General features: G+C 30.7%; 4 protein-coding genes across 4 annotated transcripts; all 4 read right to left on the bottom strand.

Moving 5' to 3' along the window:
* Positions 1 to 892: 892 nt before the first annotated feature.
* LOC114419591 (FHA domain-containing protein At4g14490-like) lies at positions 893 to 2,856 on the bottom strand. The gene has a single exon (XM_028385307.1). The coding sequence runs from the start codon at positions 2,776 to 2,778 to the stop codon at positions 1,330 to 1,332; it is 1,449 nt and encodes a 482-aa protein (XP_028241108.1). The 5' UTR covers positions 2,779 to 2,856; the 3' UTR covers positions 893 to 1,329.
* A 13,344-nt stretch (positions 2,857 to 16,200) lies between these two features.
* On the bottom strand, positions 16,201 to 20,195 carry LOC114419590 (NAC domain-containing protein 73-like). Its single transcript, XM_028385305.1, has 4 exons — positions 20,035 to 20,195; positions 19,653 to 19,907; positions 19,328 to 19,517; positions 16,201 to 17,252 (listed from the first exon to the last, which is right to left on the bottom strand). Exons 2-4 carry the CDS (start codon positions 19,827 to 19,829, stop codon positions 16,639 to 16,641), a joined length of 981 nt encoding a protein of 326 aa, XP_028241106.1. The 5' UTR covers positions 19,830 to 19,907; positions 20,035 to 20,195; the 3' UTR covers positions 16,201 to 16,638.
* Positions 20,196 to 36,206: 16,011 nt separating this feature from the next.
* Positions 36,207 to 37,981, bottom strand: LOC114419589 (serine/threonine-protein kinase-like protein ACR4). The gene has a single exon (XM_028385304.1). The coding sequence runs from the start codon at positions 37,831 to 37,833 to the stop codon at positions 36,826 to 36,828; it is 1,008 nt and encodes a 335-aa protein (XP_028241105.1). The 5' UTR covers positions 37,834 to 37,981; the 3' UTR covers positions 36,207 to 36,825.
* A 6,228-nt stretch (positions 37,982 to 44,209) lies between these two features.
* LOC114419588 (receptor-like protein kinase HSL1) lies at positions 44,210 to 48,328 on the bottom strand. Its single transcript, XM_028385303.1, has 2 exons — positions 45,374 to 48,328; positions 44,210 to 44,913 (listed from the first exon to the last, which is right to left on the bottom strand). Exons 1-2 carry the CDS (start codon positions 48,003 to 48,005, stop codon positions 44,522 to 44,524), a joined length of 3,024 nt encoding a protein of 1,007 aa, XP_028241104.1. The 5' UTR covers positions 48,006 to 48,328; the 3' UTR covers positions 44,210 to 44,521.
* Positions 48,329 to 71,007: the final 22,679 nt, after the last annotated feature.

Here is a 71,007-nt window from a genome sequence, read left to right as displayed (position 1 = left end):
TTTGGAGAATTCTCCAAACCAGAAAACAAACCTTCGGAGGCACCTTCATAATCCAAATACATGATAGCAAGTCATGCTGTTGTGAATTTCTCAGAAGTGTGAGTTGGCCATTGTAGGAAGATTTGACTGAGGAATTTGCCTTCCACCATCATGAAGCCATATCCAGGAGTCTCTCTCTCAACGACATTTATATCATATCTATCAAACTAGTTGATCATCTGAATTATGCAGGGGGCTACTGTACTGCAATAGCATGATAACCTTCCACCTTGGTGGGTATCATGGCATAACATATAGAGATTTTCATATAATTGGTGGTAAAAATTTTCACAAAACGCATATATAGTTCAGATAACTCACAATGAGTTCATCTATTGTAAACTCAAGTAATAATAAAAATAATTAGAGAAGACATGCTTTCAATAGCTTCTTTGAACAAACATACTTGTAGCATAGCTTAAACAGAAATTTGAGAATTTCTTGCACCTTTTTATACTCATTATCATTTTCCTATTATTGAGAGTGAATCTGAGACTCTAGAACATACTATCCTCCATTGTCCATGGACCCAGCCTACAGAAAGAAATTTTCTGAGACGAAAATACTCAACATATATGCAGGGGAGGAAAATGGCCTCAAAACTATATCAAACAAACAACTTTGGTTAGTGAAACAATAAAAGAAAACTAGAATTCATTTATATGATATCTAAAACCCAAACTCAAGTATTTTATATCAACATACACCATGTTTAGTCTGCTGCAAATAAAAGAATTCATTTCAGTAGCAAACATTGTACAGCTCATCAAATGTGTATGAAAATCAATATGTGAAGTTTCAGGGTGTCAGTCAATCCCCCTTATGCAAAGCCAAAGACATAGAGAGCAGAACAGGGGGACAAAATTCAAAGTTCACTTAATTGTCCACATAAACATAACTATAGACTGAGCTGTGAGGCACAAATGACAAATGCAATTTGCATATTTCTCATAGCATAGTATACGTGACTGCTGAATACATACTGAATATAAGGATCTCACTCTTGCCAAGAAATAGCATTTCAACCCTATAATCTTTTTTGGAGAAGCTCGTTCAAGGAAAGCAACTTCCTAAAACACTACACCACACAAGTAAGACCTTCGACCCAATGCACAGATTATGCAGTACAAGTCCTCAACCCTCATCTAAGAATAGAAAAAACATTAACCACCTAGCAAACTAATACATCATTCCCTGCGAGTAGGAACTAAATTTATGAAGACCATGCCCTATGTCAGCATGCTTACAATCAAAGCAAGTGAAAGAAACTAATAAAATCAGCATTTTGGCCTATTCCTCCATTGGCATTTTGGCCTTGCCATTCTGTTGTTGCATCTCTACAATGTACTCACGGAGTCTCTCAGCTTTTTGGGTCATCGAGTCAATCATCTCTTCAGTCTCATCTATGATCTGTTTCGGCATGTAAACCTCCAAGAAATCAAACCACTCACCAAGAGTCATCTTATTCAAATCAGGCCAATTCTCATGACAAGCCTCTTTCACACTATTCCCTTCTACACCCTCCTTCTCCAATTCCCTCTCTCTCCCTTTCAAATCATGCCAATTCCTATCATCTCCATTCAAATTCCCCTCTTCTCTCCCATCACAAGCCTCTTTCACAACATTCCCATCTTCACCCTCTTTCTCCAATTCTCTTTTCTCGGTAGCACCCCTCCTTCTCCGTTTCAAATTAGGCAAATTCCCCTCTTTTCTTCCATCACAAGTCTCCTTCACACCATTCAAATCTTCGCCTTCTTCCTCCAATTCTCTCTTTTCAGCAACACCCCTCTTCGTCTTCTTCTCCACATTCCCAGTAGTCACCCCAGGCACCTTCTTCGAATTTCGCATCATGCGCGTCTTCTTCGGCTCCTCTACCAACGGAGCATCCGAATTCCCAACGCTGGAATCAGAAATCACAATCAGACTCAAATTCCTCGTACTCTTCGGCTCCTCTACCTTCTCCACCGGAACATCATCATCGTCGCAAACCCTAACCACACTCCTTCCTCTGTTCACCTTCCTCGTTACCCTAGCAGGCGGACCGACGCCCTCACCTTCCGCCTCCACCACACTCGCGTTCTTCTCCTCAACGCTCTGAGTCTTACCCTCCGGAGCATCCAAATTCTCAACAACAACACTCCAATCCTCCTTAACCACGCTCCTTCCTCTGTTCGTCTTCCTCGTTACCCTAGAAGGCGGACCCACGCGCTCAGATTCCGCGTCCACCACACTCGCATCATTTTCCTCAACGCTCTGAATCTGAATCTGAACCTTACTCTTCAAACCCCTAGGTCTACCGCGTCCGCGTGGCGGAACCGATTCAGTTGGAGCCGGTTCGGTCCGACCGCGGCGCGTGGGGTTCCGTCGCGGCAGAACCGCGAGTTCTTGTTGTTGTTGTTGTTCGCGAGGGGCGAAGATGACGTGGATGGATGTGAGTTCTCCGATCTTAATAATGGAGTCATGTTGAAGCGTGAAGGGGGTGTGGGGAGGGATTTGGGATCCGTCCAAAACGGTGCCGTTTGAGGAATCCAAATCGCGGAGGGTCCATTTGTTGGATTCCGTTGAGATCGTGAGGTGCTTGGAGGAGATTCCGAGGTCCTTGATTGGGAGAGTGTTGCCTTTAACGACGCGGCCGATTCGGACGGCGGCGCCGGGTTTGAATTCTAGGGTTTCGCCCCCGCGAGGGCCTTGCAGAATCTCGAGTCGCAGAGTGGGAGCTTCTTCTTCTTGTTCTTCCATTTTGGAGAAGAGAAAGAAAGTGAGTGAGGTTACCGTTGCGAATATAAGATGAGGACGCCCACGCAAAATTGAAAATGGTTCAAATGATAATTTGAAATAATTAATTGCTGGCTTGTTTTGTTCTCAAAAATCAACGAAATCAACTCCCCGTTGTATTCCAACGTCTATTTTTTAAGTTTTAATGTAAAATTTGTCATTGACACTACTTTGAGTATAAATTTTACTAATAAGTATTAATAAAAAAATTGGATAAATATAGAGATATCATGAGTGATCATTGTTAAATATACCTTTCATAATTGTTTAATATATTTCTTTAGCTAATATTTTATTAAATTTTACTTAAATATTTTTGTTCTTTATCTCTTTTTGGGTGTATTCACGTTGGAGAGAAAGACATTGAAAAAGAATAAAAATGACACTAAAATAACATAAAATTCACACTTTTACATTTTAAAACTCTCAATTAATGGATATTAATGTTATTAGAGATTTAGAGTCATAAAAAATATAATTATTTTCTATGGCAAATTGTTTGTAGGTTTCAAATTTTGGATTAATTTTTCCAACAAAAACAAAAACACGAGTAGAATCCATGTGTTAATTACCCAATGCAGTGTATTATTATATACTATGGGTAAGAAATAAAAGAATAATCATAGATATCCTAATTGCTTCATTACAATAATTATGTAAATCCTAGAATAGGCTCATGACAAGAAGCCCAAGATGCGTATCTTTAAATATATAACAATATCCAACATGCGGAGAATTTAAAGAAAAAGCCCCAATACACCTATTTCCCTTTAGAAAAGTCTAAAATCACAAACAAAAATTGTGAGCTTGATGTTATTCCATAATACAAATTGAAATGTTAATTAAAGTGTTCATTTTATAATTTATATGGAGAACCAATAACACTAAAGTCTTTTATAGTCCTTTGATTGATTGTATTGAAGTATACTTATTCGACATTGTATTTTCTTTTTAGCTAAGTCAATAAGTATAATTATGGTTATAATTAGACTGTTGTTAGTTAAGACAATTGTATTAGAACTGTCACTAACTCAGGTTATATAGATAGAATTGTAAACTATTTTCAGTCGGATTGAATTCCTCAATACAATTCTCTTTCACCTTATCTTTTCTCTCTAAATTTGTTATGGAATATAGAGCTAGGTCAATCCTAAGCTAATTTTCATGGCTTTCGCATTAGATAAATCTACTGGTGGTTCGCCACCTCCTCCTCCACTGCAACCTTTGGTGTTACCATCTTCTTTGGCTTTGTTTTTGCACTCCATTTTTTAGAAGCTTATGTCTTCCAATTATCTTCTATGGTGCATTCAAGGGCAACCAATGGTTAAAGGTAATGGTTTATCTCATTTTCTTGTTGCTTCGACTATGTTGTCGCAATTTGTGACTATCACCGATCATGATCCAGGCATCATGTTGCCAGACTACCTCAGTTGGGAGAAGCAAGATCAACTTCTTTTGCTCGTCTTGTTGGATGTACGACCTCATGGCATCTATGGAAGAAGCATCACTCCCATTTCCATTCAATTGCTCGTGTGAGGAAGCAACAACTTTGAACAAAGCTTTGAAACCTTTCTCTTGACAATCGCAAAATCACTAACTATGTTCTTCATGTTCAGATGTTGGTCGATGCACTTACCTCCATTAATGATTCGGTTTCACAAACTGAACAAGTTGATATCATTCTTGAAGGATTACCAATAGAGTATGAAACCACGGTATCCTATATTTGAAACAAATCTAAGCCTATGTTTATGGATGATGTAGAACCGCTTCTTCTTGCTCATGAATCACGTCTTGACAAACTCAGTAAGAAGTCTCTAGGTGCGGTAAATCTTACTAATTGTAACCCTAATTCTACCCCAAGTTTCCAATCTGAAATGAGTGCTAGAGTTAATTCTGATCCTCAGGCACACTAACTCAAGTTTCTAATGATGCCTGTAACAATTACAACAATTCCGGAAGAGGTGGTGGCTGGAATTTCTTTCGTGGCGGCCATGGTGGCAGTCGTGGCCATGTAGGGGGTCATGGCAAATTTACAGATGTTCAGTGTCAAGTCTGTTATAAATTTTGTCATGAAGCATAATTTTACTATCATATGTATAATGAAAATTATGTTGCTTCACAACCTATGAATTACACCAATAACCAAGAATCCATTCAGCCTTCACAATCCTATAATCAAACACCTATCCAAACCTCAGAGTGGTCTTCTGCCCCTGCATCCTCCTCTAATCAAACCCCAAATAGTACTTATCCACCACCATAACCTTTTAATCCCTATAACCCTTATCCTTTTTTCCTTTATCCACCTCAATACATGCCACGTAGTATTTTTATCCTCCACATCAATTTTAGTCTTAACCTGTGAACCCTACTGCATCATCACCCTCTCCACATGCCCATGTGGCTAGTGTTCAATCGGTGCAATATTTAAACGGATATCTTGATTATGGTGCTTCTCACCATGTGACTAATGTGCCACAAAATATTCAGCATGTTACCCCCTTTGAAGATCCAGATCAAATCACCATTGGCAATGGTCAGGGCTAAAACATTACTGCCTTAGATGTTTCATCTTTTCACTCCCCCTTTAACTTACAAATTCCTCCTACTCTTAAGAATCTTTTATTTGTGCCTTCTGTCACTAAAAACCTTCTTAGTGTCAATTAATTTTGCAAAGATAACTCAGCTTTCTTTGAATTTCATCCTTCCTTCTGTGTGATTAAATCTCAAGTTTCCAAAGAAGTTCTCCTTCAAGGATTGGTAGGTCATGACAGGCTCTATCATTTTCCTGACTTGCTTCAGTCTTCAAGACAATATTCTTCATCAAGTGTTTCTATGCAATCTAGTTTTTCCTCTATAAATAGACAGAATAATGTTTCACTTGTAAATGTTGCTTCTACTTGCAATGATTCCTATGCCATTTGGAATTCTAGGCTTGGTTATCCAAGTGCTGAAGTTCTAAAACTTGTACTCAAATTGTGTAATATTTCACTCATTAATAAAACAAGTTCAGATTTTTGTTCATCTTGTTGTGTTGGCAAGTTTCATAGACTGCCTTCTTCTCCTTCTCTTAGTTAGTTTATACTGATCTTTGGGGTCCTACACCTTTTACTTCTCATTCTAATTTTAAGTACTATGTCACATTTGTAGATACACACAAATTTACGTGGTTGTATATGTTGAAAAATAAGTCAGAAACTCTTGAGTATTTTTAAACAATTTCACACTATGGTTAAAACCCAATTCAATTTGTCTATTAAAGCAGTACAATCTGATTGAGGGGATGAATGCACAGACCTTTTACCAATTTTCTTGTTGATCTTGGTGTTATTCATGGACTTATTTGTCCACACACTCATCACCAAAATGAATTTGTGGAAAGAAAGCACAAACACATAGTTGAAATGGCTCTAATTATGCTCTCCCAAGCTAGTTTACCTCTAGAATATCGGGATCATGTTGTTGTTTCAAGTGTATACTTGATCAACATGCTTCCTTCATTTGCCATTTAGAATAAAGTTCCTTTTAAAAAAATTTTGACAAGCTGTCAGACTACAAATTTCTCAGTTTTTTTGGTAGTGCTTGTTTTCCTTTGCTCAAGCCCTATAACCAACATAAGTTTTAGCCCATATCTTAGGAATGGGTCTTCCTAGGTTATTCTTTATCTCATAAAGGTTAACTTGCCTTTCATTTGATGGCAGAATCTATATTTCTAAAGATGTTGTATTCAATGAGGCTAAGTTTCCTTATCCTCAACTCTTTGCTGAGCCAGTTTTTTCTTGAACATAAGCATCAAACAACACTTTATTTGTTTTGTTTGTGGTTCTTGCTATGCCTCAGTCTACAGGAACTATGTTAACTCATTGGCAAGTGCACCAAATTGTCTCAAGTAGTAAAGTTTACTTGGAAGTCCGAGTGTCGAATCCACAATGACTTTGTTTGTACTTGAGTTGATTTATACCCAATTTATAAGCAAGAGATAAAGAATTGTAATAGAAATAAGAAAGGAAGAATTAACAATTAAAAGAAAAGAAAAGTAGAAAAGTTAGAATGCGAAGATGACTTTAGAATTTAAATATGTTAGGGCCTAGCATGTCTAGCTACCTTTGATGCAATGTTAATGCGTTTCTCTATTTAATACCATTCCAATTTCAACCCTGATCTCTCATGTTAAAGAGCCTAATTTATGTATTGTCTCTCCCAAATCCCTTTGCAGAGATAAAACTGTAAATTGCATGAAGTTTGGAAATGTATGCATAGGCTAAACAATACCACTCTATCCATAGTAATGATTTGTTTAGATGCCCTTTCCTTGTTCTTTAGAAATTAAACACTTCCCAATGCCTAATCCCTAAACAAATGCATGAATGATCAAACCATAACAACGATAATAAAGCCCAGGAAAGAAACAATAAAAATTGGCATTGCATTCAATAGATAGTAAGGAAAGATTACATTACAAGGGCCTTGGCTGCTAGGCTTCCAATAATGGGGGTTTAGTCTCTCATTGCCATGAGAGACTTTACACTTTAGGGGTTGATGTGGATGGAAAAAGAGAAGGGATGAATAATAATGGAGGAGAAAGGGAGAATGGCTAGAGATGGAAGGTTTTTCTTATTTGAGAAGCTCAGGCTTTGGGTGTATTCAATAGATAGCTTTGAGCCTCGGTGTATTTTTCTCCTTTGCTTGCTACTCCTTTTATAGACCTAAGGTAACTTAAAATTCACACGACCTTACGCTAAGCGTGCTCTTCTAGGCTTAGCAGGGCGATCACGCGCTGAGCGCGGCTACGTTTGGGCTTAGCAAGGTGATCATGCGCTTAGTGTGGGATTCGCGCTAAGTGCACCTTTAGGCTTCTTCGTGGGCCTTCTTCTCGTTAAGCTTGAGTTGGCTGCTAAGTGGGGAAACACGCGGGGCTTGTCTTGTGCGCTAAGCGAGTTATCTCAATCTTCAAGTTTTTGTGTCAATTTTTCCTCCAAAGCACTTGTAATTTCCTTCTTTCGAATCTTAATGGTAAAAAATTAAAATGATATTAGAATCCTCATTATTCCATTTAAACAACAGTAAAGTAGAGGAATTCTAATCATTCTTAATCAAAATTAACTATCAACTAGACATAACTTTCACAGTTATCAAACTACTTCTAGGCATGAGGTTTCATACTTTAGGGACTAATTCCACCAATGAGGCTTCATCTTCTTCAATTAGTCCTGAACCGACAACAAGTAGTCCTCTACCAACATCTACTGATAATTTAACATCTCCTAAACTGAAGGAGTCCTCCAATCCTGTGATATCTGCTCCAGCCTCCCTATTTTTATGCCATCCATTGCAAAATCTCCTCCTTTATCGGTCAGACCTGATATCAGTTACTTAATGTGTACAAGAAAAAAGTTGGTACTATTAAACCAAGGTTGCAACCAACTTTGCTTCTCACTCATTTGAACCTAAGTGTATCAAATAAGCTCTATCTCACCCTACTTGGCATACAACTATGAGGCAATACTTGGAATCTTATTGATCTACCTTCTTCAAGGTGTCCTATCGGTGGAAAATGGGTATTTAGGGTCAAGGAGAACCTTGATGGTACAATCAACAAATATAAAGTTAGGGTTGTTGCCAAAGGCTTTCATCAAAGGCTGGGTTCTGATTACAATTAAACCTTCTCACTTGTAATCAAACTAGTTACAGTCAGAATTCTTTTGACTCTTGTTGTTACTAACAGGTGGAAACTTCAACAACTAGGTGTCAACAATGTTTTTCTAAATGGCATTCTTGAATAGGAAGTCTACATGACTCAACTTCCTAGATTTGAGGACTCCAACAAACATGTAATTTACAAACTAAACAAAGCTATTTATGGCTTAAAACAAGCCCCCAGGGCTTGGTTTGAGAAATTCAAAAATACTCCTTTTACCTATAAGTTCAAATCCAACAAATGTGATCCTTCTTTATTTGTGTATTCAGCCGCTATTCACTATTACTGTGGTTTATATGCTGGTCTATGTAGATGATATTATTGTCACAGGCAATAATCACTTCCTTATTAAATCTCTGGTTTTTAAACTCAATTATGAGTTTTCTTTCAAAGATTTGGGTGATCTTGACTATTTTTCGGGCATTGAAGTCAGCTCTCAAACTAATGGATCTTTTCTACTCACTCAGTCCAAATACATTAGAGATTTATTCGCAAAGACCACTATGGATGAGGCTAATTCTATCTCTTCTTTTGGTGGCTGCAAATTAACTGAAATAGAATATGAATCCTTCTTAGACCCCTCTCTTTATAGATCAGTTGTGTGATCTTCAGTATGCTACAATAACAAGGCCAACAATTAGTTTTTTCGTTAACAAGGTCTTCCAGTTGATGAGTAAACTTACTGAACAACATTGGATTGTTGTGAAGAGAGTACTTAGGTATCTCAAAGGGATTATCAATTTTGGACTAGCTATGCACCTAATTTCTCTCTCTTTCTCTCTCTCTCACTATTTTGTTCATGCCTTTTGTGATGCTGACTGGGAATCAGATCCCAATGACAAAAGATCTACATTAGGTGCAACAATCTTCTTGGGGCCCAATTTGGTCCCTTGGTGGTCCAAAAAGCAATCAATAGTGGCTAGGTCAAGCACTGAAGTAGAATACCAAAGTCTAGCCCTTGCCACATCTGAAGTAACATGGATTCAATCCCTTTTGGCTGAGCTCAAAGTTCCTCATGCTCCTCGTATTATCTTTTGTGACAACATGAGTACAGTTGCCTTAGCTCACAATCCTGTTATGCACTCAAGAACCAAACATACAAAATTGGATTTCTTCTTTGTTTGAGAGAAGATTATTAAAAAACATGTTCAAATGGCTCATGTCCCTACTGTTGATCAAAGGGTAGGCATCCTCACTAAAGCTTTTACTCCCTCCAACTTCACTACTTACAGATCCAAACTCAGAGTGGTTGAAAAGATATCTGTCAACCCCTCATGAGCTTGCAGGGATATTGGAGTATACTTACTTGACATTGTATTTTTTTTAGCTAAGTTAGTAAGTCTAACTATAGCTGTAGTTAGAATGTTGTTAGTTAGGACAATTGTGTTACAAGTGTCACTAACTAACTCTGGTTAGTTGACAGTTACATAACTATAACTGTTATATAAATATAAAATTGTAAACTATTTTCAGTTGGGTTGAATTTCTTGATATAATTCTCTTTCGTCTTCTATTTTCTCTCAAAATCTGTTAGATTGTCACTAATTCAACAATTGCTAGCAAGAACCATTTTAATTTTAGTGTGATGTTGATCCTAACTAGCATCTCCCTTGAATTATATATTACATTACATGTATTAACAGTTGAACTTGATATAAGTGTGATGCTTAACCTAACTAGCATCTTCCTTGACTTTTACCATGCATTTTTTTTTTTGTTTTCTACCTTTATACTACTACATCTATTCCTACTTTCTATCTATTGTTGTTAATGTTATTATCTTAACTTTTTTCATGTTTTTGTTGTTATTAATGTTATTTCTGCTCACTTATGTTGTTTACAGGGACTCACAGGTCTTCTCCAGTTTCCTGTAACAGGAGCCGAGAGGCATGGTCTTCCTGGTGTCCTCTCTGGTGAATCAATTTGAATGAATTGCTTTGAAGTCTCTTATAAATTTCAAGCAACATCAAGAATTGCCAGTGGCAATTGTTGCTTGAGATGGAATATTCTCTTTGCTTTGCTACTGACTGTGCTTTCTTTTTCTTTCTTTATTGAAGGTGTTGCATTGGGGATTACAGGACTTGTGGCTAAACCTGCTGCTAGTATACTTGAAGTTACGGGAAAAACTGCACTCAGTATTTGAAACCGTAGTAAACCCAGTCAATTAAGACCGCAACACTTTAGGGTTCGGCTTCAAAGGCCACTGTGCCGTGAATTTCTATTAAAACCTTATTCATGGGAAGAAGCAGTTGGAACATCTGTACTTGTGGAAGCTGATGATGGCTTAAAGTTCAAAGATGAGAAGTTGGTGGCTTGCAAAGCCCTTAAAGAAGCTGGTAAATTTGTTGTCATAACAGAAAGATTTGTACTCGTTGTTTTCAGTGCAAGTTTGATAAACTTAGGCAAGCCTGAATTCCGCGGCATCCCTGTTGATTTGGAGTGGATAATTGAATGGGAGATTGGATTAGAGAATATAATTCTTGCTGACTGTAGTGAAGGGGTTGTACACATAGTTGGTAGTAGGCCAGACTCCTTATTGAGGCAAAATCAGCATTCTCCCAAGGGAGGTAGTGGTGGAAGAACCAGATCTGTGCGTTGGAACCAATTTGCCACTCATCTTCCATTTCCTCAGACAAACTTGGAACTAGCAAGTGAGGAAGATGCAGCCAATTTGTTACAGATTTTATTGTCTGCTATGGAAAAAGAGAAAGGTAAATCATGGGACTGTGGGCGGATTCTGCATAGATCTAGAATGAAATAGGTTCTCAAGTTTAATTATGTATCCGTTCTGGAAATTTTTAGTTTCTACCACAATACAATGCAAACCTAAGTGGGTCATAAATTGGAATGACCAAGCTTTCTGGCTTTGGGGAGGAAAGAGGAAACTAAAAAGCACCCACATGTTTCCATTCACATTTGAAAGGGCCTTTTTTCCCGCTCCTCTGGTGCTCTTTACAGTTCTTGGTTCAGATTCCTCTTACCTGGATGATTTGTTTGGCTTCCATTCCGTTCTCTTTCCTCAAGACCTTCCATGTCTATAGAATGAAGCAAACATGGAAGAGGGAGGGAAATTTTGATGTAGCAATTCAACAACGTTGAGCATAGAAGTTAGTATACTTTCTCCTGGCTATGCTTTTGTACAGTACAGAAGTATGCATATTTTGCCATTGCCATTTTGCTCGGGGATGTTAATATGACTAACGCTTGTGTAGGCAAAATGACGGAAGGAGATCATTTTTATAAACTATTTATCTCAGAGGATCTGCTAGTTCGCTGGTTCCGCTAGAGGCATTTGCGGCATCCTTCATTTTTATTCATATGTTTTTCCTTCTTTATTGCCATGAAATAATGAAATTGAATTTATTTATTAATAAAGTGACACCAAGAAAGAGTACAAAGAAAAAAGCATTTCGTTATGGCCCACTTCTGTGAGAATGAGCACAAACAAGGATGCCAATTCCAAGATGGGAGATTCCAGTTTCAATGGAGAGGTAGATGAACGTGAGATTTGCGAACACGAGAATTCGTCAAACCGAGGTTCAAGCTCTGATATTTCAAATCTAACAATATTACGAGGACACGACATATTGTTTTAACTGTTTTCCATTTTTCCTCCATCAAAAGACTTTTTCAGTTTTTATTTTACCCCTTTCAAACTAACTTAAAGTGTCGAGCCGTCAAGGTTACTAGGTTAGCAGTGTTTACTAATTTGTAAAATAACTTTTTAATTTGTTGATATTGTAGATTTTTCACACAAAACAGTATATGTTTATTTAACTCATTGGAAAATATCAAGCAAGAGTTTCCTTCTTCTTTCTTTTCATCCTTCATTCCTTAAGCAGTAACGCACTATTTGCTTTAGAGATTAAAATGAATAAGAAAATTGGAGAAAAATTAATAAAAATGAAATGAATCTAAATCTAATAAAAACTTACCACCTATATTAAAATGAGACACATACCAAGAAATAACAAATCTTCAATTAATCAATCTAAATCTAATAAATACTACAGATTTAAGTTCATTCTAAAAAAAATTTATAAATAATGTCATCATTTTAAAATGAAAAATACCATAAATATTAAAATGAAAGACATATCAAAAAATAATAAAACTTCATCCGAAAGCAATTTTCATAACTTAAAAATTAAATATTCTAAATTCACAAAATACTACAATACAAAACTTAATTCTAAAATTTTTTAATTGTAAATCATATAAGGATTTAAAAGTAACATATACAACCAATATTAAAATTTGAGACATACGAAAATTAACAAAATATTAACTGGTATCAATTTTAATCCCTTAAAAATTAAATAATCTAAATCTCAAAAATACTTAAGATTAAATCTTAATTCTAAAAATAATTATAAATGATGTGAGAAATTTAAAAATAAAGATAACACGTATATTAAAATGACAAAACATATCTAAAAATAACAAAAATTGAACGATACACCAATCTCTTAAATAAATTTTACCCAACTCAGATACTCACACAAAATAAGTTATCCTGTTGTATTGCGTTTTCCTCTCTGACTTTTCTCTCATATATATAAGGGGTATTTTGTTAGAGGGAGTGGCGGAATGACATGGACTGGTGTAAGCACATGTATGGATATTTCACCGGTGGTATTGGCGTAACCCATGTTGTGGCCATGTGTGTGCATGTGCTAGAGTGAGTGTGCATGGCATGTGCTGGAGTGAGTGTGCATGGGTGGGAATGATGCATGCATGGGTATTTCGTCAGTGTTGTTGGCGTAACCCACATGCATGTAATTCGCTAATGTTGCTAACGCAATCCTTTGGAGTGTCTCGCCTCCTCAAATGGCGGAATAAGTATTCCGCCAACAGGAATGACGAAACTCTAACAAAACGGATTCCCTTACAAAATTGTTTTAAAATAGATCTCCTTTCGTAAATAATTTGTAAAAACGATCGGCTTACATCATTTTGCCCGCTTGTGTAAATATTATAGTTGGTTTTTTAATAACTCCCTGTGGTTAAATGAGTTCTTTATTTTCTGAAGCAACCACCGTAGAGAAATGCTATTTTGGGACCCCTACTATGTCACGATTGCATCACATATTGGTTGTGGTTGACTCAATTTTTTTAATCTCAATTCTCCTAAAAAAAAATGGTCCAACCATATATAGAGAAGGGTTCTTAAAAAATTGAATAGTTTATTTTTTATAAAAGAAAAATGTAAAAACTGCTTTTATATAAAAAAAGAAAAAAAAGTGAAGTAGGTTTAAAAATAAATGGCACATTTAAGTTTTTAACCTCTCTTCCTCGTGGAATTAACAAATGAGAACAAGATCTTTAAAGGAACTCTTAAAACTGTTAAATTTTATTGAGTTGTAACTTTATAGTAACTTTTTATATTACGAAAAACTGAGCCAATTAAACATAGCTCAACAGAAGATAGTTTCGAGGTTTGATGCGCAGTTGGAATAGATGTTTACATTAGTATCGAATTGTATGTACATAATTATTTCTGAAAAGGGATACTTAGTAGAAAATAAAAGGAGAAGGCTCCTCTAAAGTGCACCTTGCATAAATAAGAATTTAGTTATATTGATGATTGGACTTGAGTGGACAACCACGTGTGGTACTGTCTGTGTGACCTGTAGTGATCAATATGTTAAATTTTGGGTTGGTATACATCTTATGGTCATTTACTGTGTATATAGGTTTGGATACCCTTAATTTTTACCACTCATTTAGTTTGCTGATTAAAAATAAAATAAAAAGTTAAATTTTGCTACCTCAAAGTCTACGCAAGTTGTTCCATTGAATGTGTTTGGATTAATTTTTAATTTTATTAAAATTAATTTTAAAATTACTTTGAAGACTAAAGTAATAAATAATTGTTTCAATTTTTTCTTTTTTTCACCGTAATTTTGAAAGTCAAAATTGATTCTAAGAAATAACAAAACATACTATGAATAAATCTCCTAGTGAAAAGCTGGTAAGTGATAGTATGTTTGAACACTGTTGTTTCCATACTATCATTTGCATGTGATGTATATGGGCCATATATTTTTTATGAAACAAAATAAATAGAAAATTAAGAAAAAGAAGAGTAGTAAATAATTGAAAAGGAAAGATATAAGTAAATAGATATAACACATTTTTAATTAAAATTAAGAGGTTGAATTTGGAGACCGTTCTAGTTTAGGAAATTTGGGATGAAATTCAAAATTTAAGTTTCACTAATTTAGTCATTCTTTATGGAACAAGGAAAAAAATAGTAATATAAAATTATAATATAAAAAATTGATAAATTTATTTATTATTTTTCCTTTAATTTGAGCTCTTATTTTATTTTATTTTCTCCATCTTAAGTCTTAAACTTATTCGTGAGCTATTGTTTTTCATCGTGTGCGTGTGTCTTTCTTTTTAAAATATATGCGAACCCTCTTACAATTTTTTTTAAAAGAGAGTTAATTAGAGTAATGCCATTATTATTATTATTATTATTATTTTGGTGCTTCTAAATTTATTTTTGATACATCATCGATCATCATCATTTAGTAAAAACATAAGGATATAGTTCAATTATGCATGGGTTTCATTAATTGATCCTATAATTTACGTATAGTCTAGGCTGTAAAATTCTCGCGTGATATTCATGCCTGAGAAGAATCTAAATGGTGATGCCTCCATCCATTGGGTTCGGCCTATGCATGGGGAGATTGCATTAAATAGAGTGACGGGTCGGTTTTGAATGCTGGGAATAATATTGCAGCTTGCGGTGGCATTTTGAGAGATGAGAATGGAGCTTTCTCTGCTAAATTGGGTGGTTGTTCTGCTCTCTTTGCTCAACTTTGGGGGTACGAAACTGTATATGAACTCCTGTCCCAACTACAATTAGCTCACTTTCTATTTTCCTCCTTTCAATAATTTATTTCTCTTTCTCTCTCTTTTAAAAAAGTTGTGTGAATCGAAAAAATTTGTTTGAAAAAAATACTTGAATTTACGAAAAGACTAGTAAAGGAATATTTGAAAAATGAGTATTAGAAATATACTTATATATTTTAATCTTAATAAACTGTGAAGCTACTTGGAATGCACGAATGTCCTTGTGTTCAATGAGATTTTTAAGAAAATAAATATCAATAAAAAACTAAAAATATATAAAAAGTGATTTGTGGCAAATCACATTCGTATAGTTTTGACGAAATTTTATTCGCACTAATTAACATTTTTCCTTAATAATTTTTTTGTCTATATGTACTTATGATCGAAATTTCCATAAACAAACATCAGAAAACATATGCACTACTTTAGTAAGAATGTGTATGTGATTTACAATTCAAGTAGGGCATTCTATCATGACATTAGGAACGAGTTAAAAATGAGAGATTTGAATGGTTTATATACGATTGTAAATTCATGTTATATTACTGTTGTTACACCCAATTAAAAGCACAGATATCAACATGTATATAAATATGTATATAAAATCTAAAAAATAAATTTTGCGTATGAAAAAAGTGTGCATGCATGTTTTAAAGAAATATAAAGGCTTTTCATGATGAACACATACGGGAATCTACCTTAACATTAACTCACAATCCAAATGATGTATGGTTATGTGTAAAAATAAAATAAAATATGCGTGATTGTAAATAAGGTTTCTATAGAATAAAGACCAAAAAATCATCGGTAGATAAATATATAATGGAAAATACATCTGTATTTATGTAGGGCCGGAAAAGAAAAAGGAAAAGGAAATTACATGTTCCTGTTGAACGTCCATTTGGAGGGTTTTGAACTTTAAAACAAACATACTCTGCATAATTTGACATATAGAATCACATGTGAACGATTTTACAAATTTACCTGTACATTAAACCTAAGATAAAAACCACAGTACCGGAACAACCGTTATCTCCTCTCAATTGCAACCAGGGTCGTCAAATGGGTAATCCTCGACACACATATATATATAATAATAATAATGGAAGCCTTGTCTTTCTTCCAACTTATCGTCCCATATATAGAATAAATACATGTTATATATATAATAGTAATATAAAAAAAAAACATCAACATCAATATATGGTCATTGTCACTACTATATGTTCTACCAAGAAAGTTCTTCCAGTAAGGAGCTATTTTCTGTCCATCTTGGCTTTGGTTGCATCCATTGCTAATCGAATGAAAGAAGAGCTATCACCTTGCATGACCAAATTTGGAATAAGTTGAGGTGAATTTTCCCTATTACTACGACCACCCAATTGGTCATAATTTATGAAAGAAGGATTGTAGTAGTCCATAAGAGCACTTGCATTATTATTTCTAGGTATTATATTGTTGTCATCATCATTATGGACACTTTGGTTAGTCATCAATCTTTCTTCATCATAAAGATCCTGCTTTATAATGGAATTACCACATTGTCGAGGTTGTGTTTGGTAGAAAACCTTTGAAACCACCAATTCTCCATCTTTCTCTTCTTCGCTAGTGCCAAGGTGGTATTGATGCATCACCCAATTGGTCTTCTCAGGCTTCTTTTGCCTTCCATAGTTGGTGTAGAGGACTAGGATTTTCTTGAACCCCTTCACAGCACCACCAACAAAAACTGGTCTAGTTTTTCCTGTTTTGTGCCACCTTGTCTCGCTTCCTTCTTCGTCGGTGTGAACCTTTCTTCTTTTCCTTGTTCCTGTTGTGTATGCTTTAGATGGCCTGTGAAAGAAGTGGCGGATTTGTCCATCTTTTCTTACACCTGTAATTCTTCCCGGAATATTAATTAATGTTTCATATATCTTTTATTATTACATAGAGAAACTCGATCTTCTAAATTTGCATGTATGAGATTCATGTATGCATATACAAAGGGAAATATATAGGGAAAAGAGATTATAATCAAGAATGAAAAATAACATAAAAACATTAACATTAACAATTCAAGGATAAGTTAAGGTAAGAAAAACATAATGAAGAGAGTTATAGAAAGGGTTGTTGTTTTCAGTTCTAAAATCTTTCTTCCACATGCATGTATGAAGTATATATAATGCATGCGGATTTGCAAACTTTAGATTGAGTACATTAATATGGCTTTGAGGTGAAGATATGAAAAGCTAAATTGCTTCTCCAAGACTTAGGTTTGTTCTTTTTTTTTTCTTTTTCCCTTTTGATCTTTATTAGCCTCATCAAATAATAAATTAAAAATAAAATCACTTGATCCCCATTCTTATCCCCTAATTAAAAAATGACACATTAGCATAAAAGACCAACAATATAAGAAAAGGGTATTACATTTTAATCACACGTCATTTTTCAATTAAAAGAGATTATAAAAAAAGAGGAGGCATGTGGTTTCAGTTCCAAGTAATCTGAGTATTAATGCATGTAGGTCTTATTATCTATATAGCAAGTGAGACTAATATAAATTTCACTCAATAATAATAAAGAATATGTTGGAAAATAATACATCAATTGAGTGTAATGCTTTATTTTTTTCAAAGTATTATAGCTCAAGATTAAGGGAAGACATTTACATTTACTTGCCACATGGCTAAATGTAAGATGAGATGCCACCATTGAGTTTGGTAGTAATTGACAACAGGAATAAAATATTTTTCCTTGTAACATACTAGAACGAGTTGGTTAACAGATGTGATTCCCCTCCCATTTCTTTCTTGATTTCTTCGAAGACAAAGAGTGACACATAACTCCAATGGACAGAAAATTTATTTGCTACGTTAGGAATTCAAGAAAAAACAAACCAAAAGATGAGACTTTTTTTATTTCAATGGTAAAATATCTTATCATCTATTTATTTTCTCCCCTAATTTTTACAATCTCCGGCTCCCCCGGGAGTTAAATTTACTTTTTAGAATCTCTTCCATAACAAGTATGGAATTTTAAAACCAATAACAAATTATATTAACATATTATTTACTTCATGTGTAGAGAGTATATATAAATTAATGTCTTGGCAGTCATTCTAAAGTACTGCCTTAATTTCCTTCAGTAAATTTATTTTCATCATTAAACGTGTGTGTGGGCAGATTTTTTATTTTTTTAATAAACAAAACGCATAACGTTTTTGTTATTTCTGTGTTTTTATGCATCAGAAAGAGAGAAAGTTTGATGCAAAGTTTACACACAAAAATACACTAAAGTCTTGTTTCAAGCGACACATCAGTCTGATGTCTTCAAATCAAGTAGAATTTCAATTACACAAACGGTATAATGTTTTTGTTACTTCTGTATTTTATGCAAAGTTTACACAAACGTACGTTAAAACATTGTTTCATGCAACACATCAATTTGATGTCTCCAGATAAAGTAGAATTTCAATTACGAGTTTAACAATAAAATTTTGATTTGTCAAAAAAATTTGGAATTTAACCTATGAATCAAACGGGATTTCCATTCCAAGGCTTTACTAAACCATTTGCAACTACAATTGTGTTCACAAGTAGTTCCTGAGTCATACTAGTTTGTAATTTTTCATAATATATCAAGACTTGTCATAAAATTATTATGAGCAATTATATTTGTCTATTTCAAAATGGAGTGGATTGACGGTAGAAAGAGGTGTGTGATAAGAAGAAAAGAAAAAAAATAAAGAGAGAAAATGATAGATGCAATATGTGACGTCAACGGAAAAGGAAGTAAGAGATAAGAAGAAAATAGGATGGAAGTGGGATAGAAGAGAGAGCAAATAAATTATAAGTATTTTACTATTATTGTCATAATAATAATTTAAAACCCGTTTCCAAAATCACCAAAAAACATGACGAAATTAATAATAATAAAAATTTCTGAAGGCAAGAATAAAATATCAAACACCTGGAAGCTTTTCTGGATGCGTATAACAGATCCCATTCTCTCCTTCAAGCGTTGGTATGAACTCATCAATAAGTGGATGAAGCTTTGGCACGTCAGACAGTACCTTTGCTTCCAAATGCTCTAATATCTCTTGGTCATTCGGATCAAACTTCACCCCAGCTGGTAACCCCGGCAAGTCATTGATTCCAGTCTATTAATCCATATACAAAACCCAAAGAAATTAAAAAAGAATAGCAATAACAAATTAAAGGCAAGGTTTAATAAAATAAAATAAAAACACAAATATTAGGGTTAGTGAATCAAAACCTCTTTTAATTTTCAGTACCTGGTCTTGGAATTCAATGTTTTGGCCACATGAGGGGCAAGTTAAGGTGCGAATTTCGCTTGCTTTTGTGCGATGATCAGTAAGAACAGTAGTGTTATTAGTTGAAGTAGGAGTAATTGTTGGTGCAACCAGTTGATCAATTCCCCTCTCCTCATCTGAGTCATTGCACCATGTCATCTCTTTCTCTTATGCCCATATATCCCAAAACAGATCCTTGTTAATTCCTTTCACACCACCTTACAATATCTCAGCTCCCTAATAATATAACCAGGAAGGGAAAAAAAGTTAACACAAGAAAGAATAACAGAGAAGGAGCAACAAAAAAAGGAAAAGGTAAAGCTCATAGCCTTGTCTCTTTCAAAACACGTTTTTCCCGATTCACCTCTTGTTTTTGGTAGGGGAGAAAATCTATTCTTTACACTGTATTCTCTATGTATGATTGAACTAGATTAATTTGGTTTTCTAAACTGTTTGCACTGAGAAGGAGAGAGAGAGAGAGAGAGTGAGAGAGGGGGCAAAGGGTATAACCGATAAAAGAAAGGTGGGACTCAAAAGTGGGTTCTACATATAGAAAATGATGCTTAGACGCCAAGTTTGCTTGTGTCCCCGTATATACGGTTGTATATATCAAGGACTAAATTAATTATGAACTTGCATTAATTGGCTTAGGGAGTTAAAAGGTTGTTATTATTATACATGAAAAGATTAATTAGATTGGCTAAGGAAATAAAAATTAGCCCTAATTATGTGAACAATGAGAACACTACTAAATAAGAACAAAAGAAAACAAGATAGAAAAATGTAGAAATTAAACGGTGGTGGGTAAGAGTGGAGATGGGGCAACCTGATTCTTCTTAGGACGTTTCACCTTTTTTAGTGAGAGCATGTGTTTGTGTTAGGAGTTCTGATGCAGTGTCAAATTAGAGTGTCCTTAAAGCCATGTAAGAATTCACAGAAATGTACATACGAACCGACAAAGAATGTCACATAAAGAATACGTTTATGATTATGTATACATCTTTGCACCAACCAACAAAAACACTGTATATACCCTTTTAACCCCTTTTCTTCACGTAGACTTCTTATCTTAAGTAACGGATCTCTCTCTCTCCTCTTTCTTTCACACTCGCGCACATACACGTTCCCTTCACGTTTCCTTCCAAGTTCAACGAAAATGTATGCTAATTTCATACACAAGGTGCTATATAATTAATACTATTCAAAATATCAAGTAATAGTCCTGAATCATCAAATTTTTTCAACGTGGTTTTGTTGATGTCCCATGCTTTGGGGTGCATATATGAATGTCACAATCAGTTAGCATCTTGTTATTAATTATAAAATTCCAAGTGATTATAAACTGGTATGTACGTGAAGCTTGCTGCGTAAGTTGTTGAACATTTTCACTGATGCCACACCTTGGTGTGGCGTTTTTGTCAGTTCACTATGAAATTTTATGTGATGTGGAATGATGCTCATGGTTTTAAGTATACGGAGAGAAAAGAAACGAACACAGCTTAACATAATAACCCTTCAAATTAAGAATTGTGAATAAACATTTTTCTATATACCAGCCGACACGTCTTTGTCAGCTTCTCAAAGAAGCTAAGCAATACGAAACTTAGATATTAAGCTCCAGCTGGTTTTGTTCGTATTTGTTTTTTATGATAACTTTAACGTTTGGAGTTAGGGTTTTAGGGCTTTTTGAGAATGTTGTTTTTCAAGATACGTATACACGTATAAGGGCATAATGTCCAGTTGTCTTACAGTTTCTGTAGATAAGATTGTTTGTTAGAAGGAGGGAAGAGGGAGTGAAAAAAGGAGGAGAAGAAGAAATTTTATACCAAAACGTGATATGTGCCATCCAGCACGAGACATGGCATGGAAACTGACATAGGAACACCACGTAAATTAGGGCACCTTTGTTAATTTGGTTTTTTGGCATAGACGCGCGGGTTTCCCTATACGCGTTTCCATTTTCTAAAATATAAGCATTTGTGTTCATGCCAAAGAGTAATTGCAAAATGCTTATTATCTAAGGAACAACATTTTCTGTCAAAAAAAAAAAAAATAGAACCAAACTTAGATCGTAGATGATGTTGGTTGAGTATTTGTGATGTTATTTCTTAAATCAAAATAATAAATTTCATTATAATTACACCCACTTAATTATCTTTCTTTTTTATTTTGTGTGAAGTACATTATCTTTCATAAGATACAATTTTACTAGAGTCGAAAATAATTATTATGATAACAAAATTCTGTAAAAGAATACGTATTTAGTGTTTAAAGCATTTCTTACCAAGATAAAAATTCATTAGTTAAATTATTAATTTGTTCTTTATAGTTTTATGATTTATACCTTTTTAGTTTCTATAGTTAAAAAATGATTTTTTTTAATTCCTATAATTTATATTTTAATTTTTTTAGTCCTTATAATCTAAAAGTAGTTTTTTTAGTCCCTATAATTTTTATTTTTATTTTTTTTAGTCTCTATAATTTGAAAGTAATCTTTTAGTTATTATAATTTATATTTTAATTACCTTTTATTCCTTATTACAAAAAAAATATATAAAAATAATTGGTTACAAAATAATTATAAATTATTAACTATTTTTTTATTAAAAATTATCTTGTGATAAATTAATTACGAATTACTTTTAAATATTTTTATAATTAATTATAATTGATAATATTATTCATATTTTGATGATAAGGACTAAAAGAAAATTAAAATATAAAATATAAGAACTAAAAAGATCATTTTCAAACTATAAAGATAAAAAAATTAAAATATAAATTATAAAGATTAAAAAATCACTTTCAAACTAAGAGACTAAAAGAAAATTAAAATATAAACGATAGAGGAGAATTAAAATATAACTTATAGGGATTAAAAAAACCACTTTCAATCTATAAGAACTAAAAAAGTATGAATCGTAAAACTATAGGAACCAAATAAGTAATTAAAACAACTTCAATTTATATAAAAAAAAAAAAGTAAAGAACAACACTACAAATACCTAAAGTTATGTATCTAAAACATTATTCTATTGTAAACATTTAAGTGAAATAAAATAAAAACAATATACTATGAAAAGCAAAGATAATGTGAGTTTGTGTATTGTTAAGAAATACTTTAAACATGTTTCTTGGAGCATTTCCTTTAGATTATTGGATTTAAATATTTGAAATATTATGTTATTAATAGATAATTTCTTACAGTACATTTTATAACAACGTCACTTTTTTTTTTTATATTTGTTTCTGTTATATCACACGTCTTATTTTACATTTCTTTCTTTTATCTTTCTATTTCTCTAGATAATTGTAAAAAGTAAAAAGATAAAAAAAATTATAATTAAGACATTGTTGTTAAAAAATAATACTCCTTATTTATAAAACATAGTCAATAAATCTTTTTATCCCTTATTAATTATTATAATATTTCATTTCATCTTTCTTGTATATTAATTTTATTTATTAAAATATCTTTAATTGTATTTTTCTTTCTTCTATGGAGATTGGAGAAGATGAGTAGGTTCCCAATAAAATTAAGGTTAAATTTGAAAAAATATTATAATTATAAATAAATTTAATACTAATAATTAAATTAACTAAATTTTTAATAAATATAAATTAATCAATTATATTTTATAATTAAAGACAGAGGGAGTAATTTGTTTTAAAGCAATGGTTAATATTTTTAAAATTTACTTTAATTTATAATTTTAAAATTTACTTTCTAAAATATATTTTCGCATTTTAGAAGAGACATACGTTTTAATTCATTATCTTTACATGTAATACATAGAATGCAAGGAAGATAATTACGCAACGCACCAGTGTATTTGCTCTTGTGCACCCCAATTATATTACGATTGAACAATCCATAATACAATTGGAGTGTTTGGACCCAGGTTTGACCTGTAGAGCTAGCTTACATTATTAATTTTGAATTAGTATTTTAATATATGCAATTCATATAATAAGTTTTATATATATATATATATATATATATATATATATATATATATATATATATATGTAACCATCGTAATTAGAGACTTTAACTTCTGAGTGGAATCCTGAGATATTTTTAAAAATTTCGATCCAATGACTATGGAACTGATCACATTCTGAGTCTTAATCATACTTAAAGCTCCTAAAAGAGATAATTTTATATAAATCAGATAAGATTATTATAAATAATAAAAATTTTCTTGTGAATATTTAATACAATTTTATATAAAACTCGAACGTGATCATTGATTAAGATGAAGGATAAATGTTTATTTTATATAATAAAAATCTAATAAATAACTAATTTTAAATATAAAAAATATATTATATTTAAATTCCATAATGAATAAATATTTTAAACATATGATAAATAATTTATATTCTAATAAAAATGTATTTTTAATCAATGATAATTTCTTTTAAAGAATACTGAAATTCAGTTTAAAAACAAAGAAGAAAAGAATAAATCCAAAGAAATTATAGATCAAGAAAATTAAAATCCCTAAAAGTATTCTCATTGAAGAAAAATTCTTGAAAACAATTTTGTTGATTAATAGATCTTTAAAATATTCTCATTCAAAATAACTATTCTAATTTAGTATGTAGAGAAGAGTATTCCTATTATTATTAAGAGATGTTCACAAATTAGATTGAATGTAATTTGATTAAATTCTATCAAGAGATATTCACAAAATCATTTGATTTTATTTTGTCAATTTAAAGTTTATTTTATCGTAAAATTGATTAATTTTATATTGATATCTAATTTGATTTGTTTTAATAAAAAAAATCAAATTAAATCAAGTGGTTGATAACCACGTGCTCTAATCCTTTGAATTATATATAGGTCCCACCTAGTCATCTTCACTGGATATTTGTTCACAGGGTACCCTAAAAATTCGGAAATATTTCCTCTCTCCAGCAGGCTAAGATGTGAAAATGTTTTTCTATGTAAAAATGGTGTGTTTGTTACAAATAAAGGACCTTGTGAGCCTTGTTTCGAGGACAAGGACATCCTTCTACTCAAATTCATTCCCCTATTGCCTTGTTGTTGCATCCTTATATAGGCTATTACCTTCACACATTACCACTAAACAAAATTCAAATACAGCGAGCAAGTGACACTACTAACAGCTAAGACCACTACTAACAAACTTTGGCATTTTATAGAAAGTAACAGATAAACATTGGATTGCTAAATAAATATATGTTAAAAACAAATTTAAAGTGTTGAATATCTTATCTCTAATATGTTTGGTATTACAAGTCTAACATTAATATATAATATTTTACATTCAAAATATTAGGAAAAAAATTATAGAATGTTATAACCAGTATTTTTATGTTACAAACTAACGTGTTTACTCTTATTATAATTTATTTTGTAACTTTGTTATGATATCCTATAGGCTATAGGGTTTAAAATTAAATCATAACATTGACAGTTTTTACATTTTTTTTATCACATTCCTTACTTTTACATTCACTTCCCTTCTTTGTTTTCCTTTCTAGACCAACTAACGGAATTTGATTAAGAAATATAGGACCAAGTTTCTTAATTGGTAATGGTCAATATTGGGCAAATCTCTTTCTGCAGGGAAACAAGGTAGTCTTTCAACTATTTGGCGGGTGAAGAAAGAACAAATAGATTCTCAATGAATTTCCATCCTTTTTTCACTTAAATTTTTGTCTCCTCACCGCGAGTGATGTTACCTGGACGGCTGGACCACCTAAAGGTAACACGGTGAAGACTAAAATTGATGGCAATTGCATATATGATGATAAATTTGTACATAATATATAGATTTATATTATAAAATATATTTGTGTTAGATTTATAATCTTTAATTTCTATTCTTTATTTTTTAAGCGGAAGCAAAAAATCATAGGTATTAAGATTTATAATATGTTTGATTATTAAGGATTAAAAAAATATCTCGATCCGTTTGTTCATGATCAAAACGTTCTTCAACAATTGGTATGAGATTTTTATGATAATCTATCATAAACATGAACAATGACATTATTATTTTTTCTCAACTAGTGTCTCTTTATTCTTCAATAGGACATTCGTAATTCTTTAGATGAGGAGAAGAGAAATTGTTGTATGGACTCGATATATTAGAAATTATATAGTCTTCTTATGATGTATTAACATAATAGGATTTTTATTATCCCCTAATAAATCAACACTAACATCTGCTTATTTAAGTTCATATTACTTTATTTAGTAGTCTAACAGGCTCGCATAATTTGACCACATATAATAAAACACACTAATGATAAATAATTAATACAAATTTCTTAAAATGTTAGTCTACATTAATTATTGGAACATAAAATTTCAACAATTTTCTCTCAGTTTACATATTCTAAAAGTTATATCACAATTCTTTAGGCGTGAATCTGTACGCTATTTATTGTAGACTTTCACTTTAACAGTCTGGTTCATCTCATGTACCAATAATGAAATCATTATAGCTTTTGTCACTACAATAAGTGTGACTAAACCTCAATGACCACCCCATCAATACACTTAAAGACATATATCAATATGAATGAGCAGCATAGAGATTAATTGCAATTGAACTCACTCATGTCTATTTTCAACTAGTCTAACTTAAGTCTTTAGTGAGATTAATCTGAAGTCTTTAAGTGCAATTTAAATATTGCATGTAAATAAACAAGTTTATATTAAACTTGTAACCTATAATCTTTATTTTAGCAGAAAATCAAATGCAACATAGAACATAAAAATTCCCAATAATCCAAGGCAACAACTAAAACAACACCATACAAGCAACATGTTCATACTCAAGTGTCAACCATTAGTTAGTGGGTTAGCTAGCATACTACCTTTTCCTATGTTCTATAGATATCTTTATTTTTTAAATTCTTTCTTTAACAACCAAATATTTTATGTCAATAACCTTTAACTTGATTAAACACTTATTGTTCATGGAATATAACACAACTAAGTTATTGTTACAATAAATAGTTAATGGCCTCTAAATGTTTGTAACAACAAGCTAGCAAATGACAAAATTTTGCAGTCATATCAGATGGTTTGATGCCTCATAGCAATATATTAACTCTACCATTATGATTAAAGATGTATCCTAATGTGGAGTCTCTACTATTTAGACATCCCACAAAATTGGAGTCATAATATCTTATAATCTCTAAAATTTCAAACTTCTGATGTGTAAGCATGTAATTTCTTGTTCTCTTCAAATAGTACATTACACATTTTACTACTTTTTAGTGTTGCATAGCATGATTGGTCACATATCTCCTAATGACTCTCACAAAAAGTTATGTTAGTATGAAAACATACTTAAGCATACATAAGACTTCTCACAGCTAAAACATAAGAAATAATTTGCATCTATTTTTTTTTCAAGATTACTAACGAGACATTGTTTGAGACTAACTTATCTTTTTTAGCAACAAGTGTATCTTTTGGTTTACTATCTTTCATGTTAATACACCATAAATTGTATTGGTAATTCTTTTGTGACAACAAGACTATATTATGACTATCAAAATATTATCTAGATATAATACCTAAAGGATAAATTTACTCTCACTGAACTTTTGGTATATGCAATCATCAACCAAAATTGTCTCAAAGCCATAAGAGGCAATAACTTGATAAAATTTGTAATATCATTAACAAGAAGCCTGTTTAAGGACATGAATGAACTTCTTTAGTTTGCACACCATAAATTTTAGATAACCTTAAATAAGTTTTATGGTTGCATCATATAATTTTTTCATCAATATTGTCATTTAGAAGCATGGTATTTACATCCATCTAATGCAACTCCACATCAAAATAAGCTATTAGTGTCATTATTATTCTAAGAGAGTCTTTTTAAGAAATCGAAAAGAAAGTCTATTTATAATTGATGTCTTCCTTTTGAGAAAAGTCTTTGGCAACAAGACAAACTTTATATATCTCAACATTGCCATTTAAATAATTTTTTGTTATAAATATCCATTTACAACCTCTGGGTTTCACACCTTCAGGCAATTTAACAATATTCCAAATGTCATTGTCAATCATCTATTTTACCTTATCATTCATGGAATCAATAATTCACTTTTGAGACTTAGAACATTGCACGACTTGACTAAAGTTAATTAGATCTTCCTCAGTCAACCCAATGTCATGTGTTCTTGAAGAAGTACACCATAATCATTGGAATTTGCATTTCTCCTTTATGTGGTAGATCTTCTTAATGATATTTCATGAGACTATTGAGTTTGAACTATAAGTAATTCTTGAAGGGAAATCTTAGTGTTGTCTTGTCCTTGAATAATGCTAGTAATAGTATCGTTATTAATTACCAGATCTGTTTTTTGAACAATAGTAAGTACAAAGATTTATACATTGTGAATAACAAGTTATTCTTTAACGAAAACACTTTTTGTTTCCTTTTCCTCCAAACTCAACTTCCTTAAAAAATCTTGTATTCCCGTCTCAAAAAAGAATCTAGTAGTGGGACTATAAAACTTATATTCATAAGAGCGTTCAATGTAACTAACAAAGTAGCAACCAAATTGTCTTTAAGCCTAACTTACCTTCATGCAGTCTATAAGGCCTTTCTGTAGCTGGACATCCCCAAATGTTAATGTGCTTGATGCTAGGCTTTTCCTAGTCCACAACTATAAGGGTCGTTAGCGACTACTTTACTTGGTATCTTGTAGAGGATATAAACTACAACCTTAATGTATTTCTCCAAAGTGACTCTAGTAAAGAAGAATCATATTCCTTATTATATCCTTAAGAGTCCAAATTTGTCATTTTGCAACTTTGTTTATGTTAGGTTTGCCCAATATTGTATATTACAAAATAATTTCACACTTATTGAAGAAAAACCTTGAAGGGCTCTAGACATTGCTCACCTTATTTGTCATATATATCATAGTATTTACCACCATTATTAGTTAGATTTGATAATCTTAATTTTTTTCCTGTAGTTGAAGTTCAACTTCAACTTTGAAAGGCTTAAAAAAATGTCTAGAGATTAAGACTTCTTATGAATTAAATAAAGAGTAATCGTTTATGAACATGATAAAATACATTTGTTCATTCCATAAATTCATGGGTAAGGGAACACAAATATTTGTATGAATTATTTCTAAGGCACCTAAATTCCTTTTGTTTGTTTGTTTTTTTTTCTTAATACACTCAATACAGACTTAAAAGTCTAATAACTCTAAGAGTCAAGAATTTCCATTGGCATAAGCTTTTGAATTCTCTGTGTAGAGATATGGCCTAAATATTTTATGACATAATAAAGTAGTGGAATTCTCCTTTAATTTATATTTCGTACCACATGAATCTGTTTGCAATAGGAACGTTCAATATCAATTAAAGACCTCTAACCAAGAACATTTGAATCATAAGAGAGATTAACTTTATTATTTCTAAATGAACAGTAATAATCGAATTTGTGAAAAATAGAAATAGAAAATTGAATTTCGTCTAAGTGCAACATATGTCTCAACCAAATCCAAATAATAAGTCTATAAAAATAACCTAAAAGTTCCTATAATTTCAAGTACAACTTTATTGTCATTGCTACATATAGATGATTCTTTCAATATCACTTGGCAAATGACTCTACAGACAACCTTGCAAAAACATACTTATGTGAGTAATAACACCAAAATCTATCCATCAAATGGCTTTGGATATGGAAATTATATTAACTTTAGAACAAACAAAAAAATGAGAAATTTATCGTTCTTTGTACACCAAACAATGTGTTTGGGACACTTTTACTTCATATGTCCCACCTTTTTTTTTTGTAAAAGTAACAAGTAAATTTCTCGTCTTGTTATTTTGTTTCCTGTCCATTTGAGAAGAATTTTATGTAGTATCCCCAACTCTCTTCATTTTCTTATTCTAAAAAAATGATTTGGTTTGATCTAAAGTCATAATAAATAAAAACCATTATAATTTTCCAGTTAGAATGAGTTGAATCCTACAATTCCATGCAATTGAGAAAATTTTCTAGCAACTCCTTTCAAACTTTAAAGTTTGTACCATGCAACTTTAGGATTCCAAGATTTGAGTAGCAAAATAAGGAGTGGTAGCAGCAACAACTAAAGAGAGAAAAATAAAAATACAATGCATATTAATCTTTATGATAAATTTAATGACTCAAACAAGATATCTAGTGCATCATTAATCCTCAATCTTTGGATTGAAATGACTAACTCTAAGTGATACTCTCAGCGTAATGATCAAACATTGGTGATAAGTCTTATTAAACAACTATTGTCTTTGGATACTCCATAGTTCACATGAAAAATTAATCCGATGATAACTTCTGCCAAATAATGATCACCTTTAAATATTCCATTATTCACATGGAAATCAATATTTGTAATCACTACACATTAATCATCGCATGCATGCAATTATCTAGCCAAATTATGTCTTGCTTTAGATTAAGCATAATTTACATGATAATTACAAACAACATATATGTAAATTCAATCAAATTAACCTACATAACAGAAGTTATTTTGACAACATGTTATTTCAATTAATCCAAACCAATAGACAATTTAATCAAAATGAAAAATCTTAAATTTACACAATTTTTACAAATATATGCAAAACCCAAAATATTATATATCTATATCACCGGTTAACAATTAGATAATCACCTGATAGTCCTTACATGAGAAAATTATCTAAATTTATTTTCAATTTAACCCACGAATTATTGGCGTAATCTCAAATAACATTGTCAAAAATTAATACGATATACCACAATATGTTTCCGTCAATTTCTCAATACTGGAATCATAGAAAAAAGAAATCGAAGTAAAAAATCTTTATCTTAAGTAACTTAATTTACGGGACACAGTATAAAAAATTCACCATATTCAAAATAAATTTTCATGATTCCAAAAAAATTCAAAGATTTATAATACAATAAAATAAGAATTATCAATATATTTTATATAACATTATTACTTAAAAAAATCATTATAATGAAATTGTAACTCAATTGTGTGCTGGTGAAAAAAAAAAAACTTAATTTGAATCAAAATCAAATGGCTATGAACCATAAGCCTATTCACCGAATCATAAATTCTAAAAAATACAAAATTCACGGATTTCATATATAATGCGTAATATACCACATGATCGATGTAATCAAATGTTTCTAAGAAAGATTGAATCGTACAATTAAAAGCCGTAAAAGATTTAATATTTTATTAACCTTTTATCTTCATTATTTTTTAATTCATGTTATCTTGATCCATAGTTAAATTACAGATGTACTAAAGACATTCGTACAAAACATCGAAGCGTTTCCAAATAAATAAAAAAGTGAAGAAAAAAAATAACAACCATAAATGAAATCATTCAGGAAACTTTGTCCAGTTTCAAACAAATAAAAAACTAATCCTAATAACAAAACAATAAAAACTTACTCTTATAGCACTTGTTAGGATTTCTAATCTTTAATCATTTAATCTTTATTCTTTATCCACCATTAAAGATTGAAGAAATCAGAAACGGTTCTTGAAGAAGATTCATGGTCTTCTTTTCATCTTTATCTTCTTCTCTTTTCCCTTTTATCTCCACGAGTTTCTAATTTCTTTAGGATAATGTTAGGATGATTCTCTCTGTTTGAATCTGTACTTAATTTCCTTTTTAAATTTTGAACATTTTTTAAGTGATTAGAGTTATTAAATTTGTGCTTACTACGTCCACTGATTGACTTTCTTTGTGATTGATTTGTAATTTGAATCGCAATTTTAATTGTTCTAGTCTAAAACTATATATTTCTTGTGCCTAGGAATTGGGTTTGAATATATGCATTCCCTTGTAATTTCTTGAACATGATGCCTGCTTCTAATTGCGCACGCTTAAGAAATTAAGGATCATAATTAGCAACAAAGGGTTTTTCCTGCCAAAAAAAGTGGATAAATTAATTAAATTAGAGACATTAAATGTCAATTACATTATTAGGAGAGACTAATATTTAAGAGAAAATAAGATTACACTACAGGATAATTAATTGAAAGGAATTTGATACCTACATGTCTTTGCTTATTGAATTTTCTTTTAACCAAGTATTTGCATTAATTTGTTTCTCTTTAGCTTTAATTAAAACCTAAAATCAAAAACCAATCATTTGTTTCCTGTTATTTGATTAGTAGAGTAATTAGTTGATTGTGTGTAAGCGTTAAAGTTACAAGGTTAATTTGAAGATTATTATTTAATAACTTAATCTACTAATTTAGCCATTATAATTTATTAAGTGCTTAAGCTATTGCAAGTAACTATGAGTTCGGAGTATGACCAAGTTCGATAAGAAAACTTAGCCAGGAAACAGGCTATATAATTTAGCCTTTCATGTGGTTTATCAAGTTCCACAATTTTCAACCCTCGGATTAATCTTACTCTCACATTTTTACAGTGCACCCTCCGCACCATATGCTTTGTTCCTTCCCTCTCTTTCCTTCTCCCATTCTTCTCCCTTCGCTAGTGCCATCATCGGCCGCGGCCATGGCGAATGATTGTTGTATTTCAAATTTTTGGCAATAAAGAATGTGGTTAAAATTAAATTAAATAATTTGGGTTGTTATTTTGCTATGTGGGTGTTGTTCTCTGATTCGTAGTTAGTTAGTTTTTTCTTTTTGTGCAAGGGTGCATGGTTTTGCCACAACGAGGGTGAAGAAGAATTTTCCGGCGAGGGTGAAGGGGTGAGCAACGGAGGGTGGAGGATTTGAGGTTGATGTCGATGGTGTCACTATCGAAAATCGCTTCCAACAGCATCACACGACGGAAACTGGCACCGACGAAGGAAGAGTTATAATCACGTGTATGTGGAGATTTCATGATAACAAGATGCAGTAGAGATGATTAATCTAATGGCTATTTTAAATGGTGCATGAAAGACCACATGAAGCAATGGTACACCATAAAATTCATCATATACATATATGAAAAAAAAATTATCCACTAACAACTTATATGCTATAGCTGTAATTACAATTTAAAACGTCATCACTCATTGCTCCATCGACAGCCCATGCTTCGGTTTTCCTATCCTATCATCATAAAAATTTCAATAATTTTTTCTTTAGAGATTCGTTCCTACCCTTAATAATTAAGAGAAAGTTAATTTTAAGATTAACTTTTTTTTATTATATTATCGATTTTAGTGAAATTTTCATCTCTTAATTATAATTTTTTTCATTTACAGAACTTAAATTTAAGATTATTTTAAAAATATCAAATTTAATATCATTTTGCATCAACAACTTATTATTGATTAAGATCATCAACCTTTTCCATATATATATATATGTTAAGAGCCGACAAGAAATTCGCTTTCATTGTGGGTCATTTCCGAAGAGGGAAAATCAATTGGACCGTGTGGTCATTAGCATACAGGCAACCAAATTCATAAAAAGACAACGAAAACTCAATTATTGAGTGTGAATGCAAGACTTTTGCTTCAAAAATGACTATTGAGTAATTTGTCAATTGGTAACTTTGTATTTAGAGATAGGTGCATGGCTGCAGTTTGTGTGGGTTTAAACTAAACAAAATATGGTTCTCTTAATTGTGGATTTGGTCAACAACTAAAAATTAACTCATTTACCTATATGAAAAAATATTTCAATTTTTTTAAAAACTATATTCTTAGTTAAAAAAATTATAAACTTAAGATATGTTTGAGTAACATTCAAGTGTCTTCATAATTATGTTTGCGAACGGATCGAAACTGTTATTTATTTTTTTTGTTAGTCCATTGGTTTGCCTTGGAATGAACGGTGCAGCAATTCCAGCTGTTACCCAAACATGAGCTTACTCATGGACCATTTGAGTTAGAGATAACATTCGGTGAGTAAATTCGGTTCCTCATATTAAGACCTCATTGTGAATTGAAATTTGAACTCAATTTGAATTTATATTAAGACCAGAGATCCAATTGTTGAATAATGTGCATAAGTTTGTAAACATTTTGGTACTCGAGTTTAATTCTTACAGATGAAATATTGTGAATTGAAAGTTGAACTCAAATTGGACTGTTTTCTCTAAATAGTTAAAATTTTGAGTAAAGCACTGAAATTAAAGATTGAATAACTCAAAGTGGAAGTACTAAAAATTGCTAAGTATTAGGTGATGATACATCTCAATGCAAGATTCGAATAGAAGAGGACTTAATATGAATTATTTTCGACATGCAAATAAAGACAGATGGTAGAAGAATATATAATTTGTATAAATGTATCTACATGATAGAATTTGGCTATTATGTTGAAATTTATAGATAGGAAGGACCCTTGCATTTCATTTTTAGTTGTTGAAACATTTTATATTAACCACTCTATAACACCTATCACGTCTCACATCAATGGTTATATGTGCTATAAATCAGGTGTATATTTCCAACCACTTCTTTAAATAATTTGTGTGAAGACAAATTTTCTTTTGCTCACTTGGCTAGCAATTATATATATTTTTTAATCTAAGGATAAATCATGCTTACTCTCACAGTGTTTATTTAAACTGTTTTACAACGCTATATTGTATATATTTTTTCACTTTACTTTATAATATGAAAGTTTGAATTTAAAAAATGATATAATTGATGAAAGATTTAAGTTTAACTTTTTCTAGTTAATCTAAATTAAAATTATTCAATTATTTGTGAATCATATTATTGAAATAGCTAAAAATTTCCACAATATCGGAAAAAATAGCTAAAAAAATTGAATTACAAATAAATTTTTTAATAAATTATTGGTAGCAAAAATATTGTGATTGAACATAAAATGAATAGGAACTTTCCCATGCATGTTTTCGATTTTCTTGGGTCTGATTTCAATATGTTCAGGGCAGTGAATTAAGTCCACACAAGATGTTGGGCCTCCCTATTTTAGGGTCTCGGGAGGCAGAGCAATTCTGTTTGGGGCTCTATTAAGTTCACATCATAATTTTTCTTTATTTTTTTTTATACAAATATACTCTTAACTAAAACATATTTATGTTGTGAATAATTTATAATAAAAATGTATTTTTGTTGTGTCATTAGGAAATGTGACATCGCAATTCACAACGAAAACAAGTTTTCATGCATTGTGAAATCACACTCCTGATATCAAATATTATATGAGAGTTTCTATGATACCTTACTAATTTTGAGGGTTTTAATATTATTGATTTTTTAACCAATAGTTATTAAGTTATATTATCAAGTTATTTTGATATTTAGCAATAATTTTATTATAAATTGCATTTTAGTCCCTATTTAATTAAAATGATTATTAAAATAAACTTTAAAATTGTACGTAATCAAACTTCTGCAAAAATAACAAATCCTCTCTTTGTTCTCTTTTTTCCAAAATCCCAAAATATCAAAAAGCCCTTTTACTTGGATCATTGCCCTAAGATGGCTTAGAATTAATAGCTCATTAACTAATGATTTTTTTTTCATCTAATACTCTATATGAGAGTTATCAATCTCTCTCTTGAATTCTTTGCTACAACAATAACCTATCAAATACCAATTGATTGAATGTAATTATGTTTTATTTAATTTTTGACATAATTTCACATTTCATCTCTAAAAGTAGAAGTTTTCACAGATTCATTCATGATTTTTGACAACCAAAACGAGTTAAAAATTGTCACAATCAAGATGATATTTGGGATTTTGACACAATCAAGATGGTGTTTGGGGGTTTCGACATAGTCACAACAACGTTTTCGGATTTTGAGAGGAAAAAAAAGATAATTTGATATTGTTTGTTTTGAAAATTTCAATCTTCGTCTAAAAGATTTCAAATGGAAAGATCTAGAAAGAGGTACGTATGAAAGTTAAAAAATTCATTTGAAATGAAATAATATTTTTATTATACAAGGACTAGATTAAAATATAAAATAAATTTATTACTAAATATCGAAATAATGGCATGACAATGTGACCTAATAATTATTGTTTAAAAAATTAACAGTATTAAAATTCCCAACATTAATGGAGCTATCATACAAACTCTCAATATTATAAAAGAAAGATATGTTATGCAGTTTAGTTTAGATACATTTTTGTTGTTTATACAGCTATGTTTCCCACGAGAATATAATTAAGAAAATGGAGTAGAATGGTTGTGAAATTCTTCCTATAAGATAAAAAAAAAATTCATGCATTAGAGAAAAAAAAAGGGAGAGAAAATGTAGTTGAAGTAACTAAAAAAAGTCAAAATATTTAAGAATTAAAAGACAAAATTACCTATTATTTAAAGTTATTTTAACAAAGAAAATAAGTTTTTACTTTTAGTTCAAAATAAAGTATTGAAGTGTGTTTGCCATTACTGGCAAGATAAACAGGAAAAATATTAATTAGAAGTATGCAATATATGCAATATGATCAAATGTGAATGTGTTCAACACAACTATTAGCAACTACGTATACGCATAGTCCCCATCATATGAATGTCAAATCTGCGTCCTTTACAGTACTTATTATGGCACATGTTTTGAATAATCACAGGCTGAAAAAGAAAAGACCTATAACACAAATTAAAATAAAAGGCTGATTGAAACAGAGACCAGAAAAAATAAAACAAAAAATGAAGGGTCCCTTTCCCTTTCGTCAACAAAAGGATCCCCACACCAAAGGGAACCATAAATTGACAGAAAAACTGCCCTACATAATGAAGGCACCTCCCAACCTATTTCAACGTTCCTATAACATGATTTTGAGATTTCTCAACCTATCACAGCTTGGGTACAAAGTCCCTCATTTATAGGCAAAACATCCCGTGCGAGTAAAACTTGTAAGCTTATAAGAAATATTTTACAGATCAGAAGTGCATTCCGACTTTTTTCTCATTTGGGTAACGGGTCTTGTCCGAATTGTCCAAAATTGAAGGCAATTGCTCCTATCAAATTGAGTATTGAACTTCATAGTTAGTGACTCCGACACTCACGTACATAACCAACTAGAGAAATTATTAAGTAGAATCAGCACGTATCTATGGTGTTGATCTCGAATCATTTTTACTTGATATATTCTCAAGTTTTAAAAATTAACAACACTTAAATGTGTCATGTGAAAATTGATAGAAATCATCCAAAATGACCAGATAATTTCTCCGATCATATGCACACTTCCATCTCTATATTGTTCAAAATAGTTGTCACTTGAGCAATGGAAGGCCTACACTTCCTTGAATTACCAACACAAGCTAAAGCAACTTTAGCTAACCTAACAAGAGGCTTCATGTCAGAAGGAATCACCAACCTAGCATCCAAAAGTTCACCAAAACTCATTTCCTTGATCAAAGGCATTGCCCATTTTGCTATCAATCCTTCCTCACACCCTCTACCACTTAATAGCTCAAGCATGACCACCCCCAACCCATAAACGTCACTTTCCTTGCTAGCACCACCCCCTTCTTCATTCCAATACTCATCATCCACATTCCCTACTAGCCCTCTCTTTTCTCGGGGTGCCAAGAAGTTGAGTCCATAATCACAAATCCTAGTACAAAAGTTGACATCAATTAAAACATTTGAGGACTTGACACACCCATGTACAATGTTTGGTGTTGCCACTTCATGCAGGTACTGAATCCCTCTAGCTGCTCCAGCCACAATTCTGATCCTCTTGTTCCAATCCAAGAGTGATGCCCCATTAACATTTTGGTGCAAATAGAAGTCCAAACTCACCATGCGCCCAAACTCCATCACTATGATCCTCTCACCAGGTGCCTCCGAGAATCCTATGATGGGAACTATGTTGGGGTGGTGAGCTGAAGAGAGCCATTTCAACACTGATGAGAATCCAAATCCTGCATTGCTCAACACAAGCACAGAATGAATCCTTTTCACAGCCACAAGTTCTCCATTCTCTTGCACCGCGGCATACACGGTTCCTACGCGACCCTTCCCCACAATTCTGCTATGGTCGAAGCCATCAGTGGCAGCATCAATGTCCATCAATGAGTATGCACGAACACAATGCTTCAATGCAAGTGTTTCTTCGGATTCAACGTTAACCGGTTTCTTCTTACACACAAGGTAGAGAACAACAGCAAGAACAAAGAAGGATATGGATAGAGCAACCATGACCACATCATAAGCAATGTACGTGTCATGGTTCATTATTTGAGACCTTTTTAAAAAAAAAAAAAAAAAATTGGATGATGCAAAATGTTGCACAATTGATTCAATTTCTTTTGCTTGTGATGTTGGGCTTATTGAATAGTACTAAAGAAGGTAATAGAGGTAAAGGAAGAAGGTGGAAAAAGGGAAGAGATTGGATGGTTTTTGTCAAAGAGAAGTGTGGAAACTAGCTTATAATATATGTGATTCAAAGTAGGTGAGGGATCAAACCGTTGTTGTGAAGGTTGAAAGAGAATAGAGTGGATTTGTTTGACAAAAAGGGTGGATTGGTGAGAAAGTTGAGAAGTTTATAATTGAATTTAGCTGTGGCAGTTTATCGTTGGCTGCTCAGCCACTCTGTTTTAATTACTCAAAGGATACTTTAAAATGACATGACATGTGAATATTTTAAGGATAAGACTTATATGTCATATGATCGTAGGTTTGAATATTGTGAATGTGAGTATCTTGTTAATAAATAATATTTCTGAAGTACTGATTGAATTAGATTCAGTCTGAGTTTGTTTTTAAGTTAAAAAATGAATTTTCAGTCTAAAATTATTTTTGAATTAAAATAATTAACTTTTGCGTTCAATTAAAATAATTTTAAGCTGAGAAGTCTTAATTTATTTTTATAATAAAAACATTTAAACATAAATTATATTATTTCAAAATCAATTTTGTCTAAAATTAATTTTATTAATGCTGTTAAAAAAAACACACTCAATTTTCAGATAATCAATTCCAACTCCAAGTTTACATTGAAAATATACTTCCAACTTTTTAATAGACAGAATCGATTTTAGTATCTATCCAAGTACACTTTATCAGTTTTCACGTCAAGATAATGTTTTTCCAGGTTCTAGCAGCATAATGTGGGATTTCTGATAGATTATGATTCCAGAAATTCAGTAAAAGGATGTGATCATTCAAAGTAATCCAATTAAGCTTAAGGTTTATTAAATGATTCATTCTCTATTCCTATTTGTTTGCACCAAGAGTGGGATGAGAGGATATAATCACCTTTATTTTCTATCCTGAAAGTTCCCTGTCTCGTCAGTTACAAAGCATTTCACTACAACACGCAAGCAGTTTTATTCTTCTTATTCACATTAATATAAGTGTTTTTTACAAATAAGAGAGAAAAGAGAAAAAAAAATATATAGAATAAGACAAATACTAATGGAAAGGAAAAAAATGAATTTCAATAAAATGTTAACAAAAACTATATTGTATATATTTTAAGAAAAAAATTAAGAAAATCCAATCAATACCTATTTAACAGAACTAGCATGGAAGAAAAAACTAGTAGAACACTACAGAGCAAGGTGAACAAAAAGTAGACAAAACGCAAAATCACTAAAAAAAAAAACAAAGCTGAAGAATTATTTTAGAAATACTACTGTACATTTTCTAACACTTTTTTTTTAAATAGTTTTTCATTTAAATTGAAGTTCATACAAGTTTCTTTAGTTTGGAATGGAACTCTTGAAATGGGAACAAAATACACATATTTAATGAAATCTACATAAATATCAGACAATAAAAAAAGGTGTATAAAAATAGAATATTAAAAAGTATGTTACCATTGGTAACACTTACCATATTTCTTTCAAGTGATCTTGTGGCACGTCTATAGTATTGGCAATATCGGTCCTACAAAAATGCTAAAGTAGTCACATGGTTGGTAGCTTGTTATTATTCGGATATCACCATCTCTTCCCATATAAGGAGTTGACCTATACCTTAAAACCTTTAGTTTTAGTCCAATTATTTTTCTTTAGTTCAAACACCTTTAAATGCATAGCTGAAACAAAAAATAATACCAATTATTGTTTTATTTTACATGATAAATATTTATTTTATATAATTAAAATTTATAATAATTAAAATATATTTAAATATATAAATTATACTTTGAATTATAATAAATTATTTAAATTTTATGACAATTATTTTTTTAGTTCTTGATGATAATTTCTTTTACAAAATATTATTAAAATTTAATTAAATGATGGAAAGGGTAATTAGAGATGAATGAAAGGAAAACTATTTTCCTAATTACATAAATATGAAATACGTGTTTGAAGAAGAAAAATAAAAAATATCTAATTAAGAAAACAAGGAAAAAAAACACAAAAAATACATTGATTCCATTGTTTAACTTTTTATTTAAAAAAATTATAACGAAATTATGATTTCATTGTAATGTGAAAAAAATAACAATAGAATTAAAATTTCGTAATAATAAGGTGGTTGCAAAAAAAAAAAAACACAAAATTGTAAATGGGTTGTCATATCTAGAACAATAAAAAAAATATACAATAAAATTATGAAATTAGGATTTTATTGTAATAAGAGAGGTGCAGATTTGGTTATACAATAAAATTATGATTTCTTTATATATTTTAACAAAATCATGATTCGATGGGAAACACATTCTTGAAATAAATAAAAAAATAAAAAAACTGTGAGCCCCTTAGAGTCAAAAGCAATTACAATGGAGCGAATAACAACTCCCTCGTTCAAGCCTAAAAAAGTATATGGCTATTGTGCTACAGCTTAAAAAGTATTTCCTGGTCTTGTTTCAATGTAGTAATGGAGACTACAAGGATGTAAGAGAAAATAGGCTGAGCCCACATTGAGGCCCATTGACTGCTCAAAATCTTCATGGGCCTAATCCGTTCTTATGTCTTAGCAGGCCCACTAATTAATGCTATTAAAATCTAAAAAATCTTGAGTTTCTCTTCAAAAATATTATTGATGACCATTATCCTAGTTATTTTTGTATTAAGATAAGCAAGGCTCTGATAACAGCATTTGGTGGAGGCATGTTTTTTTTTGTGTGTGTGTGTGCTTTTAAAACAGAGTTTTCAAGGATTATTATGTCGCATGCATATTAGAGGTCTACTTCTAAATTTGTACGTCAATCTCAACGCTGAATTTTTTTATATCCAAACTTTATAGTGAGCGATATTGCTCATTCAGAGCATAAACAAATTGTTTTTATGCTGTTTGAATGTAACTATCTACGTAACTAGTAGCATTCGCACCAAAAGAAATTTGTTTATGCAACTAGTAGCATAACTTCTATAAATCGAATTATGGTAATTCCTGTTTAAATTTTTGCTTGTTTAACAAATATGTAGATTTGAGGTATTCCAACGTGGATACAATGTATATATACCTTTATTTTTATCTTCTTTTTGGGCATATATAAATCGAACCAACTCACCAAGCTGAATCTAGATTATCAAATCTCCATTTAGGACAGGTAATAAATTTAATCCTATAATAAAGTCATTTAACTAATATTTTACTTTACCACAATTTGAATGAATAAAGGAACATTAACGATGAGTAAAATATCTGTAAAGTGGTTCGTTTCTTAACCAAACAAAAAAATAAAATACTGAATAGTTAAACTTCTTCCATGACCTAAATTAAAACTATTGTCAACCAACAACTGAAAATGACTCAATTCACTCAATCAATGAAGTATTCACAATTGAAATCAAAGTAACAAGTTAACAACTCCAATTATAAAACATATAAATTTAACCACCTTGCTCCTAATTGTAAATTAACCTGAATGGTTGTAAAATAGCGCGATCTCACAAGAACGTTCGCAACTTTAATTACCAAATCCAATTTTAAACTCTTAAGTGTTAGCTCAACCAAGCTCGATCGATCTTGATTTGGTTAAAATGGTAAGTTAGTTCCAGCTCAATTTTGTATAGTTTATTTTCAATTGAAAGTTCCAAACCGATTATTATCTTTGCTCTATTTGGTAAACAAAGACCATTAAAGAAGCATATATAGATTCTCAACTTGTGATCCATGTTCATTTCAAATTCCGTGAGATCACCGAGGCTTAAAGTGACTCAACTGAATTCAAACCAGTTAGTTAACATAAGTTGTTAAAATATTTAATTAATATAGACTGGTTCATTTCAGTAGCAAGTCATAATTTACAATCTAACTCAACATATTGTGGATGCTAGGTTGAATGGATCTATTCGCCGCAATAAGAGAATTAAATAAAATATATATATATATATATAAAAGTAGAATAAAAAAAAGTTTATAATATAATTTTGTTCCTCTTATTTTTTAAAATCTATAATTTTAATATTTTTTTATTTTAAAATATAAACAATTAGTTCTCATATTTTTTAAAATCTGTAATTATGATCCCTATTTTAAAATAATGACATTTAGTCCCTCAATTTTATAAAATCTAAAATTTTGATCTTTTTTTTTATTAAATTGAAAGTGTTGCCGTTTTAAGATATTAAGGTTGACTATAATATGAATTTAAAAAATTATCTCATGTTTTGTTACCAAATTTGTATTACATCATGTTTATCTCTTACCGATTAATGTTTTAAATTTGATGAAAGGATTAAAATTATGAATTTTACAAAACTGAAAGGCTGAACGTCTTTTTTAAAATAAAGAGACTAAATTTGTGGATTTTAAAAAATATAAAAATTACATGTCTACTTTAACACCAAAGAACAAAAACTATAGATTTTAAAATATAAAAAGAACAAAATTACATCTAACCCTTAAAAAAAATAAAAACAAAAAAGGGAATGAAAGTTTCACAATTGATATGGACGTGATACACGTATGAGATTGAGAGTGAAAGCATAACCACATAGAGGCCCCATATGTTAAAAAAAGACATAATGGTGGTTGTGACAGCATTTTATTTGAATGACCAAACTATTGGACACAAAATTTGAATTCCATGGATCAGTAAATATTATTGGTAAAAGATCATGGGAACAAAATTTGCAGTGGTACGTTTGCGAATAATATGGACAATAGTATACGACTGAGCCACTTAGCCACGGAATGGTCCTACATCCTCAGCATTTATGACCCATGCATTTGTCTTTGCATTTGGCTCTCACTACACTAGTGGTTTTCAAAACTACATGCATGATTGGCACGTTTCTGGAGTCATTAAACAAGATCCATGAAAAGCTGTGTGAATTATGGTGCATTTGGCAGGAACTACGGAGCATTGTAGTAGCTACAAGTCATCAGACAAAGCAAAACACAGCCAAAGAAACACAACAATCAGTTATAATAACAGTGTCACACTGCTTGGTTGGTGCTGTGCTACTCTACAGAGAACTTTAAAAAGTGGAGTGATTAAAAGGTTCAATGTTTTATCAATCTCGTTTATCTTTCTCCAGACAATAAAGTGCTTCACATAGAAATAACCACTAGATATAATAAGAACTGGCAAGAACATGCACAATTCCACTTCTATATGCAGCAAAAAAATCACTACCACAACACCTTATCATTTGTTTGTTTGGATTGCCGTTTCAGTGTGTATTTGGTATGCATTTCTCACATTCCAATACACGTTTAACATAATTTTATTGAGAGGAAGTTTTGGCGTTCAGCATGCTAAACGCCAATACGAACACAGTTTGATTTGTACTTAAATCACGTTCAACACCGAAGCTCTCTCACAGAAATCATGTATTTGGGTTTCCATTTGAAACCCTTCAATCGAACGTTAGTGCATTCCAATGCAACAAAAGTAGAAATAACTACCTTGTTACTTCTGTGGAAACGTAAGTTACCTTTAATGTAGCTTTTCTCAACACACACCCAGAAGCACCAAATATCTGTTTGCACATTCCACTGCCCAAAATAGAGAACTAATAACACTCAGATTAAAAAAACGTGAATTATGTTCAACTGAAATCTAACCCAAAGACTCTTAGTCATTTTCCAAATGGATATATAAATACCCCATCACCATTAATCATTAATAAATAAAGTAGAAGGGAGCCCAAATGGATGAAACAAACAATTTAAAGAGAGGGGCCCAGAGAAAAAGCTTGCCTAACAACCTCATTGACTCAGATCTTATAGCTGTACCCAGGACACTTGTTTGAGCACCGTGAGAAGTAAATTCACAAGCTGAGAACAGTCAAAACATTTAAGCTGGAATATCTAGAAAATTATAAGCATTTAAGCATGGGCAGGCTATAGATTCCCCATTTAGGGATATCACCTAACATGAGTGAACTGAAATTACTGTAGTGTGCTGCTTATAGAATTTTGAAGCTGTTAAAGGGGAAGCATAGCTAGGATAGTATTTTCCTCTATCTAATTATAGGACTGTATTTATGTGGTTTCTCAGATCCCCATTTCAGATAAATCGTAGGTTCAAGAGCACCTTTCCTTTCTAGAAACAAAAGGTTAAAAATTTTATTAAAAAAATATATATATAATACAGAATTTGGAAGTCATTGTCTCATTGATATTGCAATTTTAAAACTCCCCTGGCCCATGCCAGAGTCAGCTAAAAAGTCTTTCTAATAAATCTACTCCAAAAGTAAACTTTTTAACGATGGAAATAACCACAATCATTTTTTTGATTTCTGAATATAAGTTTGTAATGCGAACACCAATTTAACTTTGGTAGGGAAGCTTCTTGATATTGACATACTTTATAGGGTAAAACATCAACTCCTCAAGCCTCTATTTTCCACCCTGAAAAAAATCCTATACTCTAATTCTCTTTTCTTTAGTCAACTTTGTAAAGCAAAGCATGCGCGGAAAACATGGAGGGAAGATGGCTCTTATAGTAAAAGAAAAGCTTCGAACTCCCCCTTTCAGGATCATCAAATAGTCCAACCCTTGCAAGTCTTCATTAAACAACACTTCCATGATCCGAGGCATCGTCATAGTAATAAGGGGATAACTTGCTATCTTTCTTGGCAGGCTTGGTTTGGTCCTCTGTGCTAACCTCTTGCAACATCTTCACCACTCTTCTCATTGAAGGCCGGTTGATGGGAAGAGGACTAGTACACATGAGTCCAATGTTGAAGACCTTGCAAATCTCTTCTTTGAAACAAGTATCAAGCCTTGAGTCAATTAAATGGTCCACACCTTTCTGGTCCCAGGTTGTGCACACCCACTTAACCAAGTCTTTCTCCCCAAATTCAGGGTCCACTGGGTGTTTTCCGGTGACCAACTCGAGTATGACAACCCCAAAACTGTATATGTCGCTCTTCTCATTCACTCTAAGAGTGTATGCATATTCTGCAGCAGGAGAAAAGGTTCGTGTTAGTTTGGCTCCAAAGAAACAAAAATGTTTTGACTGCAAAAGAAAAATCAAAAGATGCCAGACAACCTGTATCTAGAACATGTAGTATCTTATATCTATATCATGATATTATAATACTAGTACTAATACAAAGATGAGCTATAATGCCAACAAGAACAAACCACTTGTCACTAAGCAACAAAAACATTAAAAAGTGTTGCCCATGCAGGAAACTACCATCGTGATTTGTAGGGTCTAAGGTGGATAAGATGCACACACTTCAAGTTCTAGCATGTAATGGACCAACAATCAAATTACTCTAATGACCCGCCAAGCCATATACTATGAGTTAACAAAAAATGCAGAAGTATTTCCACTAAATGTATCTCAAATTCATATGAACATGAGAAAATTAAAAAAAAAAAAAAGAAAAACATGAAATTTCTGCTAACTAACCTGGTGCAATATAGCCACAAGAGCCAGCTATGACGGACATGGATTTAGTTCCTATCGGTGTGGTTTCAACCGCCTTAGCTACTCCAAAATCAGCCACCCTCGCACCGAAGTCCCCATCCAACAAAATATTGTTAGATTTCACATCTCTATGAACAATTGCGGGAACACAGTCATGATGCAGATAAGAGAGGCCTTCTGCAGCATCCACAGCTATCTTGTACCTTGTTGGCCAATCCAACGACCCTCCCTTACTGCTATGAAGCAAATCACCAAGACTTCCATTAGGCATATATTCATAAACCAAGAGCTTGCAATCCCTAGTGGTGCAGCAACACCACAGCTTAACAATATTCTTGTGCCTGATTTTACCCAAAGTTTCAACCTCAGCATCAAAAGCATTGTCCTGAACCCTACCACCCTTCTCAACATCCCCACTCTCCACCTCCTTCCTAACCCCTCCCCATATCTTCTTCACAGCCACAAACTCCCCACTGCTAAGCACAACCTTGTAGACCTTCCCAGACGATCCACTTCCAATCACATTATCCTCATCAAGACAATTCAAAATCTCATCTTCACTAAAACCCAGCTTATGAAACGACATCAATGTCCACTTTGACTTATCGATCGCCCTCTTCGCATCCTGGAAACTTTTGTACCTAAAGTAAAACCAAACCACACCAACAAGGAAAACCAAAGTGGCAACAACGAAAATCGTTCGAAGCAGCCAAACATAACCCACACTCCTCTCCTCACTTCTACCATCACACAACCCCTTCAAATCCCCACACAACCCAGGATTCCCTAGAAAACTAGACTTGTACATATCCTTAGCCAACAAAGGAGGTAATTCACCGGATAACCGATTATAAGACAAATTGAGCTGATTCAGCTTCAGATTCTGCAACCCATGAGGCACTTTCCCCGAAAACCGGTTTCTAGAAAGATCCAGAAAATTCAGCACGGACAAACCCCCAATCTCATCAGGAATCCTCCCACCAATCTCATTGTTCGCCAAATTCAAATCGTTGAGCTTCTTCCACGAACGAATCCCCTTAGGAAGCTCCCCAGAGAGCTTATTGTTATGAAAATCAAGAATCCCGAGCTGCCCAAGATTCACAATACTATCAGGAAGAGAACCAGTGAATTTATTATCACTAGCTGAAAACTCAACAAGATTCTCCAACCACCCAACCTCATCGGGAATCGTTCCAGTGAAGTTGTTCTTCGACAAAATCAACAGCGACAAGTTCGCAGCACCAGCAATGGTCCTCGCAATGGAACCGGAAAACGAGTTATCCACAAGCTCGAGGAGATACACGTGCGGCAGCCCCCAGATCCCCGCGGGAACCTCCCCGGAGAGCCGGTTGAAGCCGAGCCTCACACGTGTCAGGCTCAGGCACGTGCCGAGGCTCGACGGAATCTCCCCGGAGAAAAGATTGTAAATCACCAGAAGCTCCTCTAGCACTACCTTGTCACACAGCGTCGCCGGAATGGGCCCCCAGAACTGGTTGCTGGAAACATCAAGCCACCGGAGAGGCGAGTTTTTGCCGAGATTCTCCGGTAACCTTCCGGTAAGCCGGTTACCGAAAAGCCTCAATTCATACAAATTCGGCGAATTAGCAATGCTCGCCGGCAACTCGCCCTCGAAGCGATTCTCGTAAAGGTTAAGACTCTCCAACGGAAGTGAACAGAGCTCCTCCGGAATACTTCCGGTCAAGTGGTTCATCGACGCGTCGATGAGCCTCAAGTTAGAGAGGTTCCCCATTCCCTTCGGAAGCTCCCCGGAGAGCGAGTTGTTGTACAGCTCGATCTGCCTCAAGCTGGTTAACTCAGTGAGCGAACTCGGGATGGAGCCGTAGAGGTCGTTGAGCGCGAGGTCCAGATCCTGGAGCCTTCCCAACCTCCCCAGGGAGGCTGGGATGACGCCGACGAGGTTGCATTGCGTTAGCCAGAGTACTTCAAGGTTGGTTAGGTTTCCAATCTCCGGCGGGATCCGACCCGGGAAAAAGGGGTTGTAACTTAAGTTCAGCATCTTCAAAGTACTCACATTACCCAAGGAGGCTGGGATTGTGCCTTCCAGAAGATTCGAAACGAGGGAGAGGACTTCGAGGTTCTGGAAGGTTCCGAAGGAATCAGGGATGGAGCCGGAGAAGTTGTTGCCGGTGAGGTCGAGGTATTTGAGGTTAACAAGTTGAGGGAGCGTGTTGGGGAGTGGGCCAGTGAGGAGATTCTGGGAAAGGTCGAGGTGAATGAGGTTTTTGCAGAGGGAGATTTCGAGGGGTAGGGTTTCGTTGATGGAGTTGTTGAAAAGATTAACAGAAACGAGGTTGGGGAGACGGCAGAGGATGTTGGCGAGGAATGGGCCTCCGATGTTGGTGTCGGAGAGGTCCAACTCCGTTACGGTGGTGTTTGATACGGCGTCGCAGGTTACGCCGAACCAGTTGCAGGGAGTGGCGTCTCGCGAGTTCCATGAGGAGAGCCTCGAGTCTGGGTCGTCAAAGGAGAGTTTCAGCTGGTAGAGGTATAAGCCTTCTTGGTTCAGACACGACACCAACGTTGTTGTTGTTGTTGTTGCTAGTAGTGACAAGAGAATGTAAACTATGACTATGAGTGGTTTTGGGTTTGTCATTGCAAGAACTTGTTGTGTTTAGTGGGGGGAGTAGGGTGTGGGTTCAATTTATTTATTTTCAATGGGAGGCGCAAAAAGAGGGAGAGAGAGTGTTTGTGTTTGAGTGCAGTTTGGCACGCAGAGGATTGAGTTGGCAGCACGAGACATTTGTAATTGCCTTTTTGTGGTTTGTTTATCAATTAAGATGTGAAATTGTGATTATTGATGATGATAATGTGGGGAGAGAGATTCGAGGGGTTGACGACAAATGACAGTGTCTAGTTCTTTCCTTGTTGTTACAAGAGGACTGGGTCTTTATCCTCTGAAATAACCTCCGACGATAATGCTACATTTCAGGGTGACAATTTTTTGGCCTCGTACTGTTTTCAAACTGTTTATAACGAAAGTGATATATAAATCAGAAAAATTATGTCAAGATGTATTTATTTATTTTTTTATTTTATGCTGTCAAGATGTTTTGAAAATCGTGGTACTGTGTTAGTCTAAGTAGAAATAACAATAGTACTACTTAAGAAAAAGTTTCTATTACAATAAGGCTTTTAATACTTGTGTTCATTTGCAATTTTAAAAATAAAATGATAACATTAGTAATTTTACAAAGTATTCTGGCCCGTTAAGCCTGTTGAGCTCTATGAGAGTAAATAAATTAGACATACTACAGACTAAAAGCTGCCAAGTCTATGTATTTGAAAAATTAGAATCCTATGGAGAATATAATAAGATTAATTATAGTTGTATTTTTTTTAATTTTGGTTCATGTGAATTTATAGGAACTATAAATAAAAAATTTAAATTTTTTAATGAATTAAAATTTAAAAAATACAAATTTAAAATAATTTAAAATGAACAAAGATCACAATTGAAAAAACAACCAATTATAAAAACTAAAATTAAAAAAATAAATTTACAAAATCCAAAAAATGAAAAAATGATAACTTAAAAACATATATAAGCCAAAATTATAATGCAGATATCATGTGCACAAAAGACTTTCATAGAATGGTGTGCTTTGTGAAATAGTAAGTGTGGTGACTTATAGAGGATAACGCAAGTCTTGGTGAAATGTATGTAACAACCAACAACCATTGTAAGTTAGTTTTGGACAGATAAGAAGAAGATACGTTATTGGTGTTTGGTGTTAGTTACAACATACATATTGTGATGATGCTAGAAGCCAAAATTTCTTCCGTTGAGAATCATATCATTCTTTTATTAAGTTATTTAGGTATCACCTTTTCGTGTGCAGTTAATACATATGAGTGGGACAGCAAATTTATATAGATTCGAGATGCCTTTCTATGAAGGCTGAAATGTGTTACTTGTTGAGTTATTTGAGTGTGAAAAACTGAAAACTATATTTATGTCTTCCTTTTGAATATTTAATATGTTGTTTGTTAATTAGTTTATTGTTTTTCAACGTTCATTAATATAAGAAACATAAAGTTTCATAAATAGCAGGAGAGCAATGAAATAATTTTATTTCTGGTAAAGAACTTGAAGTACTTACACCTATACTCCATCCAATAACTGATTATAGAGATGTTTTTTTTCCTCCACCAAAATGAAAAGACATTAATGTCATTTAAGTTAAATTCGTAACTATATACGTATACGCCTATTAAAAGTTGTTAGCAAGTCGTGCAGTAATGTCAATTCTATTTGTACATTTTTATATAATCCGTATTTAATACCCGACTCCATAATATCCGCAATTTTCTTAAAGTTGTTAGATAGTATAGTTATAGTATGTTTTGTAGGTAGGCATGGTAATTCTTTCCGTGGGAACTGTTCCACTTTTGGGGTATGCTGTCGGAGAAAATTTTTTTCTATAGGGAAATGAAAAATCTCTCACAACTAATTAAGGAACGGGAATGGGAACTATATTCTCTGCTCCACAAATTCCTGTATTCCGTGTATATAAAATTTTACTTATTCTCTTAACTTATAATATATATAACATAAATATAAGGGTTAATATAGTATTTTACTAATAAAAAAATACAAAATAAAATTATCATATACATAAGTAATATCTAACAAGTCACATGGACACAAACAATACCCAAATCCTAAAACGTTGCATCAAACATTCAGACTTCGTTCCTTGACTTCTTTCTTCACCTTTGTTCCTTCTTCATTGCTTCACCTTAGTTACTTCTCACTTCTTCACCGTTAGTTTCACACTCTGTTCACCCTCTTCGCTTCTTTACCTTTCGTTTCATCGTTCCTTTTTCAGTGTTTGTTTCAGTGTTGAACTCATGGAAGTTTTTATGATTGTGTGATTTTATTACTATTATTATTGATTTATTTTGGTATTTTTAGTCATGTTTTAAACTTAGAATTAAACCTTAAATTTATTATTGTTGAAAAATTAAGATAAAATAAAAAAATAATTTTTAAATAATTTTTAACATTTTTTAATATATAAATGGGTCCCCACGGGGGGTGCCAGGGAACGAGACAAAAAATACCCCCACCACAAAGAGCGAGGACGCGATAGGGAACCGGGTAAGGTTCAAGAACAGGAACGGGGGAGTACTCCCCGCCCTCGCCCCCGCCTCGCTGGGTGCCATGCCTATTTGTAGGTTCCTCTTGCAACTTCTTATGTGCAATAACAATTAATGCATTTCTAAAATTATCATTAACGACATTAATTTCCTAAACAAGCAATTTGTTATTTTTTAAAAAAAGTTGAAAAGAAATGTAACTTTGACTTGTAGTAGTATTTTGAAACGGAATCATTAGATCTAGGCTACGGATATTAAAATATTGAAGGGTGTACATTAATAGTTGGAAGTTTTTGGCAGAATTATTATTAACTAAATTTACTTTTTACAATTTAATTGATTTGACAAAATTGTCCCTTTTTAGCCAATTATCTTCAAAATCATATACCCATGTCAAGAGCACGTCCACATGAGGCAAAATGACGGAAAGGAGTCCCTTTTACAAATAATTTATCTAAGGGGGTCTGTTTTCAAATAATTTTTTGAGAGGATCTATTTTTTAAAGGTGTTCCGCCATTCCTATTAGCGAAACTCTTATTTCCCTTATTCCGTTATTCATATTGGCGAGACTCACCTGCAGCAACTCAAAGGGTTCCGCCAATATCACTGGCGAGATACCCTTGCTTCCCATGATGTAGGTTCCGCTAGCAACACTGACGAGATGCGTGCAATGAAGGAACCGTCAGTCCAAGCTGGCGAGATGCATGCAGGAGGCCCATTATAACAAATCATATCAATTTAAAAAAAAAAACAATCAAAATAAAGTTAAAAATATATTATATCAATCATCAATTACAATCAAATTTTATTAACTAATAATATAGAATTTTTGAATTTAAATATAATAGAAATTAAATTTTATTGACTAGAATTTGTGTCTCTTATTTATATTTAGATTTAAATTTAGTCTCTTAAATTTTAAAAGTTTCAATTTCTTATATTGATCATGTTAAGACTAGATTAATTATTTACAATAATAATGATAATTTTGATTGACGTGACATTTTTTTATAGTTTGTAGTATGTTATTAAATTGATCAAATTTGAATAAAAAATTAATTTGGTGGAATGAATAAACTTTAAGAGATCAAAATAAATATTTAAATATAAAAGACTAAATTAAAACCTAAAAATTACAAATAAGTGACTAAACTTTTATTTTAGTTAATTTGGTTTTGGCTCTCCCAAATTTTTTTATTTAAGCTCTGGCAGTGTCCGTGTGGTTTTGGGAGTGAAACTTTTGATCTGTTTGGGAATGGGGAATCGAGGAGAAGACAAGGATTTGCAAATGACGGGAGCTCGTGGGGATGACAGAAAATGAGCCCCATTAAACAAGCCAACATATGTTTTTCAGATGTTCATTTTTTTCTTCTAGCTGCAAAATTTTTATATCTTATTTTAGTCTATATAAATCTGAAATATTTGATTGTTTGACTTGAAATTAGGAAAATTATAACATACTTTAATATTAGGAAAATTGAAAACTTCAATTTTATAAGGATAAGAACATATTTTAACTTATAAGTAGTTTTAATTTTTTTATTATAAAATTATGTAATTTTTTTAAAGCTTATAATATTTTTTTTCTATAAAAAGATATTATACTATTCTGGTCTTAAATATAAGAAGAAGAAAAAACTTTTTCTTGGTCTCAATTTTTTTTAATGTCAAATATAAGAAAATTTTAATTATTCTTATCTCATTTAATGTTATTATCTTTAAAATATCTTTATTTAATTAAGATTTTAATTTTAATGACTTTTTTTATTTCTAATACCAAATTTTAATGAAAGATAAGTTAAAAAAATAATTTTTAATTGAAATTTAAGTAATTAAATATAATTAATTAACTTTGTTAGTTAACGGAATAGTTTTCAGTTGGTCAATATCTGAAAACCAGACTAGTTTGTTTCTTTTTTCTTCTTTTACTTTTCAGTTTTCACAGTTTCACTTTCACATTTCCTTCTACCCCTTTTGGGTACATCAAATAGTGATTAAACTTATTTTCTATTTTCACTTACAATTTGTAATAAAATTCCTTATCCATAGCCTATTTCAATTATCCTAATAAATTTTCTATTTTAAATTTACTCTATATATTTTAATTTTAAACTGTTTAAATTATTTTTATAGTTTTATAAAATATTTTATATTTAAAAAATGATAAGAGTTCAAAATTAATTTTAAAAAATGGAGAATTATAATTTTTAAATATATTCTTATCTACACAATAAAAAAATCATATAAACATATTTTTAGGTAATTTTATATTTGAAAAAAAGTTAAATAAATAATTTTATTAAATGATTTGAATTCAATAACTCAACAACTTTTTTTTAGAGGAACTCAACTTTTAACTGCAAGTAATTTTTCGTTAAATTTTTTTAAACATTTAATTAACTTCTCTGTTATTGTTGTGAAATATAACATTCGATCTTTCGGCCATTTTTTAAAAAGGTTTCTTCATCATGGGTTTAAAATTTAGAGCCACAAACTATTGAAAAAGGAAACACTAGCACATAAGTATACTATAAAAACGCATACTAAGATTTTAGTCTTTGAATATAACATCATATTGAAGGGAGTTATAAGATGTGTTAGATAGTTAAAGGAAGAGAAAAAAAGAGAAAAGGTTCTCGATTTGATTCTCACAACTAACTAAATTAATATTTCTAATAATTAACCTTTATCTTTAAAAAAACATTAATATATTGCAGTGGTATTTGTCCGTGATTGATTTTTTTTAGAGATTATGATAATATAGTAATTTATTATATATTATACATCTAAATAAAGTTCAATCTATTAGACTTAATATACTTTTAAGGCTTTAAGCTCTTGATTTTTACTTAAATAGACTTTTCACAAAATTAAAGTATAATATTTTTAATAAGTAAACAACAACTCAGATTTTATGTAAGATAGATCTCTCGACCTATTTGCACCTATGTTTAAAAGTTTAGTCCTAAATCACTTGTCCAACTTGGACATATTAGCAATTCACATCAAATGCATCATCTACATTAATCTCAAACAAATCATTAGTGTACGTTATCTATATAAATTAATATAATTCCCACCCAAAATGATAAATACCATTAGACAAGCAACTTAACTAGGTCAACTTTACAATAGAAGAACATGCTCAAGAAGTCATCTCCCCAAAACAACAATCAAAATAAAACTAGATGTTCTAGGATTCCATCACCTATTTTACAATATATTCATGATGACATGACAAAAGATAAAGCTATAAATCTTCAAGATGAAACGTATGTCATTTGTAAACCTAGTAGTTGTAGGATTCTAATTTTTTAACTTTTAATATTATTTCTTATCTCGATTTTATCATGAACTCTAAAAAATTCATTTTTGTCATCATAAACTCTCAAACATTTAAAATAGAAAATACTCCATTCATTTATTTTTGTCATTCACAAAGTTTAATATCGCATGAATTATTCATTTATCAATTATACTATTTCTCATCTTCTAATCTTTAACTATTTTACACATGAATTTATTGTGAGATGAAAAGAGAAAAAGATAAAATAGAAAATTCCACAACTATTTTATTAAAATAAAAAAAAATTGTATTTTTTATTTTCATAATAACCTTAAATGATAATTAAAAAAACAAAAAAAAAATACTAATTTGAATGTTGTAAGTAGAATAAAAATGAGTTGTGTTAATCATACAGCAACTCATACATTTTATACAACAACACTTTCTATGTCATAAACTCATACACAATTAAAATTAAGTGCTTAATTAAAAATGCAATTAATATGAAAGGTAAAATGGAACGAGTTGCTTGTGCCTCATACCAAACATCCTGAATCCACAGTACGTATCAACTGGAAAGTTCAGTGTAATCACTTTCGAAAAAATTGGTCAGTGTGAAACGGAGGGTCTGCGCCATTTTCACCGAACGCCGCACTGAAGAAGCAATGTGCATCAGAATTGCAGTCTGTGATATAGTAATGCCTCTGAACAGCTCAACGTTATGCTTTGAATGTAAATTAATCAAGTTGGTAAGATTACAAATGGTTTCCACCAATTTCGATCGACCTTGAATCCGAATCTACTTAATTTTTTTTTTATTGTTATATCGATACGCCAATGGTTAAAATTCAAATGCAGAGGCTGCAGAGGAAGGTGAATGAAATATAAATGTATAACTAGAAATGAATTCCCTCGTGACTATATTTAATTTGGCTGAGTGTGCCACTGGGTTTTGTGGGACATGGAGGAACCAATTAAGTATCATGCACAAGCACAACCACAACATTTAAAAACATGCATGCATGGGGCAAGTTGTTTCTTGCCAATAAATACTAATGAGTAATGGGGAGATTAAATTGTAAGATAGCAAAATTGTCGTCCAAATTAAATCACAATTCATCTCTAATTATATATTTTTTTCTTAATTAGTGTAAAGAAAATTTTGAAAATTTTAATAAAATAAAAAAAAATCAATTTTAAATTCATTGGCCCCTTGATCTTCTAAGCATTTTCAAAAGTTTCTATCTCAATGTCCTTGTTCTAACAAAGAATAGTAAAATAGCCTACACGAGGAGAGTCCTAGCTCAGTTATATCTGATGGCATATTCTATGTTTAAGAGGTAATGTTGCTTGAGATGATAAATTGATAAGGCACTAAATGTGAGTTTATTTTTCATTAACGAAATTCGAACTTAATCACTTTGTAGAAAACTACTAGCAATCTTCTCATGCTAGATCTAACTCCCAAGGTGCATGCATTGTCGTATTATAGTACTATTAAAACTGGTAAACTTTTACTAATAAATACCGTGCCCTACTATATACAAGTCAATGGAAACTTAAAATGCTTTTAGTTGCTTATAAAACGACAAATACTTTTATTTAATATTTTTCTTTGATTAGTATTCTTATAATATTGTTGATAAAAAAATATTCTTATAATATTTCTTAACAAATAACATGTTTGTTTAAGTGTAACTAGACTTGGATTTCTTAAGTAAAATCTTGACTTTAAATTTTGTGTGTAAAATAAAGGATTAGGATGAAAATCCTATTAAAAATAGCCCATCAAGCTTTCTAATAAAGATTAATTATTAAAAAAATTAATACATACTTCACATTATGACAAAAAAATATTATTTCTTACATGTCATCTAATGTTATTTCATAACATTAGTAACACTCCTTCTCTAGAATCAAATATAAGCACGAATACTTAATTTCACACATATTAATAATGTCATGTTAGGTTCATTTAATTTTCTTGATTTTATAAAAAATAATTATATTTCCTAAACTATTCTTAATCATATTTATTGGAAATGATGCTTAGCTCAACAACTCATATTTGAACTTAAGGGTATTTTTACAATAATAACATTAAATAAAATTTAATTAGTCAAAATTTGTTTATATTTTAATTCACCAAACTTGAACAATTTATTATATATATATTCCCTTCATTTCTATTTATAAGACTCAAATACTTAATTCTAAAGAAAGTTATTAATTTAGTTTATAACAATAAATTTATCCTAAATTTATATTTTTCCTCCAAAACTATCCATGTCCTTAATATTTTCCCCCTTCTCTCTTTTTTTTATGGACTCTTTTGTCTCTTCTAATTAATTATTTGTTAGTAGAATTAATTATGAGTATTTTAGTCTAAAAATAATTAGTGCAATAGATAATATGAATTGTATGTGTCTTTTTTTTTAAGAAAAAAGAATAAGCATCACGTTTTATTTGAATCTTATAAATATTTGAGTCTGGAAGGAATATTACTTTGGAGTCACCTTTATAAAGAAAACTTCTTCATAAGTATATTTGTGAAAAAAATATGAAAGTAAAAAGAATTAAAGATTTTTATAAGAAAATTAGTTATGCACCTTAAATTTAGGAAAGTTAGATAAAAAAAAACTTTGTAGGTTGGTTTTAATTTGTTTTAAGGAAGTTAAATTCAATTTACTTCTCTTATAAATAACTTTATCTAAACAAGGCTTAAGTGTTAAGTATTATATTTTTTTTTTAAAAAAAGACGAATGTCTTCTCTCTTATTGGGATCAATAAGATGAACAACACAAGATTTATAGTTGACCGACGAAAAAAAAATCCTGTTGGTCAACAACAAGTCAATAACCACTGCTTGGATAGCAATTTATTCGCTCCTGATAAACCATCTGTGCTACTCTTTTTTTGCTTTCCGTGAAGTTCCTTTATTTGATCTTGTCTCCTAATGGTACATCTTTGCTTACTCTTCCTTACTAAAAAAACTGAAATTTTCAAAACCTTCTTACTTTTTATTAATATTTCTCTTTATTTTGTATAAGTAGTTTTTTCTTTTATGTTTTTAAGACATTTTTTTTCAATCTATGATAAGTGTCGGATTTTGAAAATATTATCCAAAAATAAGTGTTATAAGTAAAAAAAAATAAAATAATTTTTTTCATAAACTTAAATTAACTTTTACATAAAGTTATTTAATTTTTTCATCTTTTGATTTTAGCTATGAAAAAGTTTTTTCTTAAAATGATTTTTGAATAAATTTATCCAAACAAACCCTAGTTATTTTGCCGTGTAGATATATGCAAATTAGTCCAAGAGGAATTTAGTCCTTGTCACTGGTCGGATTTTGAGAGTAAATATTAAATTAACTCTGAGCGTACGAAATTCTATAACAATTTATTAAATCACTGCTTAATTAGTTGTTCGTCGGTGGTTTGGTTTTGTTAATGCACCACCGAACGTAATAAAACCCACCTACCTCCAAATTTATTTCTTCGAATAAAGCCTACAAGGATTTATGTGATTAAACAAGAATAACTAATATGGTAGATTCAAAATTATTCTTACATTTAAGGGCACCATAATTCTCACAACTCACTGTCAAAATTTCCCAAGTGGGTTGTTGCTACATAACTAGGATGATATAATACGCATTCTTAAGAGGTCCCACGGCACTAAAGTAGCCTAACTACATAATACGGATCATAACTTTATATCATATCCAATATTTAAAATCGGGCAAATTGGTCATGTCTGTCTCTTCTGATTCTCTCTTCTACTAAAGCCATGTAATGTTGGGTCCAAATAAGACTGCTGCATATATAGCACTTAAGTTTTTTTGGTTGACATAATGACACTTTTGGTTTGGTAAGTGAAAGAGAAGTGTTATATGTATGCACTCCTTTGTTTATTATATTTACTAGTATTTGTATATACAACATTAAGTATTTAATTGTGTTACAATAAATTTATTTTAATTTCAGGTGAAGGAGGTAAATAAATTCTTCAAATGATGGACGTATTTAATAAAGTTCTTTTGTACTTATAAGGAGTATGTCTTATTTAAAATTCTTTTCTACCAAAAATCATTAGAATTAAAGTCTTTTTAAGTTTTTTGGTAAAAAAAAGTCTGTAATTTCAATTAATTAATTTCAAGAGCATATATATATATATATATATATATATATATATATATATATATATATATATATATATATATATATCAAAAACCTAATAATTCTTTAATTCTCCATATACTATTTTAAACACAAAATTTATATACAAGAAAGGTAAATTGGCTAAAATATACTTTTAAGGTTTTATATTTTTATTATATTCAGTTTTATTCCTTATTTTTTAAAAGTTTAATTTAGTCTTTTACATTTTTAAAATAAGTCCAAAGAAGGCTTTTCACCACATTCATTACAAGAAATTTCTAGATCCCAATAAATCCAATGTCAAATAACTGCTATGAGGCACAAGCTTAAAAATGTGATCTGTTCAGGTCATACCTTCGAAATTCTAAATACCCAAATTCATTAGGAGTATGTTTGGATAGAAAATTTTATCGGAGAATTTGAATTTTTATAATCTAGAATTGATTGTTTGGATATTTTTTTTGAAAAATTTAAATTTTTGGAATTTTAAACAACTAAAAATGTGAAATTTCAATTTTCGTCTAAAAGGTGAGAAATTGAAATTCTTTTTTTATAAAATAATCTTTTAAAAGTTTCATATATTCCCTTATTAACTTTCATCATCTCTTCTACCTTAAAGTTCTCGAAATCCTTAAAATGTTAAAAATTCCTAACTTAATTTTTTTTATCTAAACATAAAATTTTGAAAATAAAAGAATTTTAATTGAAGTATTTAAAATTCTTAAAATTTAAAATTTCTTAAAATTTAAAATTGCCCCATCCAAACATACTCCTAATATTTCTTGTGATATTTTAACCCTCCCACAAATTGGTTATTCCTATAAACAAATCATAAAAGATATAGCAAACATATCTTGTCTCCAAATTGGGTCAAAAACAGGTCAAAAAGATTAAAAACTGCTAAATCAAAGAGTTATTAAACCGGTCCAAGCCAACAACCAGGCAAACTTATGAAAATATCCCTTATATCAACAACAAAAAATAAACATGTAACTTTATTGCAATTGAAAAATTTATGTGTATTTTGACCTACTAAATACGGAGTGAGTTTGACTATGAAAAATATATTCGATTAGCACCACTATTTCTCAACACCTTTTCTTATATATGTAAATGTGTATTGACCGATCCAATTCATATTGACCGAAGTCAACATTTACACTTAAGCATAGGATTTAATAAAACACATATTGACTCGAAGCAAAGTTATCCTGTTACACTAAAAGAAGGAAATATTATCGAGCCAAGAAATTTAGTTCATCTCAAACTATTCTAAATACAACTAATTAATTTTACAGTGCTGGTGTTAATGGTGAAAATTGAAGTCTTTCAAAATTTTATATTTTTAGGAAGTTAATTTTCATTATTCTATTAACAAATAAATGTTTAATTGTGAGATATAAAATCTATTTTTAATTATAAGTTTTTTTTTATCAAACAAATAATGATAATTTTCGATTTAAGAGAATTGCCTATAAATTAATAAAAAATAATAATAATTTCAATAATGATATCTATTTTAAAAGATTTTATATAAACCGTTCTTCCAATAATTCATATAATAATAATTTCGATAAACACATTTTTTATAATAATAATATTTTTATATTAATTCTAATAAGGATTTTGATAGCAATTCTAATAATATGATGTATGACCATGTCAACAATAAATTGGATAATAATAAGCAAAGATATTGGATAAAAGTAGAATTTAGAGAAGAAATAAAAATTAAAAACATATCAAAGTTCAGAAAAATACAGAACACTAAACGAAATAGAAATTCATTAGATCGAAGTGAGATGAAGGTATATGCTACAATAAATTTTTTAGCTAACTGTTATAACTTATATTTTGAATTTGAATTCAAACTCCTCATCCGAACACTCTATTCTTCTACGTGTGTAATAATTTTGTTGAAAAATCATCTTTTATCAAAAGATAATATTTTAACAGAAATAACATCACTTTAATCTTGTCAAAATCTTATTCATCAAAATTTATTTAACCTGTAACTTAAAAGTTTTCTCAAACAAAGATAATAGCTGAGTAAACATATTTAAAATACATGTCATTATGTGTATATGCACTCATGATTCTAGTCCACTGCATCTCATCCGAGTCATAGTAAAACACTTCGGTCCATAACTCCATATATACTCTTTAGGCATTGTTTAATGAAGAACACACCTAAATCAAAACAATTGTAATGTTCGGTCAAAACCAACTGTTCTACCTAGTACAACTATGATTCAGATTTGATCAAAACTCACATGCAAGTTTTAAGTCTATCACAAGTATTTACTTTTTTTCTTTATATAATTAATTTATGTGCTTTTCATCACTTATAGTTATAAAAATAATATGACGTTACATAATAAAAGCTAGCTAATGTATAGAAATGATATACATGGTCAAGGTTTACCGCATCATAAAAGTAAAAGAGGCATGAGACTATTTAGAACGATCGAATTTTCTTTTCATGAACATGAATGGTTAGGTAAAAGACTGTTTAATATCAATCATGGCATGTCACCCTTCAAAACTCAAATAATAATAGTAATAATAATAAACTATGCGTATTTGTCACGAGCTTGACTATATATATCTAACATGCACAGCAAAGCTTGTCTATGTCTCTGTTCTGTATTTTATATATATATATATATATATATATACACACACACTTGATGCTACTTGTCTTCCTGTGTTGCGAGCTAGCTGCCTGTGTGAAAGCTCGAGCCTCCTTTCTCTCTTTTTATGCTTGGTCCAAGCATATTGGTTATGATTTTGTGTACTGGTGTATGAAGAATACATTATGAGTGAAGGAAACGCCTTTTACACTTTATACAACATGCTTGTGGTAAAGAAACATAAAAAGCGTTTACTTTGCACACTAGACTAACACATTCTTCTAAGGGACTGACTCCAATTGACTTTTAAGCTTGGAACAATCGATTATGAATTTCAAATTATTGTTTTTAATTCAACATAGTTTAGGATCATGTAAAATATATAACAGTGTATGTGCCTCGTGGTATAAACTCAACTTTAACAAGCTAGCAGTCAAAGTTTTTTTTTTCTCCGAGTAACTTTAATTTGTACTTGTTCTCATTCATATAAGTTCATAACTATATGAGGCAAAGTTGATTAGTCAAAGCCTTTCATGTCATCTTGAATCTTCATGTCTATGGGGATGGTGCTAGAGCTAGTTGTAAACTTTGAAGGTAATAGTGTGCAATCTAAGGTCTAAATGCGTGTTTGTGGGTGACAGTGGATCAAGTGTAATTGATTAATTATTCGTGGTGCCTATGAAGCAGCACTTGTGTTGCTTCCGGTTATTGACACAAAATATGCAAATCTGGAGAGCCATTGCCAAACCAAACATATCATGAGTTAGCAAGTAAATAAGAAATATAAGGTTGGTTGGATAATTAAGAAAAAATAAAAGAAGAAAAAGGTTATGAGTTTGATTCCTCTTACTAACAAATTAACAATTAACATATGTCTATTAAAAAAATTAAAGTGACATTTATTAAAGGTATTAAATTTAATGTTAGAATTATGACATTTGAGCATACTCTATTTATAGTACTCAAATTTAATGTTAGAATTATGACATTTGAGCATAATTATGAGATATATTTAATATAAAGTAAAATGTCTTAGTTGTTGAATAGTTTGGAACTTTCAATAATGTGATTAGTGTAAACATTTTTTATTGACAAATATTAGTAGTTAATATGTTATGTTAGTGGAGGATTTGAATTCAAGACTATAGACCACCAACACTACCTTATAACTCCCATGATAGGTGTGAGCATGTATATGAAATGTTTGGGGAAATCACATGATGCAAATTCTAATATCAATGTATTTAAATTGATTCCTCAACTCAAGAAGGATACTTCATGGGTGGTGGTAAAGGTAGACATGAGATGGAGGATGGGTACAGGAAGTAGTATTTGAGTTTGGCAAAAGTTTCATCTCATATTTTTGGAAGTAGATTGCAAGCAAGTTTTTGATGTTTTCTTTGGTAAAAAATTAAATCTTCCAGAATTTGGTATGTCTTTGTCATAAAATGTTGCTATACAATGATATTTAGACTCATACACTCAAAGTTAGAAGCAGATTGGAGACTAACAAATACAAACAAGAAGAACAAAGATGAGACGAAAGAAAAAAAAAACAAAATGAATAATAATAATATATAAAAAATAGTTATTGGTATGACCCAAAATTCAATTTGTTCTTATGTAGTATTCATAAACTTATCTTATAGACAAAGATTAATAATAAATAGTAGTACCATTTCATTTCCCGAATTGATTATTATCAAATCAATATAAAAGAAAGGATAATAAAGTTATTTGATTACAAATATAAATATTTATAATATATTATAAAAGGAAAATATTAAAAAAAATAATAAATAACACTCAAATATTTTGTGTTGAAAAGGAAAAAAATATAACTATTCCCTCAATGAAGACTATAAAAAAAAGTAGTATTTATAAAAAAAATAGTATATCCGTCTTAAAAGAGAGAGAAAATGTCATTACTTTCGCAATGGATACCATAAAAAGAGAAAAATATTTTCTCAAAAAATAAAATAAAATAGATAATTAATACTTTAAATATTATTATTTTCTACAATCAAACTCTTTAAATAAATAAATATATATATATATATATATATATATATATATATATATATATATAAAAGAAGATTTTATTCTTTGGGATGATATCATATGGAAATCTCATATTCGTTCCTTCAAAAATAATAAATGCAATCAATATTATTTATATTTTTTATTCATTAATAATAGTTATCTTTTAAATCATTATCTTAATTATATTTTTTTTTCAGTCGAATTAATAAAAATTATTAAAAAAATATTTTACAACTAAAATTTTACACTAACTATTATATGGATTTAATTTTTTATTTTAATTTTCTTATATAATTTTTATTTGGTGTATATTTAATTAAACAATTATATGAAAAATTAAGTATTCGTTATAATGATTATTATAAAATAATCATACAAAATTATTTAATAAGATTTTTAAAATACTAAAATTTAGATCTTATAAATGAAAATTATATAAGATTTTATCATTGATGCATGTATATTCCTCCGTGAAATTTGGTTGAAATTTAATCAGGGAAACATATTTATTTATTTATTTCCAATAAAGTTTTATTTTCTTATGACATCTACTTACTAAAAATATTTAATGAACTATTATAAATTAATTATATAAATTTATTTAATAACATCTTTTAGGATGTTAAAATTTAGACCTTGCGAATGAAAATTATAGAGGATTTTATGATTGATAAAAATATATTCCTTCATGAATATTGGATTGAAATTTAATCACAAAATAAATATTTATTTATTTTTTTAGTAAAATTTCATTTATTATAACATTTATTCATGAAAAATATTTAATGAACAAATTATTTTTGGAATTAATTTGATTTAAAATAAAATAAACCATAATAAAACTAAAAACAAAATTTATGTAGGTAAATGACTTATCAAAATAATTCAAGTTGAAAAAAAAGATATGATGATGCAAATATATTTAAAATTAAATTTTAAAAATAATTTAATAAGAGATTAATCAAATTATCAAGTATCAATTCAAATAATTAACATTAATATGATTTATTTATTTTCCTTCAATTCAACTGAAAATTAGATTACGGTTCTTTATTAACATTCTTTTTACGGTTAAAATATTTTTAGATAATTAAATAAAAAAATGAATTACATTATAATTAAATAACTTCACTTAATTTTTGTTATCCCATATCAAAATGCGAACCTCACAAAATAAACAAAATCAACTTTTTTTTAGGACAACATTTCAATAATAACATTATTCTAGAGAATGTGTATATAAAAATATATTTAAATATTTATTATTGACATATTTACTAATATATATTTATTAAAATTTAAATTAAATAATTAATATTATATCAAAAATTTAAAATAATATAAAAAAATTACTCCAATAAATTATAAAATATGAATTTAATATTAATGTAAAGTACGACAAACTAAGTTAATTTTTTATTAAAATATTACACATTGTACGTACTAAAAAAATTAGATTAAAAAAACCAGGGGGACCATGACCCTGTCAGTCACCATGTTCATGAGTTTAATCCTAAGTGTGTTGATGATATTGTTATGAATGAAATATTATGAGATTGTTTCTTTCATAAAAACAAAACTCATGCAAGGGTAATTGGACAACTTTAAATATTCCCCATTTTATACACTAAATTGTATCTGATAGTGTAGTTAAACCTTGAACAAACAAAGATCAGATGATCTTATATAATTTCAATAAATATATATATATATATATATATATATATATATATATATATAAATGATAAAAAAAATAAAGTGGGATGCTATATATACATATAAGGCTATCATCAAATTTTTTTCTCTGTTATGTATTGATTTCACATAGAAAATGATAGCAAGAGGCTTTTAACGTATTTATTTGAATATATTAATTATTTTTACTAAAATTTTTACTATTTTCTCTGTTATGTATTAATTATTTTTCAAATTTTTTTGTGCACAACTTCTTATTTAATGAATTTTACTATTTTCTCAATTTCATTATAATTATAATCCTAGGTTGTTTTATATATACCAAAAAAGTGATAAATGGATGCAAGAGAATAACAATTCTAAAAAATTATTCTTGATCATTAGTACATTTTTAGTTTTTTTTTGTCCATATGATTAATATTATAAAGGATATATATGTTAAAAAATATTTAGTATTATATTAAAAAATTAAAATGATAATTATTTTAAAACAAATATGTTTTAGATGACCATAATTAATATGAGACAGAAAGAATAATAATTTTATAATTTTTAAATTTTAACTAATAAGATCGAACCACCGTGTTGAGATTGCGCAATCCATTCTTCTTTTCAAGTATATAGTTGCATGACATAATTTTAGTTTTGTGGTAGAGGAAATAAGAGAAAATATATGATAATTGTTAAATAATTGCACTTTTATAATAGAAAATTAAGTAAAATTACTTTTTAAAAAATAATTATATAGTAATTATTCCCGCTTAATTGGTAAGAATTGATGGTTTCTCAAATCTTGACTGAAAAAATTACTGGAAGTGCTAAAAGTAAAAACCTCGAGAAATAACGAAGAAAAGAATAAACCAGCAATAAGGCCCAGCCTAACGTCTAGCTCGCGCTGAGCTTGATTAGAGACACTCGCGCTAAGCGGGCAACAGGCGCTAAGCGAGACAGTGAGCACGAGAATCAAGCAATTGTGCTTGGCTTAGTGTGCAGCACGCGCTAAGCGAGAGGGATGTTGCGCTAACAGGCGCTAAGCGAGACAGTGAGCACGAGAATCAAGCAATCGTGCTTGGCTTAGTGTGCAGCACACGCTAAGCGAGAGGGATGTTGCGCTAAGCGAGCCTACGAAGATCCAAGTCCACAGTAGTAGCTATAGAGAGTCAGGCCAAAGGAAAAAGACACATCCCCTTTAGGGAAAATCATTTACTCATTTACTTTCTTTCACCCCCTTCTCATTGTAAAGTCCACATGGTTATGAGTCCCTAGACCCCGCTAAACCCCTAGTTAGGGTCTGGTAAGCCTAAAAGCCAAAGTGATGTACCATGTACTCTTTACTATTTATCGATACAATACCAGATGTTTTTTTATTCTATTATCTTTTCTGATTTTATCTTGCATTATTCATCTTGATATTCTTTTAGGGGTTAGATGCTCAGGAGAGGGTAACTTCTAAATAAGATTTAAAGACAACATGCATAAATAAGATTTAAAGAAAAATATGTATGCATCAATTTTAGGAGTTAAACACTCGGAAGAGGGTAATTCTAATAGAACAACAAAGAAGGATTTCATAAGAAAGTCATTGCTAGACATAGAATAATTATTTTATGTCCTTGCATTCTTGCAAACATCTAGAATTTATGCTCCATTTTATTTATTGAGTCTTTGCAAAGGAATGTGGGAGACAAATAAATAAAATAGGTTTGTCAAAGAATAGAATCACCTAAATTGATAAAGAAAAATCATAAATTCATACATTTTAAGCAAACAAGGCATGCTAGTCCCAACATTATCACGTTCTGGTTTTCTTTTATTTTTCTTATCTTATCTTATTTTTTTATTTTTATCTTAATCTTTTATTTTTCTTATCTTTTACTTTTATTATTTTCTTATTTTATTTATCTTTTATTTTGATATTTAAATATTTATCTTATCTATTTTTTGATCTTTATTTTAAATTCTTTATCCATTATTTTTAAACTGGGTTTGCATTAATCTAAGTAGAATAGATAAATGCAAACCCAATTTAAAAGCAATAGATAAAGAATTTAAAATAAAGATAAGAAAATAGATAAGATAAAGATTTAAATATCAAAATAAAAGATAAAGAAAATAAGAAAATAAAAGATTAAGATAAAGATAAAAAAATAGATAAGATAAGAAAAGAAAAATAGAAAATAAAAATAAAGGAAAATCAGAGCGTGATAATGTTGCTGGGATCTAACATGTCTTGTTTACTAAAATGTATGAGTTTATAATTTTTTTATCAAATGTATGTATCTCCCAAATTTCTTTGCAAAGACTCAATAAATAAATAAATAAAATGCATGACGTATGAAGTCTAGATGTTTGCAAGAATGCATAAGCATAAAATAATCATTCTATGTCTAACAATGACTTTCTTACAAAATCCTTTCTTTGTTGTTCTTTTAAAAGTTATCCTCTTCCAAACGTCTAACCCCTAAAACTACATATTTTCTTTCTTTAAATCTTAGTTAGGAGTTATCTTATCCTGAGCATCTAACCCCTAAAAGAATATAAAGATGAATAATGCAAGATATAAAAGCAGAAAAGATAATAAAATAGAAAACATCTGGTATTACATTAATAAATAGTGAATACATCGCTTTGACTTTTAGGTCTGACAGACCCTAACTAGGGGTTTAGCCACTCATGACCATGAGGGTTTTACAATGAGAGGGGGTGAAAGAAAGTAAATGAGTAAATGATTCCCCAAGGGATAAAATGTGTCTTATAGTTATCTATTCTTTTCTTCCTTATTTCTCCAACTTTTTGCTTTTAGGACCTCCAATTTTTATATTTGCAGTCAAGATTTGAGAAAACATCAATTCTTAACCATTAAACACAAATAACTGCTAAATAATTATTTTTTTAAAAGCAATTTTACTTAATTTTCTATTATCAAAGTGTAATTATTTAGCCGTTATCAATATACTTTCTTAATTTATAGTGAAATTTACATATTCTCAGCTAATTAACAACTAATGTGAGTGAAAGATTCAACCAGATGCATGTACAAACATTTCTTGGCGACATTTTTCTTAAAAGCACTTGTCCACATTTGTCACTCTTATTAGGTTTCTCTTTGTTTTGCATTTAACTCTAGCTTCTTAGCACGAATTATAGTCACATAGGGTTCGTTTTCTGTCCCTCTCCATCAATTCTAAACTGATAGCGACCATCAATATTTCCCAACGCCATCACCACAATGGATGGTTATTTTCTTTCTTTAAATTCATGGCAAAAAAATGCATACTAGTGGTAAAAAAATATTAATTTTTTAGACTTATATATAGACTTTTTGTAATGAAAATTTGTTTTTTTCTCTTTTGAGTTCGAAAATTTGATCATATATATATATATATATATATATATATATATATATATATATATATATATATATATATATATATATATATATATATATATATATATATATCAATCAAGACTCTATTAATAGAGAACAACAAATGCAATTATTGAGAAATATTATCTGAAATGAGCTTATTTTGTAAAGTAAACAAATAAACATAAATAAAACATGTTTTGGAATTTCGAAACCAGCTGTGACACTTAGTTAAATTTTATGATGTTTTTTTTCAGTAAGGTACAAGAATTTTGGTCTGACCACTCAACCGACAATTTTATTAATTGACCAAGTAATAGTTGATCAAATTTCAATTCAGATCTTAAAAACTGACATTTTATTCACTTAAAGCATTTTTTAATATTTTACAAAAATAAATATTACATGAAAATAAATATATTTAATATTTAAAAATATATGAATTAAAGAATTTGTTTCTTTGTCTTTATTTTGTAATTGTAAGAATATAAGCTCAAGAGATTTTAAATTCTTCAGCTTGCTGTGAATAGCTCAGTAACTGATCAACTCAGAGACAATCGAATTATATTTAATATTTTTATATGTAAAATATATTTAATATTTACCATCATGTAATTGCTACAAGTGAAACTTGTTTGAATTTCTTAAACTAAAAATCTCATATTCAAATTTACTGGATTTACTGCATGAAAAAAAAACATGATTATAATAAAATATCTGACTAAAAATAATCAACTGATGAAGTTTTGTTTCATATATTAGTTATCAACAAAACAAGAATGATGAATACTTTATACTAATATTATAAAATAAAATATTGAATATAAAAAGTTATATAAAGATTTTTTATTTAATATTTATAAGAATGCCAAGAGAACTTAAATTCTTTGGCTTGCTATGAAGTAACTCAACTCAAAGACAATCAAATTATAAAAGGGAGAGTTCTTTATTGTCAGATTTAGGAAATGGAAAGTACAAATAAATTATAAAATTTAGACTATTATATTATAGATTAACTTTATCCATTTGTAATTTTACATTTTATAAACTTCTGCTGCCACGTTTTTTTATAGATCAGCAAACTTTTGCTGACACGTGGCGATAAGGTAATGCTAATTCTCATTTCTTAATCTAATTGTTCCCTTTTCACAGAATAGTAAATCCTAACCACCTGTTTAACTTTGGAAAGGATCGTCAGTATAAAATGGTGCTCTACATTTGTAGTAGAAGTGTTTTGTTGGAGAATATAAAAAGCCAGGCCACGAGTCTAGTTGACTAGGAAGTGAAAGGTGAAGGGCATATATATATATAGACAACAGATAGTGGACATCTGAATAGTCCAATTCGCAAGTCATTTTCATATACACATAATTCTCTGAAAATAAAAATGAAGATAAACTGATCAGAGAAGTAAAAAGATATGAACTCACGCTGCCAAAAGTTCATCATCCTAAAAGAATAAAGAAGCAAAAAAGAATCTGATTTGGTGTTGCAATGCATGATGCATGTAAGATTGCATTACATAGCATTAATAAATATATAGAGTAAAGCAAGAGATAGACCTCCATAAATCACAAATTCACTCCTTTAATTTAAATAAACTTCATCATCCTTTTGTACGATACTAATCTACACATACTTTTTAGTTTACCCCAATGTAAATAGTTGTAACATGTGGTCCCGGACCAAATAGACTATCTAAACCACCTTCTTTAAAGATGACTTAAAATCTGCTTCATATATATTCAAGTTAAAATAGGAAAAAAAAAAGAGAGAGATTATAACAGGTTTTCATTTTTATTTAATTTGCTTTATCATCAGATGATAAATATTTTAGTGGTCCAACTAGCAGAAATCAACCGAACACTTGACTGATTCCAAGATGAACCTTCCTTACTATTTCATATTAATAAAACAATTTGTACCAAATTTTAGTGTAAGTGTAAGGCCATTTTGAATAGTACACAGCCAGTTTCACTAAAAATATCAGAAGCTACATGGTATAGACTGTAGACTATATAGAGTAGACCCCAGGAAAAGGATCTGTGGGGTCAACAATAAAGCTTTTACAAATATTGGGAAGGGTATGCTCTGATAAATTATATATTAAGATAGAGAAAGTATAGCTGAATGTGAGTAAAGTTAATGGTGGATCCAACCCATTTGAGTTTGTTCCAAACCACACACATTATTGTCATCTTACACTTCCAAGTCTACCTAGCTTTCCCTCATGCCACCATCTCCCACTTTTCTTAGTGTCACAATGCTTTCTCTTTCTAAACTGTATGAAAAGGAGTACTTTTGCAGCCACTTTGGGGAAAAATATTTTCCCACTGTGGATGTGGCTTTCTCAACTTTTAGTACAAACCCCTTAGTTTCCTACTGTTGTGAATGATTATTGGAAGAAGATTTGGGAAAGATCCCTGTGCATGTTTATTACTTCAATCTGAATAGTTTAACATAAAAATGTTTGTAGAGCTCATTCTTTTTGACAAGGTCCAATTATAAAATGAGATATAGTTAGTTGTATAGTGTGCATATATATTCCAAGCATCATGACCTTTCACCAAATGTTTGAATAGATAAATCATGATTCATGCCTTCATCGGAAAGCATGCATATCCTAGGAACTACCACCCTTGTTCTTCCGGGGCCAAAAGAGAAAGGCTATGCCAAAGTAAACACACGCACACTCCAAAATAAACACACACACACACACACCAACTCTTAATTACTTTAGTTTCTATTTTATTTCATGAGTATCTCTCTCTCTCTCTCTCACACACACACACACGCACACATCAAGCACCAACTAATTAGGGTTATTTTGACAAGTGTGGAATTAAGCAAGAAGTTTCGATCTCAATTAATCACAGAGAGAATCTCTCTACGCGTTTGAGGTTTTTCTATGTCACCGATGAAGTAAGAGATTAGTGATTTAATTGATTAGCCAGCTAATTTTTGTGCATGGATTATTATTTTTGTTTCTCTTTCATGAAAAACAAATGAACATTGTCATTTTTAACAATCATTATGAAATAAAGTCTGGCCAAGAGACGGTTATGAACTTGATGCTTTTTTGATGTATCATCGTCAAGAAAATGATGGCTCGGGACCATGAATTGTTTCATCATTGAATTGCCTACCTCGTGTCAACTTCTGTGGTCAAGAAAATGTTGCATGATATATAGTTCAATATCACGAATTGGCAAGGGATATGAAGTCCTCAATGCCTCAGGTGGTAAAATTGGCATAACATATGAATAATTTTAGGTTTAATCTGTTGTTTAGTGCTTATAGCCGCACAG

This window comes from Glycine soja, chromosome 7 (assembly GCF_004193775.1).
Source record: "Glycine soja cultivar W05 chromosome 7, ASM419377v2, whole genome shotgun sequence".
In the NCBI taxonomy this organism is placed as follows: Eukaryota; Viridiplantae; Streptophyta; class Magnoliopsida; order Fabales; family Fabaceae; genus Glycine; species Glycine soja.
Note: the sequence above shows the minus strand (reverse complement) of the source record. Positions and strands in the feature narration are given on the sequence as shown.

Excerpts from the sequence above, each read along its gene's own strand:
- LOC114419591 (XM_028385307.1), bottom strand. The coding sequence starts at position 2,778 with ATGGAAGAACAAGAAGAAGAAGCTCCCACTCTGCGACTCGAGATTCTG.
- LOC114419590 (XM_028385305.1), bottom strand. The coding sequence starts at position 19,829 with ATGACATGGTGCAATGACTCAGATGAGGAGAGGGGAATTGATCAACTG. Across the intron at positions 19,518-19,652 it reads ACATTGAATTCCAAGACCAG|ACTGGAATCAATGACTTGCC; the intron begins GTACTGAAAATT and ends ATGGATTAATAG. Across the intron at positions 17,253-19,327 it reads GCATCCAGAAAAGCTTCCAG|GTGTAAGAAAAGATGGACAA; the intron begins GTGTTTGATATT and ends GAAGAATTACAG.
- LOC114419589 (XM_028385304.1), bottom strand. The coding sequence starts at position 37,833 with ATGAACCATGACACGTACATTGCTTATGATGTGGTCATGGTTGCTCTA.
- LOC114419588 (XM_028385303.1), bottom strand. The coding sequence starts at position 48,005 with ATGACAAACCCAAAACCACTCATAGTCATAGTTTACATTCTCTTGTCA. Across the intron at positions 44,914-45,373 it reads TTGTGGCTATATTGCACCAG|AATATGCATACACTCTTAGA; the intron begins GTTAGTTAGCAG and ends CTCCTGCTGCAG.